This window comes from Schistocerca serialis, chromosome 1 (assembly GCF_023864345.2).
Source record: "Schistocerca serialis cubense isolate TAMUIC-IGC-003099 chromosome 1, iqSchSeri2.2, whole genome shotgun sequence".
Lineage (NCBI taxonomy): Eukaryota > Metazoa > Arthropoda > Insecta > Orthoptera > Acrididae > Schistocerca > Schistocerca serialis.
Window position 1 is genome coordinate 60507140 of NC_064638.1, and position 72089 is coordinate 60579228.

Sequence of the window (72089 nt, forward strand, 5' to 3'; positions counted from 1 at the left end):
ACGCAATTTCTGTGTTAATACGTCAATGTGAGGGAGCGACTGATGCAGTAAAGACGGAATAGTGCATCGGAAAGGAGATACACGTATCCCAAAAGAAAATCCTGTCGTTTCCATGGAAACGTTACTCGATTGAGAAGGAGAAGTCATGGTACCCATTGTATTTCATAGCGACGCATTTTTTGTGTTAATTCGTCAATGTGAGGGAGCGGGGGATGCGGTAAAAAGGGATTAGTGCACCGTAAAGGAGATACTCGTATACCAAAAGAAAATCCTGTCGCTTCCATAGAAACGTTACTCGATTTAGAAGGAGAAGGCATTGAACCCATAGTATTTCATTGCGACGCAATTTCTGTGTTAATTCGTCAATGTGAGGGTGGTAGGTATGCAGTAAAGAAGGAATAGTGCATCGGAATGGAGATACTCGTATCCCAAAGGAAAATCCTGTCGTTTCCATAGAAGCGTTTTTCGATTAAGAAGGAATCGTCATAGAACCCTAAGTAGTTCATAGCGACGCAATTTCTGTGATAATTCGTCAATGTGAGGGAGCGAGGGATGCAGTAAAGAAGGAATAGTGCATCGGAAAGGAGACTGTCGTATTCCAAAAGAAAATCCTGTCGTCTCCATAGAAACGTTACTTGATTTTGAAGGACAAGTCATAGAACCCATAGAATTTCATAGCGACGCAACTTCTGTGTTCATTCGTCAAGGCGATGGAGCGATGGATGCAGTAAAGAAGTAATAGTGCATCGGAAAGGAGATACACGTATCCCAAAAGAAAATCCTGTCGTTTCCATGGAAACGTAACTCGATTGAGAAGGAGAAGTCATGGTACCCATTGTATTTCATAGCGACGCATTTTTTGTGTTAATTCGTAATGTGAAGGAGCGATGGATGCAGTAAAGAACTAATAGTGCATCGGAAAGGCGATACTCGTATCCCACAAGAAAATCCTGTCGTTTCCAATGAAACGTTACTCGTATTAGCAGGAGAAGTCATAGATCCCATAGTAATTCATAGCGACGCAATTTCTGTGTTAATTTGCCGATATAATGGAGCGAGAGATGCAGTTAAGATGGATTATTGCATCGGAAAGAAGATAGTCGTATCGCAAAGGAAAATTCTGTCGTTCCCACAGGAACGTTACTCGATTTAGAAGGAGAAGTCATAGAACCCATATTACATCATAGAGATGCAATTTCTGTGCTAATTAGTCAATGTGAGGGAGCGAGAGATGCTGTAAAGAAGGAACAGTGGATCGGAAAGGAAATACTCGTATCCCAAAAGAAAATCCTGTCGTTTGCATTGAAACGTTACTCGATTTAGAAGGAGAACCCATAGAGCCCATAGTATTTCATAGAGACGCAATTACTGTGTTAATTCGTCAATGTGAGGGAGCGGGGCTTGCAATGGAGAAGGAATAGTGCATCGGAAAGGAGATACTCGTATCCCAAAGGAAAATCCTGTCGTTTCCATAGAAGCGTTTCTCGATTAAGTAGGAAACGTCATAGAACCCTAAGTAGTTCATAGCGACGCCATTTCTGTGATAATTCGTCAATGTGAGGGAGCGAGGGATGCAGTAAAGAAGGAATAGTGCATCGGAAAGGAGATTGTCGTATCCCAAAAGAAAATACTGTCGTCTCCATAGAAACGTTACTTGATTTTGAAGGACAAGTCATAGAACCCATAGAATTTCATTGCGACGCAATTTCTGTGTTCATTCGTCAATGTGAGGGAGCGAGGGATGCAGTAAAGAAGTAATAGTACATTGGAAAGGTCATTCTCGTATCCCAAAAGAAAATCCTGTCGTTTCCATAGACGCGTTACTCGATTTAGAAGAAGAAGTCATAGAGCCCATAGTAATTCATAGCGACGCAATTTCTGTGTTCATTCGTCATTGTGAGGGAGCGAGGGATGCAGTAAATAAGGTATAGTGCATCCGAAAGAAGAATCTCGTAGTCCCAAGGAAAATCCTGTCGTTTCCATAGAAACGTTGCTCGATTTGGAAGGAGAAGTCATAGAACCCATAGTATTTTATAGCGACGCAATTTCTGTGTCATTTCGTCAATGTGAGGGAGCGAGGGATGCAGTAAATAAGGAATAGTGCATCGCAAAGGAGATACTCGTATATCAAAAGAAAATCCTGTCGTCTCCATTGAAACGTTACTCGATTTAGGAACAGATATAATAGAACCAATAGTATTTCATAGCGACGCAATTTCTGTGTTAATTCGTCAATGTGAGGGAGCGAGGGATGCAGTAAAGAAGGAATAGTGCATCGCAAAGGAGATACTCGTGTATCAAAAAAAATCCTGTCGTTTCCATTGAAACGTTACTCGATTTAGGAGCAGATGTAATGGAACCAATAGTATTTCATAGCGACTCAATTTCTGTGTTAATTCGTCAATGTGAGGGGGCGAGGTATGCAGTAAAGAGGGAATAGTGCATCGGAAAGGGGATACTCGTATCCCAAAGGAAAATCCTGTCGTTTCCATAGAAGCGTTTCTCGATTAAAAGGAAACGTCATAGAAGCCTAAGTAGTTCATAGCGACGGCATTTCTATGATAATTCGCCATGGTGAGGGAGAGATGGATGCAGTAAAGAAGGAATAGTTCATCGGAAAGAAGATACTCTTATTCCAAGAGAAAATCCTGTCCTGTCCATAAAAACACATAGTATTTCATAGCGACGGAATTTCTATGTCAATTCGTCAATGTGAGGGAGCGAGGGATGCAGTAAAGATGGAATAGTGCATCGGTAGGGAGATACTGGTATCCCAAAAGAAAATCCTGTCGTTTCCATAGAAACCTTACTCGATTTAGAAGGAGATGTCTTAGAACCGATTCTATTTCATGGCGACGCAATTTCTGTGTTAATTCGTCAATGTGAGGGAGCGACTGATGCAGTAAAGAAGGAATAGAGCATCGGAAGGAGATAGTTGAATCCCAAAAGAATATTCTGTCGTTTCCACTGAACCGTTACTCGATTTAGAAGGAGAAGTCATAGAACCCACAGTATTTCATAGCGACGCTATTTCTGTGTTAATTCGTCAATGTGAGGGAGCGAGGTATGCAGAAAAGAAGGAATAGAGCATCGGAAAGGAGATACTCGTACCCCAAAGGAAAATCCACTCGTTTCCATAGAAGCGTTTCTCGATTAAGAAGGAAACGTCATAGAACCCTAAGAAGTTCATAGCGACGGCATTTCTGTGTTAATTCGTCAATGTGAGGGAGCGAGGGATGCAGTAAAGAAGTAATAGTGCATCGGAAAGGTGATACTTGTATCCCAAAAGAAAATCCTGCCGTCTCCATAGAAGCGTAACTCGATATAGAAGGAGAAGTCATAAAACCCATAGTATTTCATAGCGACGCAATATCTGTGTTAATTCGGCAATATGAGGGAGCGAGGGATGCAGTAAAAAAGGAATAGTGCCCTGGAAAGGAGATACTCATATCCCAACAGAAAATCCTTTCGTTTCCATGGAAACGTTACTCGATTGAGAAAGAGAAGTCATGGAACCCATTGTATTTCATAGCGACGCATTTTTTGTGTTAATTCGTCAATGTGAGGGAGCGATGGATGCAGTAAAGAAGGAATTGTGCATCGGAAAGGAGATACTCCTATCGCAAAAGAAAATCGTGTCGTTCCCATAGAAACGTTACTCGATTTAGAAGGAGAAGTCATAGAACCCATAGTACATCATAGAGATGCAATTTCTGTTTTATTAGTCAATGTGAGGGAGCGAGGTATGCAGTAAAGAAGGAATAGTGCATCGGAAAGGAGATACTCGTACCCCAAAGGAAAATCCACTCGTTTCCATAGAAGCGTTTCTCGATTAAGAAGGAAACGTCATAGAACCCTAAGTAGTTCATAGCGACGCCATTTCTGTGATAATTCGTCAATGTGAGGGAGCGAGGGATGCAGTAAAGAAGGAATAGTGCATCGGAAAGGAGATTGTCGTATCCCAAAAGAAAATACTGTCGTCTCCATAGAAACGTTACTTGATTTTGAAGGACAAGTCATAGAACCCATAGAATTTCATTGCGACGCAATTTCTGTGTTCATTCGTCAATGTGAGGGAGCGAGGGATGCAGTAAAGAAGTAATAGTACATTGGAAAGGTCATTCTCGTATCCCAAAAGAAAATCCTGTCGTTTCCATAGACGCGTTACTCGATTTAGAAGAAGAAGTCATAGAGCCCATAGTAATTCATAGCGACGCAATTTCTGTGTTCATTCGTCATTGTGAGGGAGCGAGGGATGCAGTAAATAAGGTATAGTGCATCCGAAAGAAGAATCTCGTAGTCCCAAGGAAAATCCTGTCGTTTCCATAGAAACGTTGCTCGATTTGGAAGGAGAAGTCATAGAACCCATAGTATTTTATAGCGACGCAATTTCTGTGTCATTTCGTCAATGTGAGGGAGCGAGGGATGCAGTAAATAAGGAATAGTGCATCGCAAAGGAGATACTCGTATATCAAAAGAAAATCCTGTCGTCTCCATTGAAACGTTACTCGATTTAGGAACAGATATAATAGAACCAATAGTATTTCATAGCGACGCAATTTCTGTGTTAATTCGTCAATGTGAGGGAGCGAGGGATGCAGTAAAGAAGGAATAGTGCATCGCAAAGGAGATACTCGTGTATCAAAAAAAATCCTGTCGTTTCCATTGAAACGTTACTCGATTTAGGAGCAGATGTAATGGAACCAATAGTATTTCATAGCGACTCAATTTCTGTGTTAATTCGTCAATGTGAGGGGGCGAGGTATGCAGTAAAGAGGGAATAGTGCATCGGAAAGGGGATACTCGTATCCCAAAGGAAAATCCTGTCGTTTCCATAGAAGCGTTTCTCGATTAAAAGGAAACGTCATAGAAGCCTAAGTAGTTCATAGCGACGGCATTTCTATGATAATTCGCCATGGTGAGGGAGAGATGGATGCAGTAAAGAAGGAATAGTTCATCGGAAAGAAGATACTCTTATTCCAAGAGAAAATCCTGTCCTGTCCATAAAAACACATAGTATTTCATAGCGACGGAATTTCTATGTCAATTCGTCAATGTGAGGGAGCGAGGGATGCAGTAAAGATGGAATAGTGCATCGGTAGGGAGATACTGGTATCCCAAAAGAAAATCCTGTCGTTTCCATAGAAACCTTACTCGATTTAGAAGGAGATGTCTTAGAACCGATTCTATTTCATGGCGACGCAATTTCTGTGTTAATTCGTCAATGTGAGGGAGCGACTGATGCAGTAAAGAAGGAATAGAGCATCGGAAGGAGATAGTTGAATCCCAAAAGAATATTCTGTCGTTTCCACTGAACCGTTACTCGATTTAGAAGGAGAAGTCATAGAACCCACAGTATTTCATAGCGACGCTATTTCTGTGTTAATTCGTCAATGTGAGGGAGCGAGGTATGCAGAAAAGAAGGAATAGAGCATCGGAAAGGAGATACTCGTACCCCAAAGGAAAATCCACTCGTTTCCATAGAAGCGTTTCTCGATTAAGAAGGAAACGTCATAGAACCCTAAGAAGTTCATAGCGACGGCATTTCTGTGTTAATTCGTCAATGTGAGGGAGCGAGGGATGCAGTAAAGAAGTAATAGTGCATCGGAAAGGTGATACTTGTATCCCAAAAGAAAATCCTGCCGTCTCCATAGAAGCGTAACTCGATATAGAAGGAGAAGTCATAAAACCCATAGTATTTCATAGCGACGCAATATCTGTGTTAATTCGGCAATATGAGGGAGCGAGGGATGCAGTAAAAAAGGAATAGTGCCCTGGAAAGGAGATACTCATATCCCAACAGAAAATCCTTTCGTTTCCATGGAAACGTTACTCGATTGAGAAAGAGAAGTCATGGAACCCATTGTATTTCATAGCGACGCATTTTTTGTGTTAATTCGTCAATGTGAGGGAGCGATGGATGCAGTAAAGAAGGAATTGTGCATCGGAAAGGAGATACTCCTATCGCAAAAGAAAATCGTGTCGTTCCCATAGAAACGTTACTCGATTTAGAAGGAGAAGTCATAGAACCCATAGTACATCATAGAGATGCAATTTCTGTTTTATTAGTCAATGTGAGGGAGCGAGGTATGCAGTAAAGAAGGAATAGTGCATCGGAAAGGAGATACTCGTACCCCAAAGGAAAATCCACTCGTTTCCATAGAAGCGTTTCTCGATTAAGAAGGAAACGTCATAGAACCCTAAGAAGTTCATAGCGACGCAATTTCTGTGTTAATTCGTCAACGTGAGGGAGCGAGGGATACAGTAAAAAAGGAATGGTGCATCGACAAGGAGATAGTCGTGTCCCAAAAGAAATTCCAGTCGTTTCCATAGAAACGTTACTCGATTTAGAAGGAGATGTCATAGAACCCATAGTATTTCATAGCGACGCAATTTCTGTGTTAATTCGTCAGTGTGAGGGAGCGAGGGATGCAGTAAAGATGGAATAGTGCATCGGAAAGGAGATACTCGTATCTCAAAAGAAAATTCTGTCGTTTCCATGGAAACTTTACTCGATTTAGAATGAGATGTCATAGAACCCATATCATTTCATAGAGACGTAATTTCTGTGTTCATTCGTCAATGTGAGGGAGCGACGTATGCAGTAAATATAGAAAAGTGAATCGGAAAGAAGATACTCCTAGCCCCAAGGAAAATCCTGTCATTTCCATAGAAACGTTACTCGATTTAGAAGGAGAAGTTATAGAACCCATAGTATTTCACAGCAACGCAATTTCAGTGTCAATTCGACTATGTGAGGGAGCGAGGGATGCAGTAAAGAAGGAATAGTGCTTCGGAAAGTAGATACTCGTATCCCAAAAGAAAATCCTGTCGTCTCCATATAAACATTTCTTCATTTAGAAGGAGAATCATAGAGCACATAGTATAACATAGCGATGCAATTTCTGTGTTAATTAGTCAGTGAGAGGGAGTGAGGGATGCAGTAAAGACGGAATATTGCATCGGATAGGAGATACCCGTATCCCAAAAGAAAATCCTGTCCTTTCCATAGAAGCGTTCCTCGATTAAGTAGGAAACGTCATAGAACCCTAAGTAGTTCATAGCGACGGCATTTCTGTGATAATTCGTCAATGTGAGGGAGCTAAGGGATGCAGTAAAGAAGTAATAGTGCATCGGAAAGGAGATACTTTTATCCCAAAAGAAAATCCTGTCGGCTCCATAGAAGCGTAACTCGATTTAGAAGGAGAAGTCATAGAACCCATAGTATTTCACAGCGACGCAATATCTGTGTTAATTCGTCAATGGGAGGGAGCGAGGGTTGCAGTAAAAAAGGAATAGTGCCCTGGAAAGGAGATACTCATGTCCCAAAAGAAAATCCTGTCGTTTCCATGGAAACATTACTCGATTGAAGAAGAGAAGTCATAGAACCAATTGTATTTCAAATCGACGCATTTTCTGTGTTAATTCGTCAATGTGAGGGAGCGATGGATGCAGTAAAGAAGGAATAGTTCATCGGAAAGAAGATACTCTTATTCCAAGAGAAAATCCTGTACTTTCCATAGAAACCCATTGTATTTCATAGCCACGAAATTTCGATGTCAATTCGTCAATGTGAGGGAGCGAGGGATGCAGTAAAGTAGCAATAGTGCATCGGTAGGGAGATACTCGTATCCCAAAAGAAAATCCTGTCGTTTCCATAGAAACCTTACTCGATTTAGAAGGAGATGACTTAGAACCCATTCTATTTCATAGCGACGCAATTTCTGTGTTAATTCGTCAATGTGAGGGAGCGACTGATGCAGTAAAGAAGGAATAGTGCATCGGAAGGAGATAGTTGTATCCCAAAAGAAAATTCTGTCGTTTCCACTGAACCGTTACTCGATTTAGAAGGAGATGTCATAGAACCCATAGAACATCATAGCGACGCAATTTCTGTGTTTCTTCATCAATGTGAGGGAGCTAGGTATGCAGTAAACAACCAATAGTGCATCGGAAAGGAGATACTCGCATCCCAAAATAAAATTCCTGTCGTTTCCATAGAAACGTTACTCGATCTAGAAGGAGATGTCATAGAACCCATAGTATTTCATAGCGACGCAATTTCTTTGTTAATTTGTCAGTGTGAGGGAGTGAGGGATGCAGTAAAGAAGGAATAGTGCATCGGAAAGTTGATTCTCGTATCCCAAAAAAATATCCTGTCGTTTCCAAAGACACGTTACTCGAATAAGAACTAGAAGTCATAGAATCCATAGTATTTCATAGCGACGCAATTTCTGTGTTAATTCGTCAGTGTGAGGGAGCGCGGGATGCAGTAAAGAAGGAATGGTGCACCGGAAAGGAGATACTCGTATACCAAAAGAAAATCCTGTCGTTTCCATTGAAACGTTACTCGATTTAGAAGGAGATGTCATAGAACACATAGTATTTCATAGAGACGCAATTTCTGTGTTAATTTGACAATGTGGGAGAGCGAGGGTTGCAGTAAAGAAGGAATAGTTCATCGGAAAGAAGATACTCTTACTCCAAAGGAAATCCTGTCGTGTCCATAGAAACGTTACTCGACTTGGAAGGAGAAGACATAGAACCCACAGTATTTCATAGCGACGCAATTTCTGTGTCCATTCGTCAATGTGAGGGAGCGAGGGATGCAGTAAAAAAAGAATAGTGCATCGGAAAGGTGATACTCGTATCCCAAAATAAAATCCTGTTATTTCCATACAAACGTTACTCGATTTAGAAGGGGAGTCATAGAACCCATAGTATTTCATAGCCACGCAATTTCTGTGTTAATTCGTCACTGTGAGGGAGCTAGACATGCAGAAAAGAATGGAAGAGAGCATCGGTAGGGAGATTCTCGTATCCCAAAAGAAAATCCTGCCGTTTGCATAGAAACGTCACTCGATTTAGAAGGAGAAGCGATAGAACTCATAGCGTTTCATAGCGACGCATTTTCTGTGTTATTTCGTCAATGTGAGGGAGCGAGGGATGCAGTAAAGAAGGAATAGTGCACCGGAAAGGAGATACTCGTATACCAAATGAAAATCCGGTCGATTCCATAGAAACGTTACTCGATTTAGAACTAGAAGTCATAGAACCCATAGTATATCATAGCGACGCAATCTCTGTGTTAATTCTTCAATGTGAGTGAGCGAGGGATGCAGTAAAGAAGGAATAGTGCGTCGGAAAGGATATACTCGTATCCCAAAAAAAATCCTGTCGTTTCCATACATACGTTACTCAATTTAGAAGGGGAAGTCATAGAACACATAGTATTTCATACCGACGCAATTTCTGTGTCACTTCGTCAATGTGAGGGAGCGAGGTATGCAGTAAAGAAAGAATAGAGCATCGGAAAGGAGATAGTCGTATCCCAAAAGCAATTCCTATCGTTTACAACGAAACGATACTCGATTTAAAAGGAGAAGTCATAGAACCCATAGTATTTCATAGCGACGCAATTTCTGTGTTAATTGGCCAATGTTGGGGAGCGCGCGATGCAGTAAAGGAGGAATGGTTCATCGGAACGATGATAGTCGTATCTCAAAATTAAATCCTGTCGTTTCCATAGAAACGTTTTTGGATTTAGAAGGAGATATCATAGAACCCATAGTAGTTCATAGCGACGCAATTTCTGTGTTAATTCGTCAATGTGAGGGAGCGAGGTATTCAGTAATGAAGGAATAGCGAACCGGAAATGAGATACTCGGATACCAAAAGAAAATCCTGTCTTTTCCATAGAAACTTTACTCGATTTAGAAGGAGAAGTCATAGAACCCATAGTAATTCATAGCGACGCAATCTCTGTCTTATTTCTTCAATGTGAGTGAGAGAGGGATGCAGTAAAGGACGGAATAGTTCATCGGAAAGGATATACTCGTATCCCAAAAGAAAATCCTGTCGCTTCCATACATACGTTACTCGATTTAGAAGGAGAAGTCATATTACGCATAGAATTTCATACCGACGCAATTTCTGTGTTAATTCGTCAATGTGAGGAAGCGAGGTACGCAGAAAGGAAGGAATTGTGCATCGGTAGGGAGATACTCGTATCCCAAAAGAAAATCCTCTCGTTTCCGTAGATACGTTACTCGATTTAGAAGGAGAAGTCTTAGAACACATTCTATTTCATAGCGACGCAATTTCTGTGTTAATTCGTGAATGTGAGGGAGCGACTGATGCAGTAAAGAAGGAATAGTGCATCGGAAGAAGATAGTTGTATCCCAAAAGAAAATCTTGTCGTTTCCACTGAAACGTTACTCGATATAGAAGGAGAAGTCATAAAACCCATAGTATTTCAAAGCGACGCAATTTCTGTGTTAATTCGTCAATGTGAGGCAGCGAGGGATGCAGTAATGAAGGAATAGTGTATCGGAAAGGAGATACTCGTATCTAAAAAGAAAATCCTGCCGTCTCCATAGAAAAGTTAATCGATTTAGAAGGAAAAGTCAGGGAACCCATAGAATCTCATAGCGAAGCAATTTCTGTGTTAATTCGTCAATGGGAGGGAGCGAGTGATGCAGTAAAGAAGGAATAGTGCATCGTAACAGAGATAGTGGTATCCCAAAAGAAAATATTGTCCTTTCCATTGAAACGTTACTCGATTTAGAAGGAGAAGTCATAGAACACATAGTATTTCATAGCGACGCTATTTCAGTGTTAATTCGTCAGTGTGAGGGAGCGAGGGATGCAGTAAAGGTGGAATCGTGCATCGGAAAGGAGATACACGTATCCCAAAAGAAAATCCTCTCGTTTCCATATAAAAGTTACTCGATTTAGAAGGAGATGTCATAGAACCCAGAGCATTTCATAGCGACGAAATATCTCTATTAGTTCGTCCATAAGAGGGAGCGAGGGATGCAGTAAAGAAGGATTAGTGCATCGGAGAGGAGATAGTCGTATCTCAAAAGAAAATCCAGTCATCTACATAGAACGTTACTCGAATTAGATGGAGAAGTCATATAACATACAGTATTTAATTGCGAGGCAATTTCTGTGTTAATTCGTCAGTTTCAGGGAACGATGGATGCAGTAAAGAAGGAACAGTGCATCGGAAAGGAGATACTCGCATCCCAAAAGAAAATCCTCTCGTTTCCATAGAAACGTTACTCGATTTCGAAGGAGAAATCATAGAACCCATAGCATATCATTACGACGCAATTTCTGTGTTCATTCGTCAATGTGGTGGGGCGAGGGTTGCAGTAAACTGGGAATAGTGCATTGGGAAAGGAGATACTTGTATCCCAAAAGAAAATCCTGCCGTTTCCATAGAAACGTTACTCGATTTAGAAGGAGATGTCATAGTACCCAAAGTATTTCATATCGACGCCATTGCTGTGTTAATTCGTCAATGTGAGGGAGCGAGGGAAGCAGTAAAGATGGAATAGTGCATCGGAAAGGAGATACTCGTATCCCAAAAGAAAATCCTGACGTTACTATAGAAACGTTACTCGATTTAGAAGGGGATGTCATAGAACACATAGTATTTCATAGCGACGCAATATCTGTGTTAATTCGCCAATGTGAGGTAGCGAGGGATGCAGTAAAGAAGTAATTGTGCATCTGAAAGGAGATATTCGCATCCCAAAAGAAAATTCTGTCGTTTCTATAGTTACGTTACTCGATTTAGAGGGAGATGTCATAGAACCAATAGTATTTCATAGCGACGCAATTTCTGTGTTAATTTGTCAATGTGAGGGAGCGAGGGATGCAGTACAGAAGGGATAGTGCATCGGAAAGGAGATATTCGCATCCCAAAAGAAAATTCTGTCGTTTCTATAGATACGTTACTCGATTTAGAGGGAGATGTCATAGAACCAATAGTATTTCATAGCGACGCAATTTCTGTGTTAATTTGTCAATGTGAGGGAGCGAGGGATGCAGTAAAGATGGAATAGTGCATCGGAAAGGAGATACTCGTATCCCAAAAGAAAATCCTGACGTTACTATAGAAACGTTACTCGATTTAGAAGGGGATGTCATAGAACACATAGTATTTCATAGCGACGCAATATCTGTGTTAATTCGCCAATGTGAGGTAGCGAGGGATGCAGTAAAGAAGGAATAGTGCATCGGGAAAGGAGGTACTCGCATCCCAAAAGAAAATCCTGTCGTTTCCACAGAAACGTTACCCGATTTAGATGAAGAAGACATAGAACCCATAATATATCGTGGCGACGCAATTTCTGTGTTAATTGTCAATGTGAGGGAGCGAGGGATGCAGTAAAGCGGAAATAGTGCATCGGAAAGGAGATATTCGTATCCCAAAAGAAAATCCTGTCGTTTCCATAGAAACGTTACTCGATTTAGATGGAGATGTCATAGGACTCATAGTAATTCATAGCGACGCAATTTCTGTATTAATTCGTAAATCTGAGGGAGCGAGGGATGCAGTGAAGATGGAGTAGTGCATCAGAAAGGAGATACTCGTATCCCAAAAGAAGATCCTGTAGTCACCATAGAAACGTTACTCGATTTAGAAGGAGATCTCATGGAACTCATTGTATTACATTGCGACGAAATTTCTGTTTTATTTTGCCAATCTGAGGGTGGGAGGAATGCAGTAAAGAGGCAATAGTGCATCGGAAAGGAGATACTCGTATCCCAAAAGGAAAACCTGTCGTTTCCATAGAAACGTTACTCGATTTAGAAGAAGAAGTCATAGAACCCATAGTATTTCATAGCGACGCGATTTCTCTGTTAATTCGTCAATGTGATGGAGTGAGGTATGCAGTAAAGATGGAATAGTCCATCGGAAAAGAGATAGTTATATCCCAAAAGAAAATGCAGACCTTTCAAATGACACGTTACTCAATTTTGAAGGGGATATCATAGAACCCATAGTATTTAATAGCGACGCAATTTCTGTGTTAATTAGTCAGTGTTAGGTAGCGAGGGATGCAGTAAAGACGGAATAGTGCATCGGAAAGGAGATATAAGCAACCCAAAAGAAAATCCTATCGTTCCCATAGAAAAGTAACTCGATTTAAAAAAGAAGTCATAGAACTCATCGTATTCCATAGCGACGCAATTTCTGTATTAATTCGTCAATGTGAGGGAGCGAGAGAAGCAGTAAGGAAGGAATAATGCATCGGAAAGGAGATAGTCGTATCCCAAAAGGAAATCCTGTCGTTTCCATAGAAACGTTACTCAATTTAGAAGCTGAAGTCATAGAACCAATAGTATTTTATAGCGACGCAATTTCAGTGTTAATTCGTCAATGTGAGGGACCGAGGGATGCAGCAAAGAAGGAATAGTGCATCGGAATGGAGATACTCGTATCCCAAAATAAAATCCTGTCCTTTCCATAGAAACGTTACTCGATTTAGAAGGAGAAGTCATAGAACCCATAGTATTTCATAGCTACGCAATTTCTGTGTTAATTCGTCAATGTGAAGGAGCGAGCGATGCAGTATGGAAGAAATAATGCATCGGAAAGGAGATAGTCGTATCCCAGAGGAAAATCATGTAGTTTCCATAGAATCGTTTCTCGATTTAGAAGGAGAAGTCATAGAACACATAGTATTTCATTGCGACGCAATTTTTCTGTTAATTCATCAATGTGAGGGAGCGAGGGATGCAGTAAAAATGGAATAGTGCATCGGAAAGGAGATAGTCGTATCCCAAATGAAAGTCCTGTGCTTTCCATAGACACGTTACTTGTTTTAGAACGAGAAGTCATAGATCCCATAGTATTTCATAACGACGCAATTTCTGTGTTAATTCGTCAATGTGAGGGAGCGAGGGATGCACTAAGTAAGGAATAGTGCTTCGGGAAAGGAGATACTCGTATCCCAAAAGACATTCCATTCGTTTCCAGAGAAACGTTACTCGATTTAGAAGGAGAACTCATAAAACACATAGTATTTCTTAGCGACGCAAGTTCAGTGTTAATTCGTCAATGTAAGGGAGCGAGGGATGCAGTAAAGAAGGAACAATGCATCGGAAAGGAGATACTCGTATCCCAAAAGAAAATCCAGTCCTTTCCATAGATACGATACTCGGTTTAGAAGGAGAAGTCATAGAACCCATAGTATTTCATAGCGATCAATTTCTGTGTTAATTCGTCAATATGAGGGAGTGAGGGATGTGGTACAGAAGGAATAGTGCATCGGAGAGGAGATACTCGTATCCCAAAAGAAAACCCTGTCGTTTCTATAGAATCGTTACCCGATTTAGAATGAGAAGTCATAGGACCCATAGCATTTCACAGCGACGCAACTTCTATGTTAATTCGTCAATGTCAAGGAGCGAGGGATACAGTAAAGAAGGAATTGTGCATCGGAAAGGAGATAGAGGTATCCCAAAAAAAAATCCTGTTGTTTCCATGAAAACAATACTCGATTTAGAAGGAGAATTCATAGAACACATAGTATTTCATTGCGGCGCAATTTCTGCGTTAATTCATCAATGTGAGAGAGCGAGGGATGCAGTAAAGATGGAATAGTGCTTCGGAAAGGAGATAGTCGTATCCCAAAAGAAAATCCTGTCGTTTCTATATAAAGGTTACCCGATTTAGAAGGGGAAGTCATAAGTCCCATAGCATTTCACATCGACGCAATTTCTGTGTTAATTCGTCAATGTGAAGGAGCGAGGGATGCAGTAAAGAAGGAAAAGAGCATCGAAAGGAGATAGTCGTATCCCAAATGAAAATCCTGGGGTTTCCATAGAAACGTTATTCGATTTAGAAGGAGAAGCCGTAGAGGTCATAGTATTTCATAACGACGAAATTTCTGTATTAATTCTTCAATGTGAGGGAGCGAGGGATGCAGTAAAGATGGAATAGTCCATCGGAAAGGAGATATTCGTATCCCAAAAGAAAATCCACTCCTTTCCGTAGAAACGATACTCGATTTAGAGGAAGAAGTCATAGAGCCCATAGTATTTCATAGCGACGCAATTTCTGTGTTAATTCGTCAATGTGAGGGAGCGAGGGATGCAGTAAAGATGGAATAGTGGTTCGGAAAGGAGATAGTCGGATCCCAAAAGAAAATCCTGTCCTTTCCATAGACACGCTAATCGATTTAGACGGAGGAGTCATAGAACACATAGTATTTCATAGCGACGCTACTTCTGGATTAATTCGGCAATAAGTGGTAGCGAGGGTTGCCGTAATGAATGAATGGTGCATCGGGAAACGAGATAGTGGACTCCCAAAAGAAAATCCTGTTGTTTCCATAGAAACGTTACACGATTTTGAAGGAGAAGTCATAGAACCCATAGTATTTCATAGCGACGCAATTTCTGTGTTAATTCGTCAATGTGAGGGAACGAGGTATGCAGTAAAGAAGGAATAGTGCATCGGAAAGGAGATATTCGTATCCCAAAAGAAAATCATGTCCTTTCCATACTCACGTTACTCGATTTAGAAGGAGAAGTCATGGAACACATAGTATTTGATAGGGACGCAATCTCTGTTTCAATTACTCAATGTGAGGGGGCGAGGGATGTAGTAAAGAAGGAATAGGGCGTCGGGAAAGGAGGTACTCGTATCCCAAAAGAAAATCCTGTCGTTTCCATAGAAACGATACTCGATTTAGAAGGAGAAGTTATATAACACATAGTCTTTTATAGCGATCAATTTCTCTTTTACTTCGCCAATGTGAGGGAACGAAGGATGCGGTAAAGAAGGAATAGTGCATCGGAGAGGTGATACTCGTAAAACAAAAGAAAATCCTGTCGTTTCTATATAAACGTTACTCGATTTAGAAGGAGAAGTCATAGGACCCATAGCATTTCACAGCGACGAAATTTCTGTATTAATTCGTCAATGTGAAGGAGCGAGGGATGCAGTAAAGAACGAATAGTGCATCGGAAAGGAGTTAGTCGTATCCCAAAAGAAAATCCAGTAGTTTCCATAGAAACGTTACTCGATTTAGAAGGAGAAGTCATAGAACTCATAGTATTTCATACCGACGAAATTTCTGTATTAATTCTTCAATGTGAGAGAGCGAGGGAAGCAGTAAAGATAGAATAGTCCATCTGAAAGGAGATAGTTGTTTCCCAAGAAAAAATCCACTCCTTTCCATAGACACGTTTCTCGACTTAGAAGGAGAAGTCATAGAACTCATAGTATTTCATAGCGACGCAATTTCTGTGTTAATTTTTCAATGTGAGAGAGCTACGGATGCAGGAAAGATGGAATAGTCCATCGGAAAAGAGATAGTTGTATCCCAAAAGAAAATCCAGTCCTTTCCATAGACACGTTACTCGATTTAGAAGGGGATGTCGTAGAACCCATAGTATTTCAAAGCGACGCAATTTCTGTGTTAATTCGTCAATGTGAGGGAACGGGGGATGCAGTAAAGAAGGAATAGCGCATCACAAAGGAGATACTCGTATCCCAAAAGAAAATCCTGTCGTTTCCATAGAAACGTTACTCGATTTAGATGAATAAGTCATAGAACCCATAGTATTTCATAGCGACGCAATTTCTGTGTTAATTCCTCGATGTGAGGGAGCGAGGGATGCAGTAAAGAGGGAATAGTGCATCGGAAAGGAGATACTCGTATCCCAAAGTTAATCCAGTCCTTTCCATAGAAACGGTACTCGATTTAGAAGGAGAAGTCATGGAACCCATAGTATTTCATAGCGACGCAATTTCTGTGTCTAATCGTCAATTTGAGGGAGCGATGGATGCAGTAAAGAAGGAAGAGTTCATCGGAAAGGAGATACTCGTATCCCATAAGAAAATCCTGTCGTCTTCATAGAAACGTTACTCGATTTAGAAGAAGATGTTCTAGAACCCATATTATTTCATAGGGACGCAATTTCAGTGTTAACTCGTCAATGTTAGGTAGCGAGGGATGCAGCAAAGAAGGAGTAGTGCATCGGAAACGAGATATTTGTATCGCAAAAGAAAATTCTGTCGTTTCCACAGAAACGTTAGTCGATTTTGAAGGAGAAGTCATAGAACTCATAGTATTCCATAGCGACGCTATTTCTGTGTTAATTCGTCAATGTGAGGAATAGAGGGATGCAGTAAAGAAGAAATAGTGCATCGGAAAGGAAATACTCGTATCCCAAAAGAAAATCCTGTCCTATCCATAGAATCGATACTCGATTTAGAAGGAGAAGTCATAGGACCCATAGTATTTCATAGCGACGCTATCTCTGTGTTAATTCGTCAATCTAAAGGAGCGAGGGATGCAGTAAAGATGGCATAATGCATCGGAAAGGAGACATTGGTATCTCAAAAGAAAATCCTGTAGTTTCCATAGATACGTAACTCGATTTTGAGGGAGAAGTCTTAGAACTCAAAGTAATTCATTGCGACGCAATTTCTGTGTTAATTCGTCAATGTGAGGGAGCGAGGGATGCAGTAAAGATGGAATAGTGCATCGGAAATGTGATAGTCGGGTCCCAAACGAAAATACTGTTCTTTCCATAGAAATGTTACTCGATTTAGAGGGAGGAGTCATAGACCGCATAGTATTTCATTGCGACGCAACTTCTGTATTTATTCGTCAATAAGATTTAGCGAGGGATGCAGTAATGAAGGAATGGTGCATCGGGATAGGAGATAGTCGAATCCCAAAAGAAAATCCTGTCGTTTCCGTAGAAACGTTATTCGATTTTGAAGGAAAAGTCATAGAACCCATAGTATTTCATAGCGACGCAATTTCTGTGTTAATTCGTCAGTGCGAGGGAGGGAGGGATGCAGTAAAGAGGGAATAGTGCATCGGAAAGGAGATACTCGTTTCCCAAAAGAACATCCTGTCGTTTCCATAGAAACGTTACTCGATCTACAAAAAGAAGACATAGAACACATAAAATTTCATAGCGACGCAATCTCTGTGTTAATTCGTCAATGTGAGGGAGTGAGGGTTGTAGTAAAGACGGAGTAATGCCTCGGAATTAGATAGTCGTATCCAAAAAGAAAATCCTTTCGTTTCCCTAGAAACGTTACTCGATTTAGAAGGGGAAGTCATAGAACCCATAGTATTTCATAGCGACGCAATTTCTGTGTTAATTCGTCAATGCGAGGGAGCGTGGGATGCAGTAAGGAGGGAATAGTACTTCGGAAAGCAGATAGTCAAATCCCAAATGAAAATCTTGTCCTTTCCATAGACACGTCACTCGATTTAGAAAGAGAAGTCATAGGACCCGTAGTATTTCATAGCGGCGCTATCTCTGTGTTAATTCGTCAATGGTAAGGTGCGAGGGATGCAGTAAAGATGGAATAATGCATCGGAAAGGAGATAGTCGTATCCCAAAAGAAAATTTTGTAGTTTCCATAGTAACGTTACTCGATTTAGAGGGAGAAGTCATAGAACTCATAGTATTTCATTGCGACGCAATTTCTGTGTTAATTCGTCAATGTGAGGGAGCGAGGGATGCAGTAAAGGTGGAATTGTACATCGGAAAGGAGATGGTCGTATACCAAATGAAAATCCAGTCCTTTCCATAGACACGTCACTCGATTTAGAAGGAGAAATCATAGAACCCATAGTATTTCATAGCGACGCAATTTCTGTGTTAATTCGTCAATGTGAGGGAGCGAAGTATGCAGTAAAGAAGGAATAATGCATCGGAAAGGAGATACTCGTATCCCAAAAGAAAATCATGTCCTTTCCATAGAAACGTTACTCGATTTAGAAGGAGAAGTCATAGAACCTATAAAGTTTCATAGCGACGCAATTTCTGTGTTATTTCGTCAATGTGAGGGAGCGATTGATGCATTAAAGACGGAATAGTGCATCGAAAAGGAGATACTCGTTTCCCAAAAGAACATCCTGTCGTTTCCATAGAAACGTTACTCGATTTACAAAAAGAAGACATAAAACACATAAAATTTCATAGCGACGCAAACTCTGTGTTAATTCGTCAATGTGAGGGAGCGAGGGTTGCAGTAAAGAAGGATTAATGCATCGGAAGGAGATAGTCGTATCCTAAATGAAAATTCTGTCGTTCCCATAGAAACGTTACTCGATTTAGAAGGCGAAGTAATAGAAACCATAGTATTTCATAGCGATCTATTTCTGTCTTAATTCGTCAATGTGAGGGAGCGAGGGATGCAGTAAAGAAGGAATAGTGCATCGGAAAGGAGATGGTCGTAACCCGAAGTTAATCCAGTCCTTTCCATAGAAACGATACACGATTTAGAAGGAGAAGTCATGGAACCCATAGTATTACATCGCGACGCAATTTCTGTGTTAAATCGTCAATGTCAGGTAGCGAGGGATGCAGCATAGAAGGAGTAGTGCATCGGAAAGGAGATACTTGTTTCCCAAAAGAACATTCTGTCGTTTCCATAGGAACGTTACTCGATTTAAAAAAAGAAGACATAGAACACATAAAATATCGTAGCGACGTAATCTCTGTGTTAATTCGTCAATGTGTGGGAGCGAGGGATGCAGTAAAGAAGGAATAATGCATCGGACAGGAGATAGTCGTATCCCAAAGGAAAATCCCTTCGTTTCCATAGAAACGATACTCGATTTCGAAGGGGAAGTCATAGAACTCATAGTATTTCATATCGACGCAATTTCTGTGTTAATTCGTCAATGTGAGGAAGCGAGGGATGCAGTAAAGAAGGAATAGTGCATCGGGAAAGGAGATACTCGTATCCCATACGAAAAACCCTGTCGTATCCATAGAAACGTTACTCGATTTAGAAGGAGAAGTCATAGAACAGATAGTATTTCATAGCGACGCAATTTCTGTGTCAATTCGTCAATGTGAGGGAGCGAGGGTTGCAGTAAAGAAGGAATAGTGCATGGGAAAGGAGATACTCGTATCCCAAAAGAAAATCCAGTCCTTTCCATAGAAACGATACTCGATTTATAAGGAGAAGTCATAGAACCCATAGTATTTCAAACGATCAATTTCTGTGTTAATTCGTCAATGCGATTGAGAGTGGGATGCAGTTAAGAAGGAATAGTGCATCTGAAAGGAGATAGTCGTAACCCAAAAGAAAATCCTGTCCTTTCCGTAGAAACGTTCCTCGTTTTAGAAGGAGAAGTCATAGGACCCATAGTATTTCATAGCGACGCTATTTCTGCATTAATTCGTCAATATGAAGGAGCGAGGGATGCAGTTTAGATGGAATAATGCATCGGAAAGCAGATAGTCGTATCCCACAAGAGAATCCTGTAGTTTCCATAGAAACGTTACTCGATTTAGAAGAAGAAGTCTTAGAACTCATAGTATTTCATTGCGACGTAAATTCTGTGTTAATTCGTCAATGTGAGGGAGCGAGGGATACAGTAAAGGTGGAATAGTGCTTCGGAAAGGTGATAGTCGTATCCCAAATGAAAATACGGTCCTTTCCATAGACACGTCACTCGATTTAGAAGGAGAAGTCATAGAACACATAGTATTTCATAGCGACGCAATTTCTGTGTTAATTCGTCAAAAAGAGGGAGCGAGGGTTGCAGTATAGAAGTAATAGTGCCTCGGGAAAGGAGATAATTTATCTCAAAAGAAAATCCTGTTGTTTCCATACAAACGTTACTCGGTTAAGAAGGAGAAGTCATAGAACCCATAGTATTTCATAGCGACGCTACCTCTGTGTTAATTCGTCAATGTGAAGGAGCGAGGGATGCAGTAAAGATGGAATAATGCTTAGGAAAGGAGATAGTCGTATCCCAAAAGAAAATCCTGTAGCTTCCATAGAAACGTTACTCGATTTAGAGGGAGAAGTCTTAGAACTCATAGTATTTCATTGCGACGCAATTTCTGTGTTAATTCGTCAATGTGAGAGAGCGAGGGATGCAGTAAAGGTGGAATAGTATATCGGAAAGGCGATAGTCGTTTCCCAAACGAAAATCCTGTCCTTTCCATAGACTCGTCACCCGTTTTAGAATGAGAGGTCATAGAACACATAGTATTTCATAGCAACGCAATTTCTGTGTTAATTCGTCAATAAGAGGCAGCGAGAGTTGCAGTTTAGAAGTAATAGTGCACCGGGAAAGGAGATACTCGTATCGCAAAAGAAAATCCTGTCGTTTCCACAAAACATTAGTCGATTTTGAAGGAGAAGTCATAGAACTCATAGTATTCCATAGCGACGCTATTTCGGTGTTAATTCGTCAATGGGACTGAGGGACGGATGAAGTAAAGAAAGTATAATGCATCGGAAAGGAGATACTCGTTTCCCAAAGGAACATCCTGTCGTTTCCATAGAAACGTTACTCGATTTACAATACGAATCCATAGAACACATAAAATTTCGTAGCTACGCAATTTCTGCGTTAATTCGTCAATGTGAAGGAGCGAGGGATGCAGTAAAGAAGGAATAGTGCATCGGAAGGGAGATAGTCGTATCCCAAAGTTAATCCAGTCCTTTCCATAGAAACGTACTCGATTTAGATGGAGAAGTCATGGAACCCATAGTATTTCATAGCGACGCAATTTCTGTGTTAAATCGTCAATGGGAGGGAACGGGAAAAGCAGTGAAGAAGGAAGAGTGCATCGGAAAGGAGATACTCATATCCCATCAGAAAATCCTGTCGTTTTCATAGAAACGTTACTCGATTGAGAAGAAGATGTCACAGGACCCATAGAATTTCATAGGGACGCAATTTCAGTGTTGACTCGTCAATGTTAGGTAGCGAGGGATGCAGCAAAGTGGGAGTAGTGCATCGGAAAGGAGATATTCGTATCGCAAAAGAAAATCCTGTCGTTCCCACAAAAACGTTGGTCGATTTTGAAGGAGAAGACATAGAACTAATAGTATTCCACACCGACGCTATTTCTGTGTTAATTCGTCAATGTGAGGGAGTGAGAGATGCAGTAAAGAGGGAGTAGTGCATCGGTATGGAGATACTCGTATGCCAAAAGAAAATCCTGTCCTTTCCATAGAAACGTTACTCGATTTAGAAGGAGTTGTCATAGAACCCATAGTATTTCATAGCGACGCTATCTCTGTGTTAATTCGTCAATGTGAAGGAGTGAGGGATGCAGTAAAGATATAATAATGCATCCGAAATGAGATAGTCGCATCCCAAAAGAAAATTCTGTAGTTTCAATATAAACGTTACTCGATTTAGAGGGAGAAGTCATAGAACACATAGTATTTCATAGCAACGCAATTTCTGTGTTAATTCGTCAAAAATAGGGAGCGAGGGATGCAGTAAAGAAGCAATAGTGCATTTTGAAAAGAGATACTCGTATCCCAAATGAAAATCCTGTCGTTTCCATAGAAACGTTACTCGATTTAAAAGGAGATGTCATAGAACCTATAGTATTTCAGAGGGACGCAAGGTCTGTGTTAGTTCGTCAACGTTTGGTAGCGAGGGATCCAGTAAAGAAGGAATAGTGCATCGGAAAGGAGTTATTCGTATCCCAAAAGAAATCCTGTCGTTTCCATTGAAACGTTACTCGATTTAGAAGGAGAAGAAAGTGAACCCATTGTATTCCTTAGCAACGCAATTACTGTGTAAATTCGTCAATGTGAAGGAGTGAGGGATGAAGTAATGAAGGAATAATGCATCGGAAAGGAGATAGTCGTATCCCAAATGAAAATCCTGTAGATTCAATAGAAACGTTACTCGATTTAGAAGGAGAAGACATAGAACTCATAGTATTTCAAACGATCAATTTCTGTGTTAATTCGTCAATGCGATTGAGAGTGGGATGCAGTAAAGAAGGAATAGTGCATCTGAAAGGAGATAGTCGTAACCCAAAAGAAAATCGTGTCCTTTCCGTAGAAACGTTCCTCGATTTAGAAGGAGAAGTCATAGGACCCATAGTATTTCATAGCGACGCTATTTCTGTGTTAATTCGTCAACAAGAGGGAGCGAGGGATGCAATAAAGAAGGAACGGTGCATCGGGAAAGGAGATACTCGTATCCCAAACGAAAAACCCTGTCGTATCCATAGAAACGTTACTCGATTTAGAAGGAGAAGTCATAGAACAGATAGTATTTCATAGCGACGCAATTTCTGTATCAATTCGTCAATGTGAGGGAGCGAGGGATACAGTAAAGAAGGAATAGTGCATCGGAAAGAAGATACTCGTATCCCAAAAGAAAATCCTGTCCTTTCCATAGAAACGATACTCGATTTATAAGGAGAAGTCATAGAACCCATAGTATTTCAAACGATCAATTTCTGTGTTAATTCGTCAATGCAATTGAGAGTGGGATGAAGTAAAGAAGGAATAGTGCATCTGAAAGGAGATAGTCGTAACCCAAAAGAAAATCCTGTCCTTTCCGTAGAAACATTCCTCGATTTAGAAGGAGAAGTCATAGGACCCATAGTATTTCATAGCGACGCTATTTCTGCGTTAATTCGTCAATATGAAGGAGCGAGGGATGCAGTTAAGATGGAATAATGCATCGGAAAGCAGATAGTCGTATCCCAAAAGAGAATCCTGTAGTTTCCATAGAAACGTTACTCGATTTAGAAGGAGAAGTCTTAGAACTGATAGTATTTCATTGCGACGCAATTTCTGTGTTCATTCGTCAATGTGAGGGAGCGAGGGATGCAGTAAAGGTGGAATAGTGCTTCGGAATGGTGATAGTCGTATCGCAAATGAAAATACGGTCCGTTCCATAACCACGTCACTCGATTTAGAAGGAGAAGTCATAGAACACATAGTATTTCATAGCGACGCCATTTCTGGGTTAATTCGTCAAAAAGAGGGAGCGAGGGTTGCAGTATAGAAGTAATAGTGCCTCGGGAAAGGAGATAATTGTATCTCAAAAGAAAATCCTGTTGTTTCCATAGAAACGTTACTCGATTAAGAAGGAGAAGTCATAGAACCCATAGTATTTCATAGCGACGCAATTCCTGTGTTAATTCGTCAAAGTGAGGGAGCGAGGTATGCAGTAAAGTAGAAATAGAGCATTCGGAAGGAGATACTCATATCCCAAAAGAAAATCATGTCCATTCCATAGAAACGTAACTCGATTCAGAAGGAGAAGTCATAAACCATATAGTATTTCTTAGCGACGCAATTTCTGTGTTAATTCGTCAATGTGAAGGTGAGAGAGATGCAGTAAAGGGGGAATAGTGCATCGGAAAGGAGATACTCGTATCCCAAAAGAATATCTCGTCGTTTCCATAGCAACGTCACTCGATTTAGACGAAGAAGTTATAGAACCCATGGAATTTCATAGCGACATAATTTCTGCGTTAATTCGTCAATGTGAAGGAGCGAGGGATGCAGTAAAGAAAGAATTCGTGCTTCGGAAAGGAGATAGTCGTATCCCAAAGTTAATCCAGTCCTTTCCATAGAAACGATACCCGATTTAGAAGGAGAAGTCATGGAACCCATAGTATTTCATAGCGACGCTATTTCTGTGTTAAATCGTCGATGTGAGGGTGCGAGGGTTGCAGTAAAGAAGGAATAGTGCAACGGAAAGGAGATACTCGTATCCCATAAGAAAATTCTGTCATTTTCATAGAAACGTTACTCGATTTAGATGGAGATGTTATTGAACCCATAGTATTTCATTGGGACGGAAATTCAGTGTTAATTCGTCTATGTTAGGTAGCGAGCGATGCAGCAAAGAAGAAGTAGTGTATCGGAAAGGAGATATTCGTATCGCAAAAGAAATTCCTGTCGTTTCCACAGAAACGTTACTCGATTTAGAAGGAGAAGTCATTGAACTCTTAGTATTCCATAGCGACGCAATTTCTGCGTTAATTCGTCAATGTGAGGGAGGGAGCAATGCAGTAAAGAAGGAATATTGCATCGGAGAGGTGATAGTCGTGTCCCTAAATGAAATCCTTTCGTTTCCACAGAAACGTTACTCGATTTAGAAGGAGAATTCATAGAACCCATAGTATTTCATAGCGACGCAATTTCTGTGTTAATTCGTGAATGTGAGGAAGCGAGGTATGCAATAAAGAAGGAATAGTGAATCGGAAAGGAGATACTCGTATCCCAAAAGAAAATCCTGTCCTTTCCGTAGAAACGATACTCGTTTTAGAAGGAGAAGTCATAGAACACATAGTATTTCATAGAGACGCAATTTCTGTGTTAATTCGTCATTGTGAGGGAGCGAGGGATGTAGTAAGGAGGGAATAGTGAATCGGAAAGGAGATAGTCGTATCCCAATAGAAAATCCAGTCGTTTCTATAGAAACGTTACTTGATTTAGAAGGAGAAGTCATAGAACCCATAGTATTTCATAGCGACGCAATTTCTGTGTTAAATCGTCAATGTGAGGGAGCGAGGGTTGCAGTAAAGAAGGAATAGTGCAACGGAAAAAAGATACTCGTATCCCATAAGAAAATTCTGTCATTTTCATAGAAACAATTCTCGATTTAGAAGTAGACGTCTTAGAACCCATAGAATTTCATAGGGACGCAATTTCTGTGTTAATTTGTCAATATTAGGTAACGAGGGATGCATCAAAGAAGGAGTAGTGTATCGGAAAGGAGATATTCGTATCGCAAAGGAATATCATGTCGTTTCCATAGAAACGTTATCGAGTTAGTAGGAAAAGTCATAGAACTCATAGTATCCCATAGCGACGCAATTTCTGTGTTAATTCGTCAATGTGAGGGAGCGAGGGATGCAGTAAAGAAGGAATAATGCATCGGAGTGGAGATAGTTGTATCCCAAAAGTAAATCCTGTCGTTTCCATAGAAACGTTACTCGACTTAGAAGGAAAAGTCATAGAACCCATAATAGTTCATAGCGACGCAATTTCTGTGTTCATTCGTCAATGTGAGGGAGCGGGGGATGCCGTAAAGAGGGAATAGTGCATCGGAAAGGAGATACTCGTATCACAAAAGAAAATCCTGTCGTTTCCATAGAAACGTAACTCTATTTAGAAGAAGAAGACATAGAACACATAGTATTTCATAGCACCGCAATCTCTGTGTTAATTCGTCAATGTGAGGGAGCGATGGATGCAGTAATAAAAGGTATAGTGCATCGGAAAGGAGATACTCGTATCCTATAAGAAAATCCTGTCGTTTTCATAGAAACGTAACTCGATTTAGAAGGAGATGTCATAGAACCCATAGAATTTCAAAGGGACTCAATTTCTGTGTTAATTTGTCAAAATATTAGGTAACGAGGGATGCAAAGAAGGAGTAGTGTATCGGAAAGGAGATAATCGCATCGCAAAGAAATATCCTGTCGTTTCCATAGAAACATTACTGTAGTTAGTAGGAGAAGTCATAGAACTCATAGTATCCCATAGCGACGCAATTTCTGTGTTAATTCGTCAATGTGAGGGAGCGAGGGATGCAGTAAAGAAGGAATAATGCATCGGAGAGGAGATATTTGTATCCCAAAAGAAAATCCTGTCGTTTCCACAGAAACGTTACTCGATTTAGAAGGAGAAGTCATAGAACCCATAATAGTTCATAGCGACGCAATTTCTGTGTTAATTCGTCAATGTGAGGGAGCGATGGATGCAGTAATAAAAGGTATAGTGCATCGGAAAGGAGATACTCGTATCCTATAAGAAAATCCTGTCGTTTTCATAGAAACGTAACTCGATTTAGAAGGAGATGTCATAGAACCCATAGAATTTCAAAGGGACGCAATTTCTGTGTTAATTTGTCAGTATTAGGTAACGAGGGATGCAAAGAAGGAGTAGTGTATCGGAAAGGAGATAATCGCATCGCAAAGAAATATCCTGTCGTTTCCATAGAAACATTACTCTAGTTAGTAGGAGAAGTCATAGAACTCATAGTATCCCATAGCGACGCAATTTCTGTGTTAATTCGTCAATGTGAGGGAGCGAGGGATGCAGTAAAGAAGGAATAATGCATCGGAGAGGAGATATTTGTATCCCAAAAGAAAATCCTGTCGTTTCCACAGAAACGTTACTCGATTTAGCAGGAGAAGTCATAGAACCCATAGTATTTCATAGCGACGTTATCTCTGCGTTAATTCGTCAGTGTGTGGGAGCGAGGGACGCAGTAAAGAATTAATAGTGCATCGGAAAGGAGATACTCGTATCCCAAAAGAAATACCTGTCCGTTCCGTAGAAAGGATACTCGATTTAGTAGGAGAAATCATAGAACCCATAGTATTTCATAGCGACGCAATTTTGTGTTAATTCGTGAATGTGAAGGTGCGAGGTATGCAGTATTGAAGGATCAATGCATCGGAAAGGAGATAGTCGTATCCCAAAAGAAAATCCTGCAGTTTCAATAGAAACGTAACTCGATTTAGAAGAAGAAGTTATAGAACCCATAGAATTTCATAGCGACACAATTTCTGCGTTAATTCGTCAATGTGAGGGAGCGAGGGATGCAGTAAAGGGGGAATAGTGCATCCGAAAGGGGTACTCGTATCCCAAAAGAAAATCCCGCCGTTTCCATAGAAACGTAACTCGATTTAGAAGAAGAAGTTATAGAACCCATTGAATTTCATAACGACAGAATTTCTGCGTTAATTCGTAAATGTGAAGGAGCGAGGGATGCAGTAAAGAAAGAATTCGTGCATCGGAAAGGAGATAGTCGTATCCCAAAGTTAATCCAGTCCTTTCCATAGAAACGATACTCGATTTAGAAGGAGAAGTCATAGAACACATAGTATTTTATAGCGACGCAATTTCTGTGTTAAATCGTCCATGTGGGGAAGCGAGGTATGCAATAAAGTAGGAATAGTGCATCGGAAAGGAGATACTCGTATCCCAAAAGAAAATCCTATCCTTTCCGTAGAAACGATACTCGATTTAGAAGGAGGAGTCATAGAACACATAGTATTTCATAGCGACGCAAATTCTGTGTTGATTCGACAATGTGAGGGAGAGAGGGATGCAGTAAAGATGGAATAGTTCATCGGAATGGAGACAGTTGGATGCCAAAACAAAATCCTGTCCTTTCCATAGACACGTTACTCGATTTAGAAATAGAAGTTATAGAACCCATAGTATTTCATAGCGACGCAACTTCTGTGTTAATTCGTCAAAAAGAGGGAGCGAGGGATGCAGTAAAGAAGGAATGTTGCTTCGGGAAAGCAGATACTCGTATCCCAAACGAAAATCCTGTCGTTTCCATAGAAACGTTACTCGATTTAGAAGGAGAAGTCATAGAACGCATAGTATTTCATAGCGACGCAATTTATGTGATATTTCGTCAATGTGAGGAAGCGAGGTATGCAGTAGAGAAGGAATAGTGCTTCGGAAAGGAGATACACGTATCCCAAAAGAAAATCCCATCGGTTTAATGGAAACGTTACTCGATTTAGAAGGAGCAGTCATAAAACCCATTGCATTGCATAGCGACGTTATTTCTGTGTCAATTCGTCAATGTGAGGGAGCGAGGGATGCATTAAAGAAGGAATAGTGAATCGGAAAGGAGATACTCGCATCCCAGAAGGTAATCCTGTCGTTTCCATAGAAACGTTACTCGGTTTTGATGGAGAAGTCATAGAACTCATAGAATCCCATACCGACACAATTTCTGTGTTAATTCGTCAATGTGAGGGAGCGAGGGATGCTGTAAAGAAGGAATAATGCATCGGAGAGGAGATAGTTGTATCCCAAAAGAAAATCCTGTCGTTTTCATAGAAACGTTACTCGATTTAGAAGGAGAGGTCATAGAACCCATAGATTTTCATAGCGACGCAATATCTATGGTGATTCGTGAATGTGAAGGAGCGAGGTATGCAGTAATGAAGGATCAATGCATCGGAAAGGAGATAGTCGTATCCCAAAAGAAAATCCTGCAGTTTCAATAGAAACGTTACTCGATTTAGAATGAGATGACATAGTACTCATAGTATTTCATAGCGACGTAATTTCTGTGTTAATTCGACAGTGTGAGGGAGAGAGGGATGCAGTAAAGATGGAATAGTGCATCGGAATGGAGCTAGTTGAATGCCATAAGAAAATCCTGTCCTTTCCATAGACACGTTACTCGATTTAGAAATAGAAGTTATAGAACCCATAGTGTTTCATAGCGACGCAACTTCTGTGTTAATTCGTCAACAAGAGAGAGCGACGGATGCAGTAAAGAAGGAATGGTTCTTCGGGAAGGCAGATACTCGAATCCCAAACGAAATTCCTGTCGTTTCAATAGAAACGTTACTCGATTTAGAAGAATAAGACATACAACCCACAGTATATCATAGCGACGCAATCTCTGTGTTAATTCGTCAATGGAGGGTGCGAGGGATGCAGTAAAGAAGGAACAGAGCATCGGAAAGGAGATAGTCCGTTCCGAAAAGAAAATCCATTCCTTTCCATAGAAACGTATCTCCATTTAGAAGGGGAAAATATAGAACCAATTGTAGTTCACAGCGACGCAATTTCTGTGTTAATTCGTCAATGTGAGGGAGCGAGGGATGCAGTAAAGAAGGAATAGTGCATCGGAAAGGTGATACTCGTATCCCAAAAGGAAATCCGGTCGGTTCCATAGAAACGTTACTCAGTTTTGATGGAGAATTCATAGACCCCATAGTAGTTCATAGCGACGCAATTTCTGTGTTAATTCGTCAATGTTAGGTAGCGAGGGATGCAGTTAAGATGGAGTAGTGCATCGGAAAGAAGATACTCGTATCCCAGAAGAAAATCCTTTCGTTTCCATAGAAACGTTACTCAATTTAGAAGGAGATGACATAGAAGCCATACTATTTCATAGGGACGCAATGTCTGTGTTATTTCGTCAATGTGAGGGAGCGAGGGATGCAGTAAAGAAGGAATAGTGCATCGGAAAGGAGAAATTCGTATCCCAAAAGAAAATCCTGTCGTTTTCATAGAAACGTTACTCGATTTAGATGGAGAAGTCATCGAACCCATAGTAGTTCATAGCGACGCAATTTCTGTGTTAATTCGTCAATGTGAGGGAGCGAGGGACGCAGCAAAGAAGGAATAGTGCATCGGAAAGGAAATACTCGTATCCCAAAAGAAATTCCTGTCCTTTCCGTAGAAACGATACTCGATTTAGAAGGAGAAATCATAGAACACATAGTATTTCATAGCGACGCTACCTCTGTGTTAATTCGTCAATGTGAGGGAGCGAGGGATGCAGTAAAGAAGGAGTAGTGCATCGGAAATGAGATAGTCGTATCCCAAAAGAAAATCCTGTCCATTCCATAGGAACGTTACTCGATTTAGAAGGAGAAGTCATTGAACCCATAGTAGTTCATAGCGACGCAATTTCTGTGTTAATTCGTCAATGTGAGGGAGCAATGGATGCAGTAATAAAAGGAATACTGTATCGGAAAGGAGATACTCGTATCCCAAAAGAAAATCCTGTCGTTTACATAGAAACGTTACTCGATTTAGAAGGAGAAGTCATAGAACACATATTATTTCATAGCGTCGCAATTTCTGTGTTAATTCGTAAATGTGAGGGAGCGATGGATGCAGTAATAAAAGGAATAGTGCATCGGAAAGGAGATACTCGTATCCCAACAGAAAATCCCGTCGTCTCCAGGGAAACGTTACTTGATATAGAAGGAGAAGCCATTGAACCCATAGTATTTAATAGCGACGCAATTTCTGTGTTAATTCGTCAATGTTAGCGAGCTAGGGATGCAGTAAGGATGGAATAGTGCATCGGAAAGGAGATAGTTGCATCCCAAAAGAAAATCCTGCCCTTTCCATAGACACGTTACTCTATTTAGAAGGAGAAGTCATAGAACCCATAGTATTTCATAGCGACGCAACTTCTGTGTTAATTCGTCAGTAAGAGAGGGCGAGGGATGCAGTAAAGAAGGAATGGTGCATCGGGATAGGAGATAGTCGTATCCCAAAAGAAAATCCTGTCCTTTCCATAGACACATTTCTAGATTTAGAAGGAGAAGTCATATAACCCATAGTATTTCATAGCGACGCAATATCTGTGTTAATTCGTCAATGTGAGGGAGCGAGGGATGCAGTAAAGCAGGAGTAGTGCATCGGAAATGAGATACTCGTATCCCAAAAGAAAATCCTGTCGTTTACATAGAAACGTTACTCGATTTAGAAGGAGAAGTCATAGAACACATATTATTTCATAGCGACGCAATTTCTGTGTTAATTCGTCAATGTGAGGGAGCGATGGATGCAGTAATAAAAGGAATAGTGCATCGGAAAGGAGATACTCGTATCCCAACAGAAAATCCCGTCGTCTCCAGAGAAACGTTACTTGATATAGAAGGAGAAGCCATTGAACCCATAGTATTTAATAGCGACGCAATTTCTGTGTTAATTCGTCAATGTTAGCGAGCTAGGGATGCAGTAAGGATGGAATAGTGCATCGGAAAGGAGATAGTTGCATCCCAAAAGAAAATCCTGCCCTTTCCATAGACACGTTACTCTATTTAGAAGGAGAAGTCATAGAACCCATAGTATTTCATAGCGACGCAATATCTGTGTTAATTCGTCAGTGTGAGGCAGCGAGGGATGCAGTAAAGATGGAATAGTGCATCGGAAAAGAGATAGTCGGATCGAAAAAGAAAATCCTGTCCTTTCCATAGACACGTTACTCGACTGAGAAGGAGAAGTCAAAGAACCCGTTGTATTTCATAGAGACGCAATTTCTGTGTTACTTCGTCAATGTGAGGGAGCAAGGGATGCACTAGAGACGGAATAGTGCATCGGAAAGGAGATACTCGTATCCCAAAAGAAAATCCTGTCGTTTCCTTACCAACGTTACTCGATTTAAAAGGAGAAGTCATAGAAACCATAGTATTTCATAGCGACGGAATTTCTGTGTTAAATCGACAATGTGAAGGAGCGAGGGTGCAGTAAAGAAGGAATAAAGCATTGGAATGGAGATAGTCGTATCCCAAAAGATAATCCTGTAGTTTCAATTGAAACGTTACTCGATTTAGAAGGAGAAGTCATTGAACTCATAGTATTTAATAGCGGCGCAATTTCTGTGTTAATTCGTCAATGTGAGGGTGCGAGGGATGCAGTAAAGATGGAATAACGCATCGGAAAGGAGATAGTCGGATCCCAAAAGATAATCGTGTCGTTTCCATTAAAACGTTACTCGATTTAGAAGGAGATGACATAGAACCCATAGTATTTCATAGGAACGAAATTTTGCGTTAATTCGGCAATGTCATGAAGTGAGTGATGCAGTAAAGAAGGAATAGTGCATCGGAAAGGAGTTATTCGTATCCCAAATAAAAATCCTGTCGGTTCCATTGAAAAGTTACTCGATTTAGAAGGAGAAGTCATAGAACCCATAGTATTTCATAACGACGCAATTTCTGTGTTAATTCGTCAATGTGAGGAAGCGAGGGATGCAGTAAAAAGGCAATAGTGCATCGGAAAGGAGATACTCGTATCCCAAAAAAATATATTGTCGTTTCCATAGAAACGTTACTCGATTTAGAAGAAGAAGACATAGAACCCACAGTATTTTATAGCGTCGCAATCTCTGTGTTAATTCGTCAGTGTGAGGGAACGAGGGATGCTATAAAGAAAGTGTGGAACATCGGAAATGAGATAGTCAGTTCCGAAAAGAAAATCCAGTCCTCTCCATAGAATCGTTACTCCATTTAGAAGGAGAAGTAATAGAACAAATAGTATTTCATAGCGACGCAATTTCTATGATAATTCGTCAATGTGAGGGAGCGAGGGATGCAGAAAACAATGAATAGTGCATCGGAAAGGAGATACTCGTATCCCAAAAAAATATATTGTCGTTTACATAGAAACGTTACTCGATTTAGATGGAGAAGTCATAGAACGTATAGTATTTCATAGCGACGCAATTTCTGTTAAGTTCGTCAATGTGAGGGAGCGAGGGATGTAGTATAGTTGGAGTAGTGCATCGGAAAGGAGAAACTCGTAACCCAAAAGGAAATCCTGTCGTTTCCATAGAAACGATATTCGATTTAGAAGGAGATGGCTTTAACCCATAGTATTTCATAGCGACGCAATTTCTGTGTTAATTCATCAGTGTGAGGGAGCGACGGATGCAGTAAAGATGGAATAATGCATCGGAAAGGAGATACTCGTATCCCAAAAGAAAATCCTGTCGTTTCCAAAGTAACGTTCCACGATTTAGTAGGAGAAGTCAAAGGACCTATAGTATTTCATAGCGACGCAATTTCTGTGTTATTTCGCAAATGAGAGGGAGCGAGGGATGCAGTAAAGAAGCAATAGTGCAACGGATAGGAGATAGTCGTATCCAAAAAGAAAATCCTGTTGTTTCCATAGAAACGTTACTCGATTTAGAAGAAGGCATAGAACACATGGAATTTCATAGCGAGGCATTGTCTGTGTTATTTCGTCAATGTGTGGGACCGAGGGATGCAGTAGAGAAGGAATAGTGCATCGGAAAGGAGATAGTCGTATTTCAAAAGAAAATGCAGACCTTTCCATAGACACGTTACTCGATTTGGAAGGAGAAGTCATGAAACCCATTGAATTTTATAGCGACGCCATAACTGTGTTAATTCGTCAATGTGAGTGAGCGAGGGATGCAGTAAAGAAGGAATAGTGCATCGGAAAGGAGAAACTCGTATCCCAAATTAAATCCTGTCGTTTCCATAGAAACGTTACTCGATTTACATGGAGAAATCATAGAACTCATTGTATTTCATAGCGACGCAATTTCTGTTATAATTCGTCAATGTGGGGGAGCGAGAAATGCAGTAAAGATGGAGTAGTGCATCGGAATGGAGATACTCGTATCCCACAAGAAAATCCTGTCGCTACCATAGACACGTTACTCGATTTAGGAGGAGGTGTCATAGAACACATAGTATATCATAGCGACGCAATGTCTGTGTTAATTCGTCAGTGTGAGGGAGCGAGGAATGCACTAAAGAAGGATTAGTGCATCGGAAAGGAGATACTCGTATCCTAAAAGAAAATCCTGTCCTTTCCATAGACACATTACGCGATTTAGATGGAGAAGTCATAGTACTCATAGTATTTCATAGCGACGCAATTTCTGTTATAATTCGTCAATGTGAGTGAGCGAGGGATGCAGTTAACATGGAGTAGTGCATAGGAAAGGAGATACTCGTATCCCAAAAGAAAATCCTCTCGCTACCACGGTAACGTTACTCGATTGAGAAGGTGATGTCATAGAACACATAGTATTTCATAGCGACGCAATGTTTGTGTTACTTCGTCAATGTGAGGGAGCGAGGGATGCACTAAAGAAGGAATAGTGCATCGGAAAGGAGATACGCGTATCCCAAAAGAAAATCCAGTCGTTTCCATACAAACGTTACTCGATTTAGAAGGAGAAGTCATAGAACCCATAGTATTTCATAGCGACGCAATTTCTGTGTTAAATCGTCAATGTGAAGGAGCGTGGGTGCAGTAAAGAAGGAATAATGCATCCGAAAGGAGATAGTCGTATCCCAAAAGAAAATCCTGTAGTTTCAATAGAAACGTTCCTCGATTTAGAAGGAGAAGTCATAGAACTCATAGTATTTCATAGCGACGCAATTTCTGTGTTATTTCGTCAATGTGAGGGAGCGAGGGATGCAGTAAAGATGGAGTAGTGCATCGGAAAGGAGATAGTCGGATCCCAAAAGATAATGCTGTCGTTTCCATAAAAACGTTACTCGATTTAGAAGGAGAAGTCATAGTACCCATTGCATTTCATAGCGACGCAGTTTCTGTGTTCATTCGTCAATGTGAGGGAACGAGTGATGCAGTAAATATGGAATAGTGCATCGGAATAGAGATAGTCGTATCCCAAAAGAGAATCCTTTCCTTTCCATAGACACGATACTCGACTTAGAAGGAGAATTCATAGAAAACTTTGTATTTCATTGAGACGCAATTTCTGTGTTAATTCGGCAATGTGTGGGAGCGAGGGATGCATCAAAGTAGGAACAGTGCTTCGGAAAGGAGATAGTCGTATCCCAAAAGAAAATCCTCTCGCTACAATAGAAATGTTACTCGATTTAGATGGATACGTCATAGAACATATAGTATTTCATAGTGACGCAATGTCTTTGTTAATTCGTCAATGTGAGGGAGCGAGGGATGCATCAAAGAAGGAACAGTGCTTCGGAAAGGAGATAGTCGTATCCCAAAAGAAAATCCTGTCGTTTCAATAGAAACGATACTCGATTTAGAAGAAGAAGGCAAAGAACCCGTAGTATTTCATAGCGACACAATTTCTGTGTTAATTCGTCAATGTGAGGGAGCGAGGAATGCATCACAGAAGGAACAGTGCTTCGGAAAGGAGATAGTCGGATCCCAAAAGAAAATCGTGTCGTTTCCATAGGAACGTTACTCGATTTAGAAGGAGAAGTCATAGAACCCATAGTATTTCATAGCGACGCAATTTCTGTGTTAAATCGTCAATGTGAAGGAGCGAGTGATGCAGTAAAGAAGGAATAATGCATCGGAAAGGAGATAGTCGTATCCCAAAAGAAAATCCTGTAGTTTCAAATAGAAACGTTACTCGATTTAGAAGGAGAAGTCATGGAACTCATAGTATTTCATGGTGACGCAATATCTGTGTCAATTCGTCAATGTGAAGGAACGAGGGATGCTGTAAATATGTAATAGTGCATCGGAATGGAGATAGTTGGATCCCAAAACAAAATCCTGTCCTTTCCATAGACACATTACGCGATTTAGATGGAGAAGTCTTAGAACTCATAGTATTTCATAGCGACGCAATTTCTGTTATAATTCGTCAATGTGAGGGAGCGAGGGATGCAGTTAAGATGGAGTAGTGCATAGGAAAGGAGATACTCGTATCCCAAAAGAAAATCCTCTCGCTACCATGGTAACGTTACTCGATTTAGAAGGTGATGTCATAGAACACATAGTATTTCATAGCGACGCAATGTTTGTGTTACTTCGTCAATGTGAGAGAGCGAGGGATGCACTAAAGAAGGAATAGTGCATCGGAAAGGAGATACTCGTATCACAAAAGAAAATCCAGTCGTTTCCATACAAACGTTACTCGATTTAGAAGGAGAAGTCATAGAACACATAGTATTTCATAGCGACGCAATTTCTGAGTTAATTCGTCAATGTGAGGGAGCGGTGGATGCTGTAAAGATGGAATAGTGCATCGGAAAAGAGATAGTCGGATCCCAAATGAAAATCCTGTCGATTCCGTTGAAACGTTACTCGATTTAGAAGAAGAAGACTAAGAACCCATAGTATTTCATAGCGACGCAATCTCTGTGTTAATTCGTCAATGTGAGGGAGCGAGAAATGCAGTAAAGATATAATAGTGCATCGGAAAGGAGATACTCGTATCCCAAAAGGAAATCCAGTCGTTTCCATAGTTACGTTACTCGATTTAGATGGAGAAGTCATAGTTCTGATAGTATTTCACAGCGACGAAATTTCTGTTATAATTCGTCAATGCGAGGGAGCGAGGGATGCAGTAAAGATGGAGTAGTGCATCGGAAAGGAGATACTTGTATCATAAAAGAAAATCCTGTCGTTTGTGAGGGAGCGAGGGATGCAGTAAGGAGGGAATAGTGCATCGGAAAGGAGATAGGCGTATCCCAAGAGAAAAACCGGTCGATTGCATAGAAACGTTACTCGATTTAGAAGGAGATGTCATAGTACCCATAGTATTTCATAGCGACGCAATTTCTGTGTTAATTCGTCAATGTGAGGGAGCGAGGGATGCAGTAAAGAAGGAATATTGCATCGGCAAGGAGATAGTCGGTACCGAAAACAAAATCCAGTCCTTTCCGTAGAAACGTTACTCGGTTTAGAAGGAAAAGACATATAACACATAGTATTTCATAGCGACGCAGTTTCTGTGTTAATTCGTCAATGTGAGGGAGTGAGGGATGCAGTAAAGATGGAATAGTGCATCGGAAAGAAGATATTCGTATCCCAAAAGGAAATCCTGTCGTTTCCATAGAAACGTTACTTGATATAGGAGGAGAAGTCATAGACTCATAGTATATCATAGCGACGTAATTTCTGTCTTAATTCGTCAATGTGAGGGAGCGAGGGAAGCAGTAAAGAAGGAATAATGCATCGGAAAGGAGATACTCGTATCCCAAAAGGAAATCCTGTCGTTTCCATACAAACGTTACCCGCTTTAGAATGAGATGTCGTAGTACCCATGGAATTTCATAGCGAGGCCATTTCTGTGATAATTCGTCAATGTGACGGAGCGTGGCATGCAGTAAAGATGGAACAGTGCATCGGAAAGGAGATACTCCAATCCCAAAAGAAAATCCTGTCCTCTCCATAGCCACGTTACTCGATTTAGAAGGAGAAGTCATAGAAGACACTGTATTTTATAGCGACGCTATTTCTGTGTTAATTCGTCAATGTGAAGGAGCGAGGTATGCAGGAAAGAAGGAATAGTGCATCGGAAAGGAGATAGTCGTATCCCAAGAGACAATCCTGTCGTATCCATAGAAACTTTACTCGATTTAGAAGGAGATGTCATAGTACACATAGTATTTAATAGCGACGCAATTTCTGTGTTAATTCGTCAATGTGAAGTAGTGAGGGATGCAGTAAAGAAGGAATAATGCATCGGAAAGGAGATAGTCGTATCCCAAAAGAAAATCCAGTAGTTTCAATAGAAATGTTACTTGATATAGAAGGAGAGGTCATAGACTCATAGTATATCATAGCGACGTAATTTCTGTGTTAATTCGTCAATGTGAAGGAGCGACGGAAGCAGTAAAGAAGGAATAATGCATCGGAAAGGAGATACTCGTATCCCAAAAGGAAATCCTGTCGTTTCCATAGAAACGTTACTCGATTTAGAATGGGAAGTCGTAGTACCCATGGAATTTCATAGCGAGGCAATTTCTGTGTTAATTCGTCAGTGTGACGGAGCGTGGCATGCAGTAAAAATGGAATAGTGTATCGGAAAGGAGATAGTCGTGTCCCAAAAGAAAACCTGTCCTCTCCATAGTCACGTTACTCCATTTAGAAGGAGAAGTCATAGAACACATAGTATTTTATAGCGACGCAATTTCTGTGTTAATTCGTCAATAAGAGGGAGCGAGGGATGCAGTAAAGAAGGAATACTGAATCGGGAAAGGAGATTCTCGAATACCAAAAGAAAATCCCGTCGTTTCCATAGAAAGGTTACTCGATTTAGAAGGAGGAGTCATAGAACCCGTAGTATTTCATAGCGACGCAATTTCTGTGTTAATTCCTCAATGTGAGGGAGCGAGGTATGGAGTAAAGAAGGAATAGTGCATCGGAAAGGAGATACTCGTATCTCAAAAGAAAATCATGTCCTTTCAATAGAAACGTTAATCGATTTAGAAGGAGAAGTCATAAAACCCAGAGTATTTCATAGCGACGCATTTTCTGTGTTAATACGTCAATGTGATGGAGCAAGGAATGCAGTAATGAAGGAATAGTGCATCGGAAAGTAGATACCCGTATCCCAAAAGAAATTCCTCTGCTCTCCATAGACACGTTACTCGATTAAGAAGGAGAAGTCATAGAACCCATAGTATATCATAGCGACGCAATTTCTGTGTTAATTCGTCAATAGGAGGGAGCGAGGGATGCAGTAATGGAGGAATAGTGCATCGGGAAAGGAGATACTCGTATACCAAAAGAAAGTTCTGTCGTTTCCATAGAAACGTTACTCGATTTAGAAGGAGAAGTCATAGAATTCATAGTATTTCGTAGCGACGCAATTTCTGTGTTAATTCATCAATGTGAGAAAGCGAGATATGCAGTAAAGAAGGAATAGTGCATCGGAAAGGAGATACTCGTATACCAAAAGAAAATTATGTCCTTTCCATAGAAACGTTACTCGATTTAGAAGTCATAGAACTCATACTATTTCATAGCGACGCAATTTCTGTGATAATTCGTCAATGTGAGGGAGCGAGGGATGCAGTAGAAAGGGAATAGTGCATCGGAAAGGAGATACTCGTATCCGAAAAGAAAATCCTGTCGTTCCCATAGAACCGTTACTCGATTTAGAAGAAGGGGTCATAGAACCCATAGTATTTCATAGTGCGAGAAAATATAATAGTGAGATCAGTGTGCAAGTAATCAGGACGGCACAAAATTCTAAACAGCATGTAATTAGTGAGATCCAAGTCAAAGGAGATTTCGGTCGATTAGTGAAGGAGAAGTTAAATGAATCCGACTGCATTACTGAAGATCAGAAGAAGCAGCTGAGAGAATTATTATTAGCGTATAAAAACGTGTTTGATGAAAGGCCAGGAGTTATTAAGGGATACATATGCCATCCCAACGTTAAGCCGCACGAAACGCATTGTTTAACTTCCTATCCTGTTCCCTGGAGGTTAAAGGCTCAAGTTCAGAAAGAAATAGATCGCATGTTGAAATGGGGTTTGATCGAACCCTCTACAAGCCCATACTGCTCCTCATTGTTGGTCGTGCCAAAAGCAAATGGGACTGTGAGACTGGTACTCGACGCCAGAGAAATAAATAAAATTATAATTCCAGTAAGAACACATCCGGAAAACATAGACGAACTTATACAACGGTTCCAGGATGTCCAATATTTGACAAGCATTGATTTGCGGAGTTCTTATTGGCAAGTCAAGCTGGATGAGTCATCAAGGAAATATCCGGCTTTCATTTATTCCGGAAGAAGTTACCAATTTACTGTAGTTCCTTTCGGACTCAACATTAGTGCTGGAATCTTTATAGCAGCTCAAGATTATGCACTAGGCCCAGAACTAAGAACCAGGATAACAGTGTGTCTTGATGATTTGCTTATTGCATCGAAGACTTGGGAGGAGCATATTACCTTACTGAGCCGGGTGTTGGACGTGTTCAAAACCATGGGAATAACTGCTAACCTACAGAAATCCCATTTTGCAGTAAACAGAATCAAGTTCCTGGGGCATATAATTGACGCAAAGGGAATTTTACCAACCAAGGAGAAGCTAATTGCGATTAGTAAGTTTCCAACACCCAGAAATAGGAGGCAATTAAAAGGGTTTATGGATCTTGCCTCATTTTTTAGAAGATTTATAACAAATCAGGCCATGAACGCAGCAGCTCTGAATAGTTTGCTGAAGAAGGATGTGCCCTGGCTCTGGACATTAGAGTGCCAAGAAGCATTCGAGGAGATAAAGAAGCAATTAGTAAATGCACCGCTTTTGTACCATCCGGACATGCAAGAAGAATTTTACTTGTCAACAGATTCGTCGAATGTGGGTCTTGGAGCGTGCCTTTTCCAAGTACGCAAGATAAATGGACAACTTACCTTCTGTCCTATTGCGTTTGCTAGTCGTGTTTTGTCCAACTGTGAACGAACTTACACGACGACAGAATTAGAGGCTCTTGCGGTCGTCTGGTGATTTAAAAAATTCATTATTATCTATATGGGTCAAAGGCTATCGTATATTGCGATCAGCAATCATTAACGTTTTTACAAACGTGTAAAGAGTGACACCCCAGACTGGCTATATGGACTCTCGCTCTGCAACAATACCAATTTAAGATCGTACATGTGTCAGGGCAGCAAAACATTATTGCTGACGCTCTATCAAGGTCACCGCAGGGTTTAACCAAAGAGATTGAAGTAAACAATAACTCAGAATTCCCTGTATTGCTGCTGCAGGAAAACCCATTTAAGACGTACTATGTCAATTTGTGTGCGCATGTGGCCCAGTTACAGAAAAGAGATGCTCAATGGGGAAGTGTCATTCAAAGGTTACAACAGCAACCTTTGGATCAGATGGCAAATTATTACAAGCTGGTAAATGGCGTATTATTTTTCCGCTGTGGGAGGCCAAACAAAGTCCGTCGGTGTGTTTGTATACCTGAGGCGCAAATAGAGAAACTTGTATGGTTCACTCATTTAACCTGGGGACATTTCAGTGCGACAAAATGTGCAGACAAGATAAGTGGGTACTGTTATTTTCCCAACATAAAGCGCAGAGTGCATGAGGTTTTAAAGAGATGCATAATCTGTCAAAAAACAAAGCCGGATTCAAAAGGGAGTAAGCGCCCATTATGCTCTATATTAGTCCAAGAACCAAAAGAATTAATTTCGTGCGATCTGTGTGGACCGTTACCTACTTCAAGAGGTGGTGTTAGATATGTGTTGGCATTTCTTGATGTGTGTACGAAATACGTGAAGCTATACCCGATAAAGGCGGCTACAGCCAAAGTAATTGTATTAAGATTGATAAGGGATTATCTTCCACATGTTGGTACACCTAAGGCGATCATAACAGACAATGCTAAAATATTCACGGGACTCCGATGGAAACAGACTTTGTCTCAAGTCGGTGTGAAACGCATACTAACATCATTTGACCACCCACAAGGCAATTTGGTTGAGAGAATTTTTAGAGAATTCAATCGATTTATGAGGACGTATTGCCATAATAAGCAGACTGCGTGGGCAAATTATGTGGAAGAGTTTGAGCAGATATACAATAACATGCCCCACTCCTCAACTGGATATACACCTCGTGAAGTGATGTTCGAAGCAAAAGAGGAAAACTTCTGGACGAACCATATGCCGAAAACTCAGGAAACTGAGATGCCTTGGGAAGAAAAAATAAGACAAGCCATCATAAATATGACGAAAAAGGCTGATCAGAGAAAACAACATTATGACAAATTAATCAAGAGGGTACAGACATACCATGTTGGAGAGAAGGTACTAGTCAAAAGACATACCAAATCATCCTTAATAAAGAGAAGTATAAAGAAATGGGAGTTACTATATACTGGCCCATACATTATCCTACAAATTCCGACTCCTGGGGCTTATCTGTTAGCATACCCGGGATCGAACAAAATAAAAGGGCTATTTTGCCATAACGACTTGAAAAAATTTAATGAAGATTAGAAGATAGGGAGGAATGGCGTTGCGAACGACTGAGATGAACGCTCGTAAAATACATAACAATAAACTGTGTGTGTAGTGTTAGAAAACTTTAAATTGAAATAGTTAATCAGTGACATAGATTATAGAAATAGTGATTAACTATTACTATCGAGTGTTGTAAAGAAGATAGTGGAGATAGGCTTCACCTATGGTTTGGGTGAACATGGAACCTCAGCATTGCTAATGTCATCAAGATTTATAAAGGATCTAACTGACCTTCAAGAACAATGAAATGTTTCCCGTAAATGACGCTGAATAATCAAAAGAGGTTCCGAGTGAAGGTACATATATAATTTCAAGTGCATGCTTAGATGTGTAAACGTATGAAGGGATGTGTTGAGACAGTGAATCATGAGTGACGGTTAACGCCGCAAAGATAATTTCCCGCGCAAAACAGTTGACGTCGGCGCGAGAGTTAGAATCGATATAGACGACACAGATATGCTTTGTAGGAGACTCGCACCAAACGCGAGGGTAAACTGATTCATGTTGAACTTTAAAAAGAAAAGGTGTTATAATTAGAAGTTAAGAGTTGTTAATTTATTATTGAATGTTTAAAGAAAGTAATATTCATAGAATTAGTAGTTATTTAATGGGTCATGTTCGTTTGGAATTTTTGTTTGAAAAAAAAAATCCATTTCCATATATGTGCATGTGTGAACGCCGTATGAATCAGAGAATAAATGAAAGAAGTGAATCCGCATTCCCCAATGCTAATAACTTTTACATTAAAGCAATCAAGCGGAGAAATATATGTATTTAGAATAAAAAGTTTTTGAGTATAGATAAATTATATGACTTTTCAAGGAAATGATGGATTATGTCTTTGTATAAAATGAACTACACTTTCCATTATTTGGTGATTTGAATCCTAAATCTATTGTAAGTTGCATGAATCCTTTAAATTACGAAGAACAAATCAGTGATAGCAAATGTGTCAGAACTTTTGGACTTATAAGCACAAGTGGGGATGCAAAGTCAAAAAGAGTATTCAAACGAGAGTAAATACGATGATGCTTTTGGCAACATCATTAGTTACTGGCTAAGTTCCTTGAAGTACGTCGTAACAAAAAGGATGCATGAAGCCATAAGGATTTTGCTTTCCAAAAGGGGAATCTGGGACGGTGCAACCTAACCAGTTCTCTTACAGGAAGAGTTTCCCTTTTGGTCATTGCTAATTCTTTTGGAATGAATGTTGCATGTGAATTCGAGTATCCCCGTCCCTTCTACTCTTCCCATTGTGGGCCGCGTAGAAGACCGACTACAAAGTGGGCCGCGTAGAAGACCGACTACAAAGTGGGCCGCGTAGAAGACCGACTACAAATGTGGACGTTGGGGACATGCAAGACCCGGGGGAGATTTAGCACCGCAAGATATTGTCCTAGGAACAAGATTGTAAAACAAAAATTCACGTTATTTATTGTAAAATGTTTTTTTTTTTTTTTTTTTTTTTTTGCTAGAGGCACAAATCACACTTCTCCAAGGCGTTATATAAATCGATCCCTATCTTTCCTTTAGAGATCTATTTCCACAATTATTTTTTTTCCTTCTATAGGCTTTCCTATCTTCTATGTACCGTAGGCTGGGGGTCTAGGCTTAAGAGGTTTTCCAAGGTTTCCCTGCTTAAGAAAGTTCCCGAATGGGTAGACCGCGATAACAGTTTCATGAAAGATCATCTTCCTTGGTTGTGCACAGCAGACATAACACCTTGATGCACGTAAAAGCAATACAGCCGCGGTACATGTCTCTTAATTTCTTCTGTTTTCAATACTTCGTTTCTTCGTCTGTGTTAAACATAATATTCTTTTCCAGTCGGAGAACTGACAATTATCACTTCCGGGTTATCCACACTAATAGATAGCTCGCGAAGTGTGTTCGGTAATTCAAAATTGAGCTCACAAACTTCGCTCGCTGCGAGGGGCATTGTAATCTCCCCACGGAAAATTACCCTCTACCACACAATAATTAATAATTATCAATCAAATCATCCACATTTATTCACTATTGGAAAGTATCTGATCGGATTTTTTAGTAATATATGCGCCGACAGCTCGTCGACGCCAAGGTATTTTTCTAGTACGTTTCTTCTTTGGAATAACAGAGATACATATGTGTATTCTCCATGGTTGTTGGGGACGGATGACTAGGACAGCTTCGGAAGTATCAGTTGGAAGATTATCGGGTTGCTAAAAGAGACATATTTGCTCTTCTTCTCGCTAAAGCGAGCTATTAACGTTTGTGCCACTAGCGGGTCATTTGAAGAGAGAGAAAAACTGTAAACGCAAATTAAGTAAGACTTGGAATCAACAGAAAACGGAACATGTAATGGAGATGGATTGAATATACAATTTTCCCCAGAAATAAGGTCTGTGTCCCTTTTATTCGAGAGTGAATGACGAATAATTCTCTGTCTGAATCATTGATGATTGTCTTGGCCCTGTGATTAGTGGGGAAGTTTCAGTTGTGACGAAGAGAGCCCGCAATCACCGATATTTTATAAAATCGTCCAAAAAGACTTCGACACATCTGAAATCCTAAATCTGTCGTAAAATGAACGAATTGTTCAAACGATCGACTTTCCCAACTGAATGCAGCGCTTAACAATAATAATAGATATAAAGATCTTTTACAGCTAGCCAGCCGCTGGATATTAAGACGAAGGGCTCCACCAGAGATTCTATTGGGCTGAGTTCACGTAATGAAATATTATATTTAAAACTGTATATAGATAAAGGACAGAGAGAGAGAGAGCGAATGGAATTAGAGAAAATACGCAGAATCCTCCATTAGTATAATTGTTTGCCTGTCTTATCACGGATCAGGCTAAAGATAAAACAAGAGGTCATTACATTTCTGTACAGGTTTATGTGTGAGAGACATTACACCAAGCTAGCGGCAAGCTGCATTCACATACTTTCATCATTTACAGTATAATCCACTATAAAACGTTACTCATATGAGAAGGAGATGTCATAGAAGCCATAGTATTTCAGAGCGACACAATTTCTGTGTTAATTCGTCAATGTGAGGGAGCGAAGGATGCAGTTAAGAAGGAATAGTGCATCGCACAGGAGATACTCATATCCCAAAGGAAATTCCAGTCGTTTCCGTAGAAACGTTACTCGATTTAGAAGGAGAAGTCATAGAATCCATAGAATTTCGAGCCACGCAATTTCTCTGTTAATTCGTCAATGTGAGGGAGCGAGATATGCAGTAAAGAAGGAATAGTGCATCGGAAAGGAGATACTCATATCCCAAAAGAAAATCCTGTCGTTTCCATAGAAAGTTACTCGATTTAGAAGGAGAAGTCATAGAACCCACAGTACTCCATAGCGACGCAATTTTGTGTATATTCGTCAATGGGAGGGAGCGAAGGATGCTGTAAAGAAGGAATAGTGCATCGGAAAGGACATACTCGTAACCCCAAAAGAAATCCGGTAGTTTCCATAGAAACGTTACTCGATTAAGAAGAAAAAGTCATAGATCCCATAGTCTTTCATAGCGACGCAATTTCTGTGTCAATTCGTCAATGTGAGGGAGTGAGGGATGCAATATACAAGGAATAGTGCATCGGAAAGGATATACTCGTTTCCCAAAAGAGAATCCTGTCGTTTCCATAAAAAAGTTACTCGATTTAGAAGAAGAAGACATAGAACACATAGAATTTCATAGCGACGCAATTTCTGTGTTAATTCGTCAATGTGAGGGAGCCAGGGTTGCAGTAAAGAAGGAATAGTGCATCGGGATGGAGATAGTCGTATCCCAAAAGAAATTCCTGTCCTTTCCATAGACACGTTACTCGATTTAGAAGGAGAAGTCATGGAACCCATAGTATTTCAAAGCGATCAATTTATGTGTTAATTCGTCAATGTGAGGGAGCGAGGGATGCAGTAAAGAAGGAATAGTGCATCGGAAAGGAGATAGTCGTATACCAAAAGAAAATCCTGTCGTTTCCATGGAAACGTTCCTCGATTTAGAAGGAGAATTCATAGAACTAATGATATATCATAGCGACACAATTACTGTGTTAATTCGTCAATGTGAGGGAGCGAGGGATGCAGAAAAGATGGAATAGTGCATCGGAAAGCAGTTAGTCGTATACCAAAAGAAAATCCTGTAATTTCCATAGACACGTTACTCGATTTAGAAGGAGAAGTCATAGAACTCATAGTATTTCACAGCGACGCAGTTTCTGTGTAAATTCGTCAATGTGAGGGAGCGGGGGATGCAGTCAAGAACGAATAGTGCATCGGAAAGGAATACTCGTATCCCAAAAGAAAATTCTGTCGTTTCCATAGAAACGATACTCGATTTGGAAGAAGATGGCATAGAACGCATAGTATTTCATAGCGACGCAATTTCTGTATTAATTCATCAATATGAGGGAGAGAGGGAGGCAATATACAAAGAAGAGCGCATCGGAAAGGAGATACACGTATGCCAAAAGAAAATCCTTTTGATTCAATAGAAACGTTACTCGATTTAGATGGAGAAGTCATAGAACTAATACTACATCATAGCGACGCAGTTTCTGTGTTAATTCGTCAATGTTAGGGAGCGAGGGATGCAGTAAAGATGGAGTAGTGCACCGGAAAGGAGATACTCGTATCCCGAAAGAAAATCCTATCGCTTCCATAGAAGCGTTACTCGAGTTAGAAGGAGTTTCATAGAACCCATAGTATTTCATAGCGACGCAATTTCTGTGTTAATTCGTTAATGTGAGTGAGCGAGGGATGCAGTAAAGAAGGAATAGCGCATCGTAAAAGATATAGTCGTATCCCAAAAGAATATCCTTTTCTTAACATGAAAACGTTACTCGATTTAGAAGGAGGAGTCATAGAACCCACAGTATTTCATAGCGACGCCATTTCTGTGTTAATTCGTCAATGGGAGGGAGCAGGGTATACAACATACAAGGAATAGCCCATCGCAAGGGAGAGACTCGTATCCCAAAAGAAAATCCTGTCGTTTCCATAGAAACGTTACTCGATTTAGAAGAAGAAGTCATAGAACCTATAGTATTCCATTGCGACCCAATTTCTGTGTTAACTCGTCAATGTGAGGGAGCGCGGGATACAGTAAAGAAGGAATAGTGCATCGAAATGGAGATAGTCGTACCCCAAATGAAAATCCCGTCGTTTCCATTGAAACGGTACTCGATTTAGAAGAAGAGGTCCTAGAACCCATAGTATTTCATAGCGACCCAATTTCTGTGTTAAGTCGTCAATGCGAGGGAGCGAGGGGTGCAGTAAAGGATTTTGTTTTGGGAGACGACTATCTCCTTTCCGATGCATTATTCCTTCTTTACTGCATCCCTCGCTCCCTCACATTGACGAATAAACACAGAATATGCGTCGCTATTAAATACTATGGGTTCTAAGACTTCTTCTTTTATATCGAGTAACGTTTCTATGTAAACGACAGGATTTTCTTTTGGGATACGAGTATCTCCGTTCCGATGCACTATTCCTTCTTTATTGCATCCCCCCGCTGCCTCACATTGACGAATTAACACAGAAAATGCGTCGCTATGAAATTCTATGGGTTCTATGACTTCTCCTTTTAAATCAGGCTACGTTTCTATGGAAAGGACTGGATTTTTTTTTTCGAATACTACTATCTCCCTTCCAATGCACTATTCCTTCTTTACTGCAACCCTCGCTACCTCACATTGACGATTTAACACAGAAATTGCGTCGCTATGAAGCACTATGTGTTCTAAGACTTCTTCTTCTAAATACGAGTAACGTTTCTATGGAATCGACAGGATTTTCTTATGGGATACGAGTATCTCCTTTCCGATGCACTATTCCTTTTTTACTGCATCCTTCGCTCCCTCACATTGACGTATAAGCACTGAAATTGCGTCGCTATGAGACACTATGGGTTCTATGACTTCTCCTTCTAAATCGAGTAACGTTTCTACGGAAACGAGATGATTTTCTTTTGGGATACGAGTATATTCATTCCGATGCACTATTCCTACTGTACTTCATCATTCGCTCACTGACAAGGACGAATTAACACAGAACATGCGTCGCTATGAAATACTATAGATTCTATGACTTCTCCTTCTAAATCGAGTAACGTTTCTACGGAAATGACAGGATTTTCTTTTGGGATACGAGTATCTCCTTTCCCGGTGCACTATTCCCTCTTTACTGCATCCCTCGCTCCCTCACATTGAAGAATTAACACAGATATTGCGTCGCTATGAAATACTATGAGTTCTATGACTTCTTCTTCTAAATCGAGTAACATTTCTATGCAAACGACAGGATTTTCTTTGGGAATACGAGTATCTCCGTTCAGCTGCACTATTCCTTGTATATTGCATCCCCCGCTCCCTCCCATTGACGAATTAAAACAGAAATTGGTCGCTATGAAATTCTATTTGTTCTATGACTTCTCCATCTAAATCGAGTAACGTTTCTATGGAAGCGACAGGATTTTCTTTTGGGATACGAGTATCTCCTTTCTGGTGCACTACTCCATCTTTACTGCATCCCTCGCTCCCTCACATTCGTCAATGTGAGGGAGCGTGGGATGCAGTAAAGAAGGAGTAGTGCATCGGAAAGGAGATACTCGTATCCCAAAATAAATCCTGTCGTTTTCATAGAAACGATACTCGATTTAGGAGAAGAAGTCATTGGACCCATAGTCTTTAATAGCGACGCAGTTCCATAGAAACATTACTCGATTTTGAGGAAGAAGTCATAGAACCCTTAGTCTATTATAGCGGCAAAATTTCTGTGTAAATTCGTCAATGTGAGGGAGCGAGCGATGCAATATACAAGGAATAGTGCATCGGAAAGGAGATACTCGCATCCCAAAAGAAAATCCTGTCGTTTCCATAGAAACGTTACTCGATTTAGATTCAGAAGTCATAGAACTCATAGTATTTCATAGCGACGCAATTTCTGTATTCATTTGTCAATGTGACGGAGCGAGGGATGCAGTAAAAATGTTGTAGTGCATCGGAAAGGAGATACTCGTATCCCAAAAGATAGTCCTGTCGTTTCCATAGTAACGTTACTCGATTTAGGAGAAGAAGTAAAAGAACACATAGAATTTCTTAGCGACGCAATTTCTGTGTTAATTCGTTAATGTGAGGGAGCGAATGATGCAGTAAAGATTGAATAGTGCATCGGAAAAGAGATAGTCGTATCCCAAAAGAAAATCCTGTCTTTACATAGAAATGTTACTAGATTTAGAAGGAGACGTCATAGAGCCCATAGTATTTCATAGCGACGCAATTTCTGTGTTAATTCGTCAATGGGAGGGAGCGGAGGATGCAATATACAAGGAATAGTCATCGGAAAGGAGATACTCGTATCCCATCAGAAAATCCTGTGGTTTCCATTGAAACGTTACTCGATTTAGGAGAAGAAGACATGGAACTCATAGTCTTTAATAGCGACGCAATTTCTGTGTTAATTCGTCAATGTGACGGAGTGAGGTATGCAGTAAAAGAGGAGTGCATCGGAAAGGAGATACTCGTATCCCAAAAGAAAATCCTGGCGATTCCACAGAAACGTTACTCGATTTAGAAGAAGAAGTCAAAGAACCAATAGTATTTCATAACAACGCAATTTCTGTGTTAATTCGTGAACGTGAGTGGGCGAGGGATGCAGTAAAGAAGGAATAGTGCATCGGAAAGGAGATAGTCGTATCCCAAAAGAAAATCCTCTCCTTTCCATAGACATGTTACTCGATTTAGAAGGAGAAGTCATAGAACCCATAGCATTTCATAGCGACGCTATTTCTGGGTTAATTCTTCAATGTGAGGGAGCGAGGGATGCAGTAAAGAAGGAATAGTGCATCGGAAAGGAGATACTCGTATCCCAAAAGAACATCCTGTCGTTTCCATAGAAACGTTGCTCGATTTAGAAGGAGAAGTCCTAGAACCATTAGTCTTTGATAGCGATGCAATTTCTGTGTTAATTCGTTAATGTGATGGAGCGAGGGATGCAATAACGAATGAATAGTCCATCGGAAAAGAGATAGTCGTATCCCAAAAGAAACTTGTGACCTTTACATAGAAACGTTACTCAATTTAGAAGGTGAAGTCATAGAACCCTTAGTATTTCATAGCGACGCAATTTCTGTGTTAATTCGTCAATGGGAGGGAGCGGGGGATGCAATATACAAGGAATAGTGCATTGGAAAGGAGTTACTCGTATCCCAAAAGGAAATCCTGTCGTATCCATAGAAACGTTTCTCGATTAAGACGAAGAAGTCATAGAACCCATAGTATTTCATAGCGACACAATTTCTGTGTTGATTCGTCAATGTGAGGGAGCGAGGGATGCAGTAATGAAGGAATAGTGCATCGGAAAGGATATAGTCGTATCCCGAAAGAAAATCCTCTCCTTTCCATAGACACGTTTCTCGATTTAGAAGGGGAAGTCATAGGACCCATAGTATTTCATAGCGACGCAATTTCTGGGTTAATTCGTCAATGTGAGAGAGCGAGGGATGCAGTAAAGAAGGAATAGTGCATCTGGAAATGAGATACTCGTATGCCAAAAGAAAATCCTGTCGTTTCCATAGAAACGTTACTTGATTTAGACGGAAAAGTCATAGAACACAAAGTATTTCATAGCGACACAATAACTGTGTAAAATCGTCAATGTGAGGGAGCGAGGGATGCAGTTACGAAGGAATAGTGCATCGGAAAGGAAATACTCGTATCCAAAAAGAAAATCCTGTTGTTTCCATAGAAACGTTACTCGATTTAGAAGGAGATGTCATAGAACCCTCAGTATTTCATAGCGACACAATTTCTGTGTTAATTCGTCAATTAGAATGAGCGAACGATGCAGTAAAGAATGTATAGAGCATCGGAAATGAGGTACCCGTATCCCAAAAGAAAATCCTTGCGTTTCCATAGATACGTTACTCGATTTAAAACGAGAAGCCATAAAACCCATAGGCTATAATAGCGACCAAATTTCAGTGTTAATTCGTCAATGTGAGGGAGCGAGGGATGCAATATACAAGGAATAATGCATCGGGAAGGAGACACTCGTACCCCAAAAGAAAAACCTGTCGTACCCATAGAAAAGTTACTCGATTTAGATGGTGAAGTCATAGAACTCATAGTATTTCATAGGGACGCAATTTCTGTATTAATTCGTCAATGTGAGGGAGCGAGGGATGCAGTAAAGATGGAGGAGTGCATCGGAAAGGAGATACTCGTATCCGAAAAGAAAATCCTGTCGCTTCCATTGAAACGTTACACGATTGAGGAGAGGTCATAGAACCCATAGTATTTCATTGCGACGCAATTTCTGTGTTAATTCGTCAATGGGATGGAGCGGTGGATGCAATATACAAGGAAGAGTCATCGGAAAGGAGATAATCGTATCCCAAAAGAGAATCCTGTCGTTTCCATAGAAACGTTACTCGATTTAGGAGAAGAAGACATGGAACCCATAGTCTTCAATAGCGACGCAATTTCTGTGTTAATTCGTCAATATGACGGATTGTGGTATGCAGTAAAGGAGGAGTGCATCAGAAAGGAGATACTCGTATCCCAAAAGAAAATCCTGGCGATTCCACAGAAACGTTACTCGATTTAGAAGAAGAAGTCAAAGAACCCATAGTGTTTCATAGCAACGCAACTTCTGTGCTAATTAGACAATTTGAGGGACCGAGGGATGCAGTAAAGAAGGAATAGTGCATCGGAAAGGAGATACTCGTATCAAAAAAGAAAATCCTGTGCTTTAGATAGAAACGTTACTCGATTTAGAAGGAGAAGTCATAGAACTCATAGTATTTCATAGCGACGCATTTTCTGTGTTAATTCGCCAATGTGAGGGAGCGGGGGATGCAAAAAAGAATGAATAAAGCATCGGAAAGGAGATACTCGTATCCCAAAAGATAATCCTGTCGTTTCCATAGAAACGTTACTCGATTTAGGAGAAGAATTAATAAAACCCATAGTATTTCATAGCGACCCAATTTCTGGATTAATTCGTTAATGTGAGAGAGCGAGGGATGCAATAACGAATGAATAGTCCATCGGAAAAGAGGTAGTCGTATCCCAAAAGAAAATCGTCTCCTTTCCATAGACACGTTTCTCGATTTAGAAGGGGAAGTCATAGGACCCATAGTATTTCATTGCGACGCAATTTCTGGGTTAATTCGTCAATGTGAGGGAGCGAGGGATGCAGTAAAGAAGGAATAGTGCATCGGGAAATTAGATACTCGTATGCCAAAAGAAAATCCTGTCGTTCCCATAGAAACATTACTTGATTTATACGGAAAAGTAATAGAGCACATAGTATTTCATAGCGACACAATAACTGTGTAAAATCGTCAATGTGAGGGAGCGAGGGATGCAGTATAGAAGGAATAGTGCATCGGAAAGTAAATACTCGTATCCAAAAAGAAAATCCTGTTGTTTCCATAGAAACGTTACTCGATTTAGAAGGAGATGTCATAGAACCCACAGTATTTCATAGCGACGCAATTTCTGTGTTAATTCGTCAATGTGAGGGAGCGAAGGATGCAGTAATGGAGGTATAGAGCATCGGAAATGGGATACCCGTCTCCCAAAGGAAAATCCTTTCGTTTCCATAGATACGTTACTCGATTTAAAAGGAGAAATCATAAAACCCATAGGCTTTTATTGCGACGAATTTTCAGTGTTAATTCGTCAATGGGAGGGAGCGAGGGATGCAATATACAAGGAATAATGCATCGGAAAGGAGATACTCGTATCCCAAAAGAAAATCCTATCACCTCCATAGAAACGTTACTCGATTTAGAAGGAGAGGTCATAGAAACCATAGTATTTCATTGCGACGCAATTTCTGGGTTAATTCGTCAATCTGAGGGAGCGAGGGATGCAGTAAAGAAGGAATTGTGCATCGGAAAGGAGATACTTGTATCAAAAAAGAAAATCCTGTCCTTTAGATAGACACGTTACTCGATTTAGAAGGAGAAGTCATAGAATTCATAGTATTCCATAGCGGCAAAATGTCTGTGTTAATTCGTCAATGTGAGGGAGCGAGGGATGCTGTAAAGAAGGAATAGTGCATCGGGATATAAGGTACACGTATGCCAAAAGAAAATCCTGTCGTTTCCATAGATACGTTATTGATTTATACGGAAAAGTCATAGAACACATAGTATTTCATAGCGACACAATATCTGTGTTAAATCGTCATTGTGAGTGAGCGAGGGATGCAGTAAAGAAGGAATAGTGCATCGGAAGGGAGGTAGTCGTAACCCAAAAGAAAATCCTCTCCATTCCATAGACATGTTTCTCGATTTACAAGGAGAAGTCATAGTCCCATAGCATTTCATAGCGACGCTATTTCTGGGTTAATTCTTCAATGTGAGGGAGCGAGGGATGCGGTAAAGAAGAAATAGTGCATCGGGAAGGAGATACTCGTATCCCAAATGAATATCCTGTCCTTTCCATAGAAACGTCACTCGATTTAGAAGGAGAAGTCATAGAACCCATAGTGTATCATAGCGAAGCAATTTCTGTGTTAATTCGTCAATGTGAGGGAGCGAGGGAAGCAGTAATGAAGGAAAAGTGTATCGGAAAGGAAATACTCGTATCCCAAAAACAAATCTTGTCGTTTCCATAGAAACGTTGCTCGATTTAGAAGGAGAAGTCATAGAACCCATAGTATATCATAGCGACGCAATTTCTGTGGTAATTCGTCAATGTGAGGGAGCGAAGGATGCAGTAAAGAAGGAATAGTGCATCGGAAAGGAGATACTCGTATCCCAAAAGAAAATCCTATCGTTTCCATAGAAATGTTACTTGATGTAGATGGAGAAGTCGTGGAACCCATCGTATTTCATAGCGACGCAATTTTGTGTTTATTCGTCAATGTGAGGGAGCGAAGGAAGCAGTAAAGAAGGACTAGTGCATCGGAAAGGAGATACTCGTATCCCAAAAGAAAATCCTGTCGTTTCCATAGAAACGTTACTCGATTTAGGAGATGAAGTAATAGAACCCATAGTATATCATAGCGACGCAATTTCTGGGTTAATTCGTTAATGTGAGGGAGCGGGGGATGCAATATCGAATGAATAGTCCATCGGGAAAGAGATAGTGGTATCCCAAAAGAAAATTGTGTCCTTTACATAGAAACGTTACTCAATTTAGAAGGTGAAGTCATAAAACACATAGTATTTCATACCGAGGCTATTTCTGTGTTAATTCGTCAATGGGAGGGAGCGGGGGATGCAATATACAAGGAATAGTGCATCGGAAAGGAGATACTCGTATCCCAAAAGAATATCCTGTCGCTTCCATAGAAACGTTACTCGACTTAGATGGAGAGGTTATAGGACACATAGTATTTCATAGCGACGCAATTTCTGTGTTAAGTCGACAATGTGAAGTGAGCGGGAGATGCAATAAAGAAGGAATAGTGCATCGGAAAGGAGATACTCGTATCCCAAAAGGTAATCCTATCGTTTCCATAGAAACGTTACTCTATTTAGGAGAAGAAGTAATAGAACACATAGAATTTCTTAGCGACGCAATTTCTGTGTTAATTAGGTAATGTGAGGGAGCGGGGGTTGCAGTAAAGAATGAATAGTGCATCGGAAAAGAGATAGTCGTATCCCAAAAGAAAATCCTGTCCTTTACATAGAAACGTTATTTGATTTAGAAGGAGACGTCATGGAACCCATAGTATTTCATAGCGACGCAATTTCTCTGTTAATTCGTCAATGGGAGGGAGCGGAGGATGCAATATACAAGGAATAGCCATCGGAAAGGAGATTCTCGTATCCCAAAAGAAAATCCTGTCGTTTCCATCGAAACGTTACTCGATTTAGATGGAGAAGTCATTGGACTCATAGTATGTCATAGCGACGCAATTTCTATATTAATTCGTCAACGTGAGGGAGCGAGGGATGCAGTAAAGATGGAGTAGTGCATCGGAAAGGAGATACTCGTATCACAAAAGAAAATCCTGTCGCTTCCATAGAAACGTTACTCGATTTTGAAGGAGATGTCATATAACACATAGTATTTCATAGCGACGCCATTTCTGTGTTAAATCGCCAATGTCAGGGAGCGGCGGATGCAATAAAGATCGAATTGTGCATCGGAAAGGAGAGACACGTATCCCAAAAGATAATCCTGTCGTTTCCATAGAAACGTTACTCGATTTAGGAGAAGAGATAATAGAACCCATTGTATTTCATAGCGACCTAATTTCTGGGTTAATTCGTTAATGTGAGGGGGCGAGGGATGCAATAACGAATGAATAGTCCATCGGAAAAGAGATAGTCGTATCCCAAAAGAAAATTGTGTCCTTTACTTAGAAACGTTACTCAATTTAGAAGGTGAAGTCATAGAACCCTTAGTATTTCATAGCGACGCAATTTCTGTGTGAATTCGTCAATGGGAGGGAGCGGGGGATGCAATATACAAGAAATAGTGCATTGGAAAGGAGTTACTCGGATCCCAAAAGAAAATCCTGTCGTATCCATAGAAACGTTACTCGATTAAGACGAAGAAGTCATAGAAGCTATAGTATTTCATAGCGACGCAGTTTCTGTGTTGATTCGTCAATGTGAGGGAGCGAGGGATGCAGTAAAGATGGAAAAGTGCATCGGAAAGGAGATAGTCGTATCCCAAAAGAAAATCCTCTCCTTTCCATAGACATGTTTCTCGATTTAGAAGGGGAAGTCATAGGACCCATAGTATTTCATAGCGACGCAATTTCTGGGTTAATTCGTCAATGTGAGGGAGCGAGGGATGCAGTAAAGAAGGAATAGTGCATCGGAAAGGAAATACTCGTATCCAAAAAGAAAATCCTGTTGTTTCCATAGAAACGTTATTCGATTTAGAAGGAGATGTCATAGAACCCACAGTATTTCATAGCGACGCAATTTCTGTGTTAATTCGTCAATGTGAGGGAGCGAAGGATGCAGTAAAGGAGGTATAGAGCATCGGAAATGGGATACCCGTAACACAAAACAAACTCCTTTCGTTTCCATAGATACGTTACTCGATTTAGAAGGAGAAGTCATAAAACCCATAGTATTTCGTGGCGACGGAATTTTGTGTTTATTCGTCAATGTGAGGGAGCGAAGGTTGCAGTAAAGAAGGAATAATGCGTCGGAAAGGAGATACTCGTATCCCAAAAGGAAATCCTGTCGTTTCCATAGAAACGTTACTCGATTTAGAAGAAGAGGTCATAGAACCCATAGTATATCGTAGCTACGTAATGTCTGTGTTAATTCGTCAATATGAAGCCGAGAGGGATGCAGTAAAGAAGGAATAGTGCATCGGAAAGTAGATAGTCGTATCCCAAAAGAAAATCTTGTAGCTTCCATTGACACGTTACTCGATTTAGAAGGTGATGTCATAGAACTGTTATTATTACATTGCAACGCAATTTCTGTGGTAATTCGTCAATGTGAGGGTGCGAGGGATGCAGTAGAGTTGGATTAGAGCATCGGAAAGGAGATACTCGTATCCCAAAAGAAGATCCTGTCCTTTCCATAGGAACGTTACTCGATTTAGAAGGAGATGTCATAGATCCCATAGTATTGCATTGCGATCATTTTCTGTGTTAATTTGTCAATGTGAGGGAGCAAGGAATGCAGTAAAAGCGGAATAGCGCATCGGAAAGGAGATAGTCGCATCCCAAAAGAAAATCCTGTCGTTACCACAAAAGCGTTAACCGATATAGAAGGAGAAGTCATAAAACCCATAGTATTTCATAGTGACGCAATTTCTGTGTTAGTTCGTCAATGTGAAGGAGCGAGGGATGCAGTAAAGAAGGAATAATGCATCGGAAGGGAGATAGTCGTATCCCAAATGATAATCCTCTAGTTTCCATTGAAACGTTACTCGATTTAGAACGAGAAGTCATAGAACTCATAGTATTTCATAGCGATGCAATTTCTGTGTTAGTTCGTCAATGTGAGGGGGCGAGGGATGCAGTAAAGTTGGAATAGTGCATCGGAAACGTGATAGTCGTTTCCCAAATGAAGATCGTGTCCTTTCCATAGACACGTCACTCAATTTAGAAGAAGAAGTCATAGAACCCATAGTATTTCATTGCGACGCAATTTCTGTGTTTATTCGTCAATAAGAGGGAGCGAGGGATGCCGTATAGAAGGAATAGTGCATCGGGAGAGTAGATACTCGTATCCCAAAAGAAAATCCTGTCGTTACCATAGAAACGTTACTCGATTTAGAAGGAGAAATCATAGAACTCATAGAATTTCAAAGCGACGCCATTTCTGTATTAATTCGTCAATGTGATGGAGCGAGGGATGCGGTAAAGAAGAAATAGTGCATCGGGAAGGAGATACTCGTATCCCAAAAGAATATCCTGTCCTTTCCATAGAAACAACACTCGATTTAGAAGGAGAAGTCATAGAACCCATAGTGTATCATAGCGAAGCAATTTCTGTGGTAATTCGTCAATGTGAGGGAGCGAAGGATGCAGTAAAGAAGGAATAGTGCATCGGAAAGGAGATACTCGTATCCCAAAAGAAAATCCTATCGTTTCCATAGAAATGTTACATGATGTAGATGGAGAAGTCGTGGAACCCATCGTAGTTCATAGCGACGCAATTTTGTGTTTATTCGTCAATGTGAGGGAGCGAAGGAAGCAGTAAAGAAGGACTAGGGCATCGGAAAGGAGATACTCGTATCCCAAAAGAAAATCATGTCGTTTCCATAGAAACGTTACTCGATTTAGGAGAAGAAGTAATAGAACCCATAGTATATCATAGCGACGCAATTTCTGGGTTAATTCGTTAATGTGAGGTAGCGGGAGATGCAATATCGAATGAATAGTCTATCGGGAAAGAGATAGTGGTATCCCAAAAGAGAATTGTGTCCTTTACATAGAAATGTTACTCAATTTAGAAGGTGAAGTCATTGAACCCTTAGTATTTCATAGCGAGGCAATTTCTGTGTTAATTCGTCAATGGGAGGGAGCGGGGGATGCAATATACAAGGAATAGTGCATCGGAAAGGAGATACTCGTATCCCAAAAGAATATCATGTCGCTTCCATAGAAACGTTACTCGATTTAGATGGAGAGGTTATAGAACACATAGTATTTCATAGCGACGCAATATCTGTGTTAATTCGACAATGTGAAGTGAGCGGGAGATGCAATAAAGAAGGAATAGTGCATCGGGAAGGAGATACTCGTATCCCAAAAGGTAATCCAATCGTTTCCATAGAAACGTTACTCTATTTAGGAGAAGAAGTAATAGAACCCATAGAATTTCTTAGCGTTGGAATTTCTGTGTTAATTCGTTAATGTGAGGGAGCGAGTGATGCAGTAAAGAATGAATAGTTCATCGGAAAAGAGATAGTCGTATCCCAAAAGAAAATCCTGTCCTTTACATAGAAACGTTACTTGATTTAGAAGGAGACGTCATGGAACCCATAGTATTTCATAGCGACGCAATTTCTGTGTTAATTCGTCAATGGGAGGGAGCGGAGGATGCAATATACAAGGAATAGTCATCGGAAAGGAGATACTCGTATCCCAAAAGAAAATCCTGTCGCTTCCGTAGAAACGTTGCTCGATTTAGGAGGAGAAGACATGGAACACATAGTCTTTAATGACGACGCAATTTCTGTGTTAATTTGTCAATGTGACGGAGTGAGGTATGCAGTAAAGGAGGAGTGCATCGGAAAGGAGATACTCGTATCCCAGAAGAAAAACCTGGCGATTCCATAGAAACGTTACTCGATTTAGAAGAAGAAGTCAAAGAACCCACAGTATTTCATAGCAATGCAATTTCTGCGTTAATTCGTGAACGTGAGGGAGCGAGGGATGCAGTAAAGAAGGAATAGTGCATCGGAAAGGAGATAGTCGTATCCCAAAAGAAAATCCTCTTTTCTCCATAGACATGTTACTCGATTTAGAAGGAGAAGTCATAGAACCCATAGCATTTCATAGCGGCGCTATTTCTGGGTTAATTCGTCAATGTGATGGACCGAGGGATGCAGTAAAGAAGGAATAATGCATCGGAAAGGAGATACTCGTATCAAAAAAGAAAATCCTGTCCTTTAGATAGAGACGTACTCGATTTAGAAGGAGAAGTCATAGAACTCATAGTATCTCATAGCGACGGAATTTCTGTGTTAGTTCGTCAATGGGACGGAGCGTAGGATGCAATATACAACGAATAGTGCATCGGAAAGGAGATACTCGTATCCCAAAAGAAAACCCTGTCGTTTCCATAGAAACATTTCTCGATTTTGAAGAAGAAGTCATAGAACCATTAGGCTATAATTGCGGCAAAATTTCTGTGTTAATTCGTCAATGTGAGGGAGCGAGCGATGCAATATACAAGGAATAGTGCGTCGGAAAGGAGATACTCGTATCCTAAAAGATAATATTGTCGTTTCCATAGAAACGTTACACGATTTAGGACAAGAAGTAATAGAACTCATAGTATATCATAGCGACGCAATTTCTGGGTTAATTCGTTAATGTGAGGGAGCGAGGGATGCAATATCGAATGAATAGTCCATCGGAAAAGAGATAGTCGAATCCCAAAAGAAAATTGTGTCCTTTACATAGAAACGTTACTCAATTTAGAAGGTGAAGTCATAGAACCCTTAGTATTTCATAGCGAGGCAATATCTGTGTTAATTCGTCAATGGGAGGGAGCGGGGGATGCAATATACAAGGAATAGTGCATCGGAAAGGAGATACTCGTATCCCAAAAGAAAACCCTGTCGTTTCCATAGAAACATTATTCGATTTTGAAGAAGAAGTCATAGAACCATTAGTCTATTATAGCGGCAAAATTTCTGTGTTAATTCATCAATGTGAGGGTGCGCGCGATGCAGTATAAACGGAATAGTGCATCGGAAAGGAGATACTCGTATCCCAAAAGAAAATCCTGTCGTTTCCATAGAAACGTTACTTGATTTATACGGAAAAGTCATAGAACCCATAGCATTTCATAGCGACGCTATTTCTGGGTTAATTCTTCAATGTGAGGGAGCGAGGGATGCAGTAAAGAAGGAATAGTGCATCGGGAAATTAGATACTCGTATCCCAAAAGAAAATCCGGTCGTTTCCATAGAAACGTTACTCGATTTAGAAGGAGAGGTCATAGAACTCATAGTATTTCATAGCGACGCAATTTCTGTGTTAATTCGTCAATGTGAGGGAGCGAGGGATGCAGTAAAGAACGATCAGTGCATCGGAAAGGAAATACTCGTATCCCAAATGAAAATACTGTCGTTTCCATAGAAACGTTACTCGATTTAGAAGACAATGTCTTAGATCCAATAGTAATTCATAGCGACGCAATTTCTGTGTTAATTCACCATTGTGAGGGAGCGAGGGATGCAATAAAGAACGAATAGTTCATCGGAAAGGAGATACTCGTATCCCAAAAGATAATCCTGTCGTTTCCATAGAAACGTTACTCGATTTAGGAGAAGAAGTAATAGAACCCATAGTTTTTGATAGCGACCCAATTTCTGGGTTATTTCGTTAATGTAAGGGGGCGAGGGATGCAATAACGAATGAATAGTCCATCGGAAAAGAGATAGTCGTATCCCAAAAGAAAATTTTGTCCTTTGCTTAGAAACGTTACTAAATTTAGAAGGTGAAGTCATAGAACCCTTAGTATTTCATAGCGACGCAATTTCTGTGTTAATTCGTCAATGGGAGGGAGCGGGGGATGCAATATACAAGGAATAGTGCATTGGAAAGGAGTTACTCGTATCCCAAAAGAAAATCCTGTCGTATCCATAGAAACGTTACTCGATTAAGACGAAGAAGTCATAGAAGCCATAGTATTTCATAGCGACGCAGTTTCTGTGTTGATTCGTCAATGTGAGGGAGCGAGGGATGCAGTAAAGATGGAATAGTGCATCGGAAAGGAGATAGTCGTATCCCAAAAGGAAATTCTCTCCTTTCCATAGACACGTTTCTCGATTTAGAAGGGGAAGTCATAGGACCCATAGTATTTCATAGCGACGCAATTTCTGGGTTAATTCGTCAATGTGTGGGAGCGAGGGATGCAGTAAAGAAGGAATAGTGCATCGGAAAGGAAATACTCGTATCCAAAAAGAAAATCCTGTCGTTTCCATAGAAACGTTACTCGATTTAGAAGAAGAGGTCATAGAACCCATAGTATTTCGTGGCGACGGAATATTGTGTTTATTCGTCAATGTGAGGGAGCGAAGGTTGCAGTAAAGAAGGAATAATGCGTCGGAAAGGAGATACTCGTAACCCAAAAGGAAATCCTGTCGTTTCCATAGAAACGTTACTCGATTTAGAAGAAGAGGTCATAGAACCCATAGTATTTCGTAGCTACGTAATGTCTGTATTATTCGTCAATATGAAGCAGAGAGGGATGCAGTAAAGAAGGAATAGTGCATCAGAAAGTAGATAGTCGTATCCCAAAAGAAAATCTTGTATCTTCCATTGACAGGTTACTCGATTTAGAAGGTGATGTCATAGAACTGTTATTATTACATTGCAACGCAATTTCTGTGGTAATTCGTCAATGTGAGGGTGCAAGGGATGCAGTAGAGTTGGATTAGAGCATCGGAAAGGAGATACTCGTATCCCAAAAGAAAATCCTGTCCTTTCCATAGGAACGTTACTCGATATAGAAGGAAATGTCATAGATCCCATAGTATTGCATTGCGATCATTTTCTGTGTTAATTTGTCAATGTGAGGGAGCAAGGAATGCAGTAAAAGCGGAATAGCGCATCGGAAAGGAGATAGTCGCATCCCAAAATTAATCCTGTCGTAACCACAGAAGCGTTAACCGATTTAGAAGGAGAAGTCATAAAACCCATAGTATTTCATAGTGACGCAATTTCTGTGTTAGTTCGTCAATGTGATGGAGCGAGGGATGCAGGAAAGAAGGAATAATGCATCGGAAGGGAGATAGTCGTATCCCAAATGATAATCCTCTAGTTTCCATTGAAACGTTACTCGATTTAGAACGAGAAGTCATAGAACTCATAGTATTTCATAGCGATGCAATTTCTGTGTTAGTTCGTCAATGTGAGGGGGCTAGGGATGCAGTAAAGTTGGAATAGTGCATCGGAAACGTGATAGTCGTATCCCAAATGAAGATGGTGTCCTTTCCATAGACACGTCACTCAATTTAGAAGGAGAAGTCATAGAACCCATAGTTTTTCATTGCGACGCAATTTCTGTGTTAATTCGCTAATAAGAGGGAGCGAGGGATGCCGTATAGAAGGAATAGTGCATCGGGAGAGTAGATACTCGTATCCCAAAAGAAAATCCTGTCGTTACCATAGAAACGTTACGCGATTTAGAAGGAGAAATCATAGAACTCATAGAATTTCAAAGCGACGCCATTTCTGTATTAATTCGTCAATGTGATGGGGCGAGGGGTGCGGTAAAGAAGAAATAGTGCATCGGGAAGGAGATACTCGTATCCCAAAAGAATATCCTGTCCTTTCCATAGAAACATTACTCGATTTAGAAGGAGAAGTCATAGAATGAAAGGTATTTAATAGCGACGCAATTTCGGTGTTAATTCGTCAATGTGAGGGAGCGAGGGATGCAGTAAAGAAGGAATAACGTATTGGAAAGGAGATAGTCGTGCCCCAAAAGAAAGTCCTGCCGTTTCCATAGAAACGTTACTCGATTTAGAAGGAGAAGTCATAGAACCCAAGGTATATAATAGCGACGCAATTTCTGTGTTAATTCATCAATGGGATGGAGCGTTGGGTGCAATATAAAAGGAATAGTGCATCGGAAAGGAGATACTCGTATCCCAAAAGATAATCCTGTCGTTTTCATAGAAACGTTTCTCGATTTAGGAGAAGAAGTAATAGAACTCATAGTATTCCATAGTGACGCAATTTCTATATTAATTCGTCAATGTGAGGGAGCGAGGGATGCAGTAAAGGTCGAGTAGTGAATCGGAAAGGAGATACTCGTATCCCAAAAGAAAATCCTGTCGCTTTCATAGAAACGTTACTCGATTTAGATGGAGAGGTTATAGAACACATAGTATTTAATAGCGACGCAATTTCTGTGTTAATTCGACAATGTGAGGTGAGCGGGAGATGCAATAAAGAAGGAATAGTGCATCGGAAATGAGATACTCGTATCCCAAAAGGTAATCCTGTCGTTTCCATAGAAACGTTACTCTATTTAGGAGAAGAAGTAATAGAACCCACAGAATTTCTTAGCGACGCAATTTCTGTGTTAATTCGTTAATGTGAGGGAGCGAGGGATGCAGTAAAGAATGAATAGTGCATCGGAAACGAGATAGTCGTATCCCAAAAGAAAATCCTGTCCTTTGCATAGAAACGTTACTCAATTTAGAAGGTGAAGTCATAGAACCCTTAGTATTTCACAGCTAGGCGATTTCTGTGTTAATTCGTCAATGGGAGGGAGCGGGGGATGCAATATACAAGGAATAGTGCATTGGAAAGGAGTTACTCGTATCCCAAAAGAAAATCCTTTCGTATCCATAGAGACATTACTCGATTAAGACGAAGTAGTCATAGAACCCATAGTATTTCATAGCGACGCAATTTCTGTGTTGATTCGTCATGTGAGGGAGCGAGGGATGCAGTAAAGATGGAATAGTGCATCGGAATGGAGATAGTCGTATCCCAAAAGAAAATCCTCTCCTTTCCATAGACACGTTTCCCGATTTAGAAGGAGAAGTCATAAAACCCATAGTATTTCGTGGCCACTCAATTTTGTGTTTATTCGTCAATGTGAGGGAGCGAAGGGTGCAGTAAAGAAGGAATAATGCATCGGAAAGGAGATACTCGTATCCCAAAAGAAAATCCTGTCGCTTCCATAGAAACGTTACTCGATTTTGATGGAGAGGTTATAGAACACATAGTATTTCATAGCAACGCAATTTCTGTGTTAATTCGACAATGTGAGGTGAGCGGGAGATGCAATAAAAAGGAATAGTGCATCGGAAAGGAGATACTCGTATCCCAAAAGGTAATCCTGTCGTTTCCATAGAAACGTTACTCTATTTAAGAGAAGAAGTAATAGAACCCATAGAATTTCTTAGCGACGCTATTTCTGTGTTAATTCGTTAATGTGACGGAGCGAGGGATGCAGTAAAGAATGAATTGTGCATCGGAAAAGAGATAGTCGTATCCCAAAAGAAAATCCTGTTATTTACATAGAAACATTACTTGATTTAGAAGGAGACGTCATAGAACCCATAGTATTTCATAGCGACGCAATTTCTGTGTTAATTCGTCAATGGGAGGGAGCGGAGGATGCAATATACAAGGAATAGTAATCGGAAAGAAGATACCCCTATCCCAAAAGAAAATCCTGTCGTTTCCGTGGAAACGTTACTCGATTTAGGAGGAGAAGACATGGAACACATAGTCTTTAATGACGACGCAATTTCTGTGTTAATTTGTCAATGTGACGGAGTGAGGTATGCAGTAAAGGAGGAGTGCATCGGAAAGGAGATACTCGTATCCCAAAAGAAAATCCTGGCGATTCCACAGAAACGTTACTCGATTTAGAAGAAGATGTCAAAGAGCCCATAGTATTTCATAGCAACGCAATTTCTGTCTTAATTCGTGAACGTGAGGGAGCGAGGGATGCAGTAAAGAAGGAATAGTGCATCGGAAAGGAGATAGTCGTATCCCAAAAGATAATCCTGTCGTTTCCATAGAAACGTTACACGATTTAGGACAAGAAGTAATAGAACCCATAGTATATCATAGCGACGCAATTTCTGGGTTAATTCGTTAATGTGAGGGAGCGAGGGATGCAATATCGAATGAATAGTCCATCGGAAAAGAGATAGTCGCATCCCAAAAGAAAATTGTGTCCTTTACATAGAAACGTTACTCAATTTAGAAGGTGAAGTCATAGAACCTTTAGTATTTCATAGCGAGGCAATTTCTGTGTTAATTCGTCAATGGGAGGGAGCGGGGGATGCAATATACAAGGAATAGTGCATCGGAAAGGAGATACTCGTATCCCAAAAGAAAACCCTGTCGTTTCCATAGAAACATTACTCGATTTTGAAGAAGAAGTCATAGAACCATTAGTCTATTATAGCGGCAAAATTTCTGTGTTAATTCATCAATGTGAGGGTGCGCGCGATGCAGTATAAACGGAATAGTGCATCGGAAAGGAGATACTCGTATCCCAAAAGAAAATCCTGTCGTTTCCATAGAAACGTTACTTGATTTATACGGAAAAGTCATAGAACCCATAGCATTTCATAGCGACGCTATTTCTGGGTTAATTCTTCAATGTGAGGGAGCGAGGGATGCAGTAAAGAAGGAATAGTGCATCGGGAAATTAGATACTCGTATCCCAAAAGAAAATCCGGTCGTTTCCATAGAAACGTTACTCGATTTAGAAGGAGAGGTCATAGAACTCATAGTATTTCATAGCGACGCAATTTCTGTGTTAATTCGTCAATGTGAGGGAGCGAGGGATGCAGTAAAGAACGATCAGTGCATCGGAAAGGAAATACTCGTATCCCAAATGAAAATACTGTCGTTTCCATAGAAACGTTACTCGATTTAGAAGACAATGTCTTAGAACCAATAGTAATTCATAGCGACGCAATTTCTGTGTTAATTCACCATTGTGAGGGAGCGAGGGATGCAATAAAGAACGAATAGTTCATCGGAAAGGAGATACTCGTATCCCAAAAGATAATCCTGTCGTTTCCATAGAAACGTTACTCGATTTAGGAGAAGAAGTAATAGAACCCATAGTTTTTGATAGCGACCCAATTTCTGGGTTAATTCGTTAATGTGAGGGGGCGAGGGATGCAATAACGAATGAATAGTCCACCGGAAAAGAGATAGTCGTATCCCAAAAGAAAATTGTGTCCTTTGCTTAGAAACGTTACTAAATTTAGAAGGTGAAGACATAGAACCCTTAGTATTTCATAGCGACGCAATTTCTGTGTTAATTCGTCAATGGGAGGGAGCGGGGGATGCAATATACAAGGAATAGTGCATTGGAAAGGAGTTACTCGTATCCCAAAAGAAAATCCTGTCGTATCCATAGAAACGTTACTCGATTAAGACGAAGAAGTAATAGAAGCCATAGTATTTCATAGCGACGCAGTTTCTGTGTTGATTCGTCAATGTGAGGGAGCGAGGGATGCAGTAAAGATGGAATAGTGCATCGGAAAGGAGATAGTCGTATCCCAAAAGGAAATTCTCTCCTTTCCATAGACACGTTTCTCGATTTAGAAGGGGAAGTCATAGGACCCATAGTATTTCATAGCGACGCAATTTCTGGGTTAATTCGTCAATGTGTGGGAGCGAGGGATGCAGTAAAGAAGGAATAGTGCATCGGAAAGGAAATACTCGTATCCAAAAAGAAAATCCTGTCGTTTCCATAGAAACGTTATTTGATTTAGAAGAAGAGGTCATAGAACCCATAGTATTTCGTGGCGACGGAATATTGTGTTTATTCGTCAATGTGAGGGAGCGAAGGTTGCAGTAAAGAAGGAATAATGCGTCGGAAAGGAGATACTCGTATCCCAAAAGGAAATCCTGTCGTTTCCATAGAAACGTTACTCGATTTAGAAGAAGAGGTCATAGAACCCATAGTATTTCGTAGCTACGTAATGTCTGTATTATTCGTCAATATGAAGCAGAGAGGGATGCAGTAAAGAAGGAATAGTGCATCGGAAAGTAGATAGTCGTATCCCAAAAGAAAATCTTGTAGCTTCCATTGACAGGTTACTCGATTTAGAAGGTGATGTCATAGAACTGTTATTATTACATTGCAACGCAATTTCTGTGGTAATTCGTCAATGTGAGGGTGCAAGGGATGCAGTAGAGTTGGATTAGAGCATCGGAAAGGAGATACTTGTATCCCAAAAGAAAATCCTGTCCTTTCCATAGGAACGTTACTCGATTTAGAAGGAAATGTCATAGATCCCATAGTATTGCATTGCGATCATTTTCTGTGTTAATTTGTCAATGTGAGGGAGCAAGGAATGCAGTAAAAGCGGAATAGCGCATCGGAAAGGAGATAGTCGCATCCCAAAACAAAATCCTGTCGTAACCACAGAAGCGTTAACCGATTTAGAAGGAGAAGTCATAAACCCATAGTATTTCATAGTGACGCAATTTCTGTGTTAATTCGACAATGTGAGGTGAACGGGAGATGCAATAAAGATGGAATAGTACATCGGAAATGAGATACTCGTATCCCAAAAGGTAATCCTGTCGTTTCCATAGAAACGTTACTCTATTTAGGAGAAGAAGTAATAGAACCCACAGAATTTCTTAGCGACGCAATTTCTGTGTTAATTCGTTAATGTCAGGGAGCGAGGGATGCAGTAAAGAATGAATAGTGCATCGGAAACGAGATAGTCGTATCCCAAAAGAAAATCCTGTCCTTTGCATAGAAACGTTACTCAATTTAGAAGGTGAAGTCATAGAACCCTTAGTATTTCACAGCTAGGCGATTTCTGTGTTAATTCGTCAATGGGAGGGAGCGGGGGATGCAATATACAAGGAATAGTGCATTGGAAAGGAGTTACTCGTATCCCAAAAGAAAATCCTTTCGTATCCATAGAGACATTACTCGATTAAGACGAAGTAGTCATAGAACCCATAGTATTTCATAGCGACGCAATTTCTGTGTTGATTCGTCATGTGAGGGAGCGAGGGATGCAGTAAAGATGGAATAGTGCATCGGAAAGGAGATAGTCGTATCCCAAAAGAAAATCCTCTCCTTTCCATAGACACGTTTCTCGATTTAGAAGGAGAAGTCATAAAACCCATAGTATTTCGTGGCCACTCAATTTTGTGTTTATTCGTCAATGTGAGGGAGCGAAGGGTGCAGTAAAGAAGGAATAATGCATCGGAAAGGAGATACTCGTATCCCAAAAGGAAATCCTGTCGCTTCCATAGAAACGTTACTCGATTTTGATGGAGAGGTTATGGAACACATAGTATTTCATAGCAACGCAATTTCTGTGTTAATTCGACAATGTGAGGTGAGCGGGAGATGCAATAAAAAGGAATAGTGCATCGGAAAGGAGATACTCGTATCCCAAAAGGTAATCCTGTCGTTTCCATAGAAACGTTACTCTATTTAAGAGAAGAAGTAATAGAACCCATAGAATTTCTTAGCGACGCAATTTCTGTGTTAATTCGTTAATGTGACGGAGCGAGGGATGCAGTAAAGAAGGAATAGTGCATCGGAAAAGAGATAGTCGTATCCCAAAAGAAAATCCTGTTATTTACATAGAAACATTACTTGATTTAGAAGGAGACGTCATAGAACCCATAGTATTTCATAGCGACGCAATTTCTGTGTTAATTCGTCAATGGGAGGGAGCGGAGGATGCAATATACAAGGAATAGTCATCGGAAAGGAGATACCCCTATCCCAAAAGAAAATCCTGGCGATTCCACAGAAACGTTACTCGATTTAGAAGAAGAAGTCAAAGAGCCCATAGTATTTCATAGCAACGCAATTTCTGTCTTAATTCGTGAACGTGAGGGAGCGAGGGATGCAGTAAAGAAGGAATAGTGCATCGGAAAGGAGATAGTCGTATCCCAAAAGAAAATCCTCTCCTTTCCATAGACATGTTACTCGATTTAGAAGGAGAAGTCATAGAACCCATAGCATTACATAGCGACGCTATTTCTGGGTTAATTCGTCAATGTGAGGGACCGAGGGATGCAGTAAAGAAGGAATAGTGCATCGGAAAGGAGATACTCGTATCAAAAAGGAAAATTCTGTCCTTTAGATAGAGACGTTACTCGATTTTGAAGGATAAGTCATAGAAATCATAGTATATCATAACGACGCAATTTCTGTATTAATTCGACAATGTGAGGGAGCGAGGGATGCAGTAAAGAAGGAATAGTGCATCGGAAAGGAGATACTCGTATCCCAAAAGAAAATCCTGTCCTTTCCATAGAAACGTTACTCGATTTAGAAGGAGAAGTCATAGAACCCTAGGTATATAATAGCGACGCAATATCTGTGTTAATTCATCAACGGGATGGAGCGTTGGGTGCAATATACAAGGAATATTGCATCGGAATGGAGATAATCGTATCCCAAAAGAAAATCCTGTCGTTTCCTTAGAAACTATAAAATAAATAATATAAAATAAAATATTGTGCTATTATTAATTATGTATCATAGTTATTGGATGTAATTAATGTTTGCTTATGTGGAACGTGGACGTTTAATTATTCGGTATCAGACTCTTGACAATGGCTTTTTCGTAAATGTAATGTTATTCGTAGTTGACCGTGAAATAAGACTCAAATAATCGGACTTCGTATTTAAATCGTTTCAAAGACTGCTGCGGTAGGTGCGGATTTAAATCTGAATCTCAATATTAGAATAATTTGCCAGCCATGTCAATACGTCGTACAGTGGTGACTGTCTACTAAACATAAAAAGTTTACACAGTTAGTTAAAGCAGATACATTCAACGAATAAGCCTACAGTTAAATAACTCTACTTACTTTCATAAATATAAATTCTTTACAGAATCGAGTGCCTAGTAAGATTGCAACTCGCAGTGTCCTTATATAACATCAAATATGGCGGTGTGCCAGTCAATGAAATATACGTGCTTCCCGCACCACTTGTCTAAGCCCTTCCCTTCTTAGAGAAACATAAGAGTATCGTAATTATGTTTTGTTTTATCAGCGACACAGCGCTGCAGTTCTGTGCCATAGGCTTTATTTATTTGTCAGAGATTTATTATTTAATTAATATTTCGCGTTTCCGAGGAAACTTACGCACGGCATGCAAATGTGCCTTTATATTGCCCCCTGAGTTGCGAGGCGACAGGACACACCTGCAGGCGAGCAATTCACCTAAAGGCACAAGAAAATCTAAGTTATCTACAACTATTTACATGACTTACATTATACTGTATATTATATACAAAATTTGAATGACGCGCGTGCGCCGTAAAAGATCTTATGTTGGCAAAATAGAGTGCGCGCATGCGCAGAGGCGTCTGTGTGACTCCGGCACTTCCGTTATATCGTAAATTTAGATCACGCGGCACAGTATTGCTTTTCATATTGTCCGTGTGCGCGCGCATTTCTTAGTCGTTGCACAAAGAAAATATTCCACCAAGATTACATATAAAGACTACATACTATGACAGGTAACTTAGTTTAAAAATTACAATATTTATTATAATACAATACAACTTCAGTTTGTTGAATGTTCTTAGTTACATAATATTGCAATGAAATGCTTCAAAGAAAAATGTCTTTTTGTTTCAGGTGCGATGACCTATACACATCGTGTCGTTATTACAGATTATATTCATCTGCTGCACAATAATTTTTCACAGGTTAGTGTCGTCGTGGTAAAGTTTTTTTGATCACAGTAACATCGCTGTATAACAACGTGATTGATACATAAGCATGCCCATTTCCTATTTCCATTATAGTCGTTGTGATGCAGTTCGTTGTGACAAAAAGCATTGTTCATTACAGATCAGACGTGACCCGTCGAGTAATTGGTCCATATGCAGTTCGTTTTCGATATTCCGTGGAAGCTTGGTTGCAGAACCTCGGACGGCACATAGCTGGCGTCGATCCTTGGACAGTCCAGGTAAGTGTGTCCGTCACATTTCGAGAACATTCCATTCCCTGAAGTTCCAACCAAAATTCTTCCACTCGTCGTGTAGTTTTCTGGACAGGCACGTTGTGACCATTTAATCCAGTTAACATCTTGAAGTTAGATACTGTAGTAATGTCACTAGACGATGCACAAATTACGCACTTCACATTTTCAGGTTTTTGCTAAATATAGCTCACCTAAATGTTCGTAGTTACTTATCAAATAAATCGTTCATCGCGTTTACAAAGGTACGATGCATGATGAATGTCATTAACAGTTTCTTTAACATAGGTTTCTGCGTAGCTGCAGACTTAGTAATGTACGTTAATGTCAGTGAACAGTCGTTCACTATGCAATTTTTTTTTTAAGTTTTCACGTTTTGGCACTCGTTATGGTTCAAATTTTCACATAGTAACAGTTACATTATACATCATTTTAAAAAAAAAAAACATAAGAAATCATACATATACACGTCACATATTTTCTTAGCATAAACGTAATACAGTTACAAATAAACATGTTTACATCATCATTACATAGCTATAATTATGTCACATTTGATTACATGAATTGCAGATATTTACGTTCTCTTTAACGGTTTTGCTGGTATTTTATCGATGTTTTTTTTTTTGTGATGTCATCTGAAATGAAGATAGGTTAGACACAACATTCATTACATCCGTAGGCAAGACCAGGCGTTTTCACTACTCAATAAATCTTAAAAATAATAAGAGACGGAAAACTGTTCGACTCCTGTCGTTTTGTGCGTGTGTGTATAGTGTCTGTGTGGCCTTGGCTACTGGTAGATGCTTTTCTTGCTGAGAGATGTGCGTCTAATCTATTTCTCGAAGTAAAAGATCGCTTCACAGATGACGTCTGTCGGTTCGTCAGGTGTCGTACCAAGTCAGTGGTACCTACAGTCACAAATGTTTCGTGAAAAATTATTATACCATTCACTGCTACGTAATCATAAATTTTACTTTAATATTCAGTCTTCTCGGTGGTGCCGCGGCGTTGAAAGAAAAGTTCTTCTGTCTTCAACAGCGTCACTGGAACCGCTGAAATGAAAATTTCTATACTACTTATAATCTATGTTGTAGTTTGTTTTAGTTCTTGCCACACAGCAGGTCGTTGAGATAACGGTACGTTATATGTCTTGTGGTAGAAGATCTCGTGAGGCTTGACTTCAATCTTGTACACATACGTGTTGATAACACCTAATCGTTTGGTAAAAATTTGTAAATATTTGGATAACACTTCCTGTGGTTTTATACGTTCATGTACACTGAGATCTGTAGCTTCATTTATCTTATGATCAAGCAATGTTTTCAAGTCTATTAGCTCTGTGTCAGATGAGTGTGTTTGCATGTCATGAATTTCGTTGTCAAGTACTAACTGAACCTTGTACCCTGTACAGTGTTTGTCATGCTTTAGAGTTCTCCTGTCCAAATCAATTATAATTACACTGCCTTTATCATTTAAAATACATTTACCTTTGGAGAAGTCTATAATGCAGTCCTTCTCGCTCATAATATCTATTCCTAATATGCAATTTATCACAAGGTTTTGTACAACCAGGATTGGCCATTGTACGGTTCCATTACCTATTTTAACGTTTACAAAAACTTGCTTCGTAACCCTACATGACTTATTACCTACAGCAGTAGTTATTTTACAGTTTTGGGCAGGAAACTCAGGCACAGGCTCCAATTCACACATCTTTTTATAGAAATTAAAAGACAAAACGCTCACAGCTGCACCTGTATTTAAGATAACAGTAGTTGGAATCCCACCTACTACACCAGTACTACATGCTGAAACAATTTCATTTGTGTTTGAACGGCATTGTGTACTGTCTTGCAAAAGTTCATCTGATATATTGTCATTGTGGTTGTATCTTATAAATAAAACAGGTAGTTTTTGTTTAGAATTATTAGGCATATCAAT